The 72,089-nt window shown below is 41.6% G+C and overlaps 4 pseudogenes; 3 read left to right on the top strand and 1 right to left on the bottom strand.

Moving 5' to 3' along the window:
- The first annotated feature begins 11,249 nt into the window (after positions 1–11,249).
- LOC108634783 lies at positions 11,250–38,158 on the top strand (annotated as a pseudogene).
- Positions 38,159–42,097: 3,939 nt separating this feature from the next.
- Positions 42,098–44,483, top strand: LOC108634784 (annotated as a pseudogene).
- Positions 44,484–48,272: 3,789 nt separating this feature from the next.
- Positions 48,273–50,191, top strand: LOC108634787 (annotated as a pseudogene).
- Positions 50,192–59,609: 9,418 nt separating this feature from the next.
- LOC108634788 lies at positions 59,610–60,318 on the bottom strand (annotated as a pseudogene).
- Positions 60,319–72,089: the final 11,771 nt, after the last annotated feature.

The raw sequence follows: 72,089 nt of genomic DNA on the forward strand, positions 1-72,089 counted from the left end.
GCCATCCAGCCATCTCAGTTGTTCATAAATTGTCTTCCAAGGAGTTAGTGTGTGAAATAAGGGAGTTGTGTGATACTTCGAACATTCTTTTGCATTGTCATTTTTTGGATTTCACATGAAAAACTGACCTTTTCCAGTCCTGCAGCCACTGCTGAGTTTTCCAACTTTTCTGGCATACTGAGTGCAGCACTTCAACACTATCATCTTTTAGAATTTGAAATAGCTCAGCTGGTGTTCCATCACCTCCACTATCTTTCTTGGTAGTAATGCTAACAGGCACTTGATTGCACACTCCAAGATGTGTGGCTGTAGGTGAGTGATCACACCATCATGGTTATCTGGGTCATTGGGATCTTTTTGGATAGTTCTTCTATGTATTCTTCCATGTATTCACCACACCTTAACATCTTCCACTTCTTTTAGGTTCATACCTTTTCTGTCCTTTATTGTGTCCATAGGTGCAAGAAATACACCAGTAGTTGGGCAACATCCAATGTTTTAGCACTGTGACATATTTCAAGAATTTTGCCACACACCACTGTTCAGAAATACCCAGTAGTTTATCAGCATCCCATGCCTCAATTCGAGGATTTGCCTCAAGTGCTTCTTCACAACCCTAGACAAAACACACCCAGTAGATTATCACCATCCATTGTTTCATTCCTGTAGCAGGCTTCATGTGCTTCTTCATCCTCTCTAGGTGAAGCACATGCAGTAGCTTATGACCATTTAGTGTTTCCATTTCATGGCAGATTCCAGGACTTTTCCATCCTCACCAGGACAAACACACTCAAACATTAACACCATCCAGTGTTTTCCTGTGTGACATTCCTCAAGTCGTCCTCATTATCCCAAGTGACACACATTCATAACATTCACCACCTACTGTTCCAATGCGAAGATCCACTTCAATGGTGTGTTCATTCTCCCCATTTAAAGACATCCACTAGGCTATCTCCATACAGTGTTGAAATTCAGTGACATGACTCCAGTGCTTCTCCATCCATCCAATGTCAAACCCAGCTGGTAATTATTGACCATTCAACGTTTCATTGTGTGACATGCTTCAAGTGCTTCTCTATTCACCCAGGTCACATGTGCCCAAGATTATTAAAAAGATATGAAAAAGAGAAAAAAATCACTCTCTAAGGGGTGATCAGTTCAGTTCAGTCGCTCATTCATGTCCAACTCTTTGTTATCCCATGAACCGCAATGAGCCAGGCCTCCTGTCCATCACCCACTCCCATAAGTAACCCAAACCCATGTCCATTGAGTCGGTCATACCATCCATCCATCTCATCCTCTGACGTCCCCTTCTCCTCCTGCCCTCAATCATTCCCAGCAACAAGATGCTATCAAATGAGCCAGCTCTTCACATCAGGTGGCCAAATTATAGGAGTTTCAGCTTCAAATCTGTCCTTCCAATGAACACTAAGGACTGATTTCCTTTAGGATGGACTGGTTGGATCTCCTTGCAGTCCAAGGGACTCTCAAGCATCTTCTTAAACACCCAGTTCAAAAGCATCAATTCTTCAGTGATCAGGCTTCTTTATATTCCAACACTTACATCCATACATGACTACTGGAAAAACCATAGCCTTGACTAATGGACCTTTCTTGACAAAGTAAAGTCTCTGTTTTAAATATGAATATTAATAATCATAAAATCAATAATAATCATCAAGAATAATCAATAATAATTAATAATTAATCATCTAGGTTGGTCATAAGTTTCCTTCCAAGGAGTAAGCGTCTTTTAATTTCATGGCTGCAGTCACTACCTTCAGTGATTTTGGAGCCCAGAAATATGAAGTTATCTTCTGTTTCCACTGTTTCCCCACCTATTTGCCATGAAGTGATAACATCAGATGCCATGATCTTAGTTTTTTGAATGTTGAGCATTAAGCCAACTTATTCACTCTCTTGTTTCACTTTCATCAAGAGGCTCTAGTTTTTCTTCACTTTCTGCCACAAGGGTGGTGTCATCTGCATATTACAGGTTATTGATATTTCTCCATCAATCTTGTTTACACCTTGAGATCCTCCAGCCCAGTGTTTCTCATTATGTAGTCTGTGTAGAAGTTAAATAAGCAAGGTGACAATTATACAGACTTGAAGTACTCCTTTTCCTTTTTGGAACCAGTCTGTTGTTCTATTTCCAGTTCTAACTGTTGCTTCCTGAACTTCATACAAGTTTATCAAGAGGTAAGTCAGGTGGTCTGGTATTCCCATCTCTTTCAGATTTTCCCAAAGTTTATTGTAATCCATACAGTTAAAATCTCAATTAAACAGAAGTAGATCTTCTTTCCTGGTTTTCCAATGATCCAGCAGATGATGGCAATTTGATCTTGGTTCCTCTGCCTTTTGGAAAACCAACTCGAATATTTGGAAGTTCCTGGTTGATGCATTGCTGAAGCATGGCTTCGATAATTTTAACCATTAATTTAGTAGCATATGAGATGAACGCAACTCTGTAGTAATTGGAAAATTCTTTGGCATTGCCTTTCTTTGGGATCGGAGTGAAACTGCCCTTTTCAAGTCCTGTGGCCAGTGCTGAATTTTCCACATTTGGTGCCATGTTGAGTGCATCACTTTCACAGCATTGTCTTTTGGGATTTGAATTAGCTCAACTGGAATTCTATCACCTCCACTAGCTTTCTTTGTAGTGATGCTTCCTAAGACCCACTTGAGTTTACATTCCAGGATGTCTGGCTCTAGGTGAATGATCACATCATCACGATTATCTGTGTCATGAATATCTTTTTGTACAGTTCTTCTGTGTATTTTTGCTACCTCTTCTTAATATCCTCGGCTTCTGTTAGGCCCAAACCACTTCTGTCCTTTATTGAACCCATCTTTGCATGAAATGTTTGCTTGGTATCTCTAATTTTTGGAGGAGATCTCTAGTCTTCCACATTCTATTGTTTCCTCTATTTCTTTGCTTCAGTGAGTGTGGCCCAATTCAGATGCTCTCTTCCCACTCTGGTCAGTCATAGCCAATAATTTGTACCAAAAGGTGTCCAGTGCTGACACATGACCAATTTCAATTCTTCCTTAATGAAGTGAGTAAAAAAAAAAAAAAAATGAATAAATAAATTCCAGGAGTTTATCAATACACAGTGTTTTATGGCTGCCACTGGATTTGAGTACTTCCTACCCACTCCAGGTTAACATAGTTATTTATCACCATCCACTGTTTCAGTATACTGACAGGCTTTGAATGCTTCTACATTAATCCTGGTGCAAATTTTCTAGTAGTTATAAACAGCCAGTGTTTTAGTTTTGGAGCATGACCCAATGGCTTCTTCATTCTCACCCATAAACCAAACTCCATGGTTTGTCGCCATCTAGTGTATACATAAAGTGACATGCTTAAAAAGCTTCATCATCCACCCTAGATCTAGACAGTCTTTCGTCTCCACACCAGCGTTTCACTGCTGTGACATTATTTGAAATTTTGTTTGTGCATACTGAGGCATACACAGCCAGTAGTTCACCATCCTCCAGTGTTTCAGGACTTTGATGAGATTAAATCTGATCTTGATCCCACTAATGTCAATATACTCACCATTTATAACCATCTTGTTTAACTGCTGTGACAAACTGTCAACTGCTTCTTCATCCATTCCTGTGTCAAACAAACCCAGTAGGTTTTTCCCCATCTAGTGCTAGTGTTCAGTACTATGAAATGATTCTGAAGCCTCTGTTTCCATTCCAGCTCAAACATAGTCCGTATTCTCAATCAGTGCTTCGGTGATGTCACATGCTTCAAGTGCTTTCTTCATTCACTCCATATCAAGTACATGCAGTCATTTATAAACATACAATGTTTCAGTTGTGTGGCTTGCTTCAAATGTTTCTCGAGTCCACTTGAGCTGAAACATACCCAGTAGCTTATGATCATTGGTGTTTCAGTGTTGTGACATGTTTCAAGTGCTTCTGCTTCTACGCCGTGTTAAATTCATGCAATAGGTAATCACCATCAGTTGTTTCAGTTCTGTTATATTCTTCAAGTCTTGTTTCATATACTCTGGTTCAAATATACCTAGAAGTTGTTCACCATCAACTGTTTAGTTCTGTGATACGTTTCAATTGTTTCTGTAGATACCAGTTCATGCACACTCGTACATTTATCACCATCCTGTTTTAGGGCTGTCATATGGTTAAATGAGTCCCCTTCTTACCCCAGGTCAAATACACCCAGTGTTCATCAACATCCAGTCTTTCAGCTACGTGATACAATTCAAGTGCTTTATCATCCATTCTCGGAAGACACTGGAATTTATCGAATTCCAGTGCTTCAGTGCTGTGAATTTTTTAAGTATTTCTGCATCCAAATAGCTCAGACATGACTAATAGATTATAACCACCACTGGTTCAGTTTTATGCCATGGCTTAAGAGCATCTCCATCTACTTTAGGTGGAACGCACTCAATAATTACCACCATCCTGTAAATCATAGGTAAAACCTTCTTGGAATGCTTCTTTGTCTACTGTGGTTAGGGTTAGGGTTAGGGTTAGGGTTAGGGTTAGCAGTTTTTTACCATTCAGTGTTTCAGTGCTGTGACAACTTCCACTGCTTCTTCGTGTACTACAGGTCATCATGCCAAGTGTCTTCTAACTACGAGCTTGCACTCTAGAGAACATATCTCTCCACTACTGAGACTGAGATGTAGAGCATGCATCTCACCACTGCTAAGACCCCATTCTAAGCACACATGCCACTTCTGCAGTGGCTAAACTGTGGAGGAAATGTGACAACACTATTGATCCTGTATTCTAGAACACACATCTTACCATTGCTGCACCAGTGTTCTACAGCAGGCTTGGCACAGCTACTGAGCTTGCATTCTGAAAGTAGCATCCTACCTCTACTGAGTCAACATTATATGGCATACATGATCCAACTTCTCAGTTTGCACTATGGAATATACATTTTGCCACTACTGAGCAAGCTGTTTGTACACATGACAACGTACTATTCCCAACATCAAAGGGCAATGTCGAAAATTATTTGAAGTACTGCACAATTGTGCTCATTTCACATACTAAGCAACAAAATGTTCAAAATACATTGTGCTAGGCTTCAAAGTATGTGAACCAAGAACTTCCAAATATACACAATGGATTTAGAAAAGACAGAGGAATGAGGGCTTATACTGCCCACATCCATTGCCTACTAGACAAAGTAGGAAGTCAAGAGATACCTGGGATAACAGGTAAGTTTGACTTTGGAGTACATATGAAGTATGACAAAGGCTAACAGAATGTTCTAAGAGAACTCACCATTTATAGAAAACACCCTCTTCCGACAAAACAAGAGATGACTCTAGAGATGATCAATGCTGAAATCAGATTGATTATGTTCTTTGCGACTGAAGATGGAGAAGCTCTATACAGTCGGAAAAAACAAGACTGAGCAGTGACATGGCCCTGATCAGAAATGCCTTAAAGCAAACTTCAGACTTAAATTGACGAAAGTATGGAAACTACTAGACCATTTGGGTTGACCAAAATCAATCCCTTATGATTACACAGTGGATGTGACAAATAGATTTGATGGATTAGATCTTATAGACAGACTGCCTAGAGAAATATGGGCCAAGGGTCATGTCATTCTGCATGAGAAAATGAACAAAAGCATACCCAAGAAAAATAAATGCAAAAAGGCAAAGGCCTTATCTGAGGAGGCCTTACAAATAGCTTAGAAAAGAAGAGAAGCTAAAGGCATAGGAGAAAAAGAAAGATAACCCATTTGAATGCAATTTTCTTAAGAATAGCAAGGAGAGATAAGAAAACTTTTCTCAGCGATCAATGCACAGAAATAGAGAAAAACAATAGGATGGCAAAGAACAGAGATCACCTCAAGAATGTTCCAGATACCAAGGGGACATTTCATGCAAAGATGGGCGCAATAAAGGAGAAAAACTATATGGACCTAACAGAAGCAGATATATTAACAAGTGGTGGCAAGAATACACAGAAGAACTGAACTAAAAAAAAAAAAAAAAAAAAAAAAAAAAAAAAAAAAGAAGAAAAAAAAAAAAAAAAAAAAAAAAAAAAAAAAAAAAAAAAAAAAAAAAAAAAAGAAGAAGAAGAAGAAGAAGAAGAAGATCTTACTGACATAGATAACCATGATGGTGTCTTTACTCACCCAGAACCAGACATCCTGGAATGTGAAATCAACTAGCCCTTAGTACATAACTATGAACAAAGTTACTAGAGGTGATGTGTTTCCAGTTGTGGAATTTCAAGTTCTACCAGATTATGCCATTAAAATCCTGCACTCACTATGCCAGCAAGTTTGAAAAGCTCAGCATTGGCCATGGAACTGGGAAAGTTTAGTTGAAACTCCAATCCTAAAGAAATGCTATGCCAAAAAATGTTCAAACTAACACACAATTGCACACATCTCACATGTAAGCAAAGTAAAGTTCAAAGTTCTCCAAGCTAGGCTTCAGCAGTACATGAACCGAGAACTTCCACATGTTAAAGCTGGATTTAGAAAAGTCAGAGAAACCAGAGATCAAATTGCCAGCATCCATTGGATTAGAGAAAAAGCAAGGGAGTTTAAGAAAAAACATCTGCTTCTGGTTTGGACTACACCAAAGGTTTTGACGGTATGAATGATAACAAACTATGGAAAATTCCTGAAAAGATGCAAATACCAGATCTCTTTAGCAGCCTCCTGAGAAATCCATAGGCATGTCAAGAAGTAACACTTAGAACTGGACATAGAACAATGCACTAGTTTCAAATTGGGAAATGAGTACATCAAGGCTGTATATTGTCATGTGGCTTATTTAAATTATATTCAGCACATCATGTGAAATGGCAGGCTGGATGAAGCCCAAACTAGAATCAAGATTGCCTGGAGAAATATCAATAACCTCAGATATGCAGATGACACCACATATATGACAGAAAGTGGAGAATAACTAAAGAGCATATTGATGGAAAGAAAGAAGAGAGTGAAAAACTTTGCTTAAAATTTGTATTGAAAAAATGAAGATCATGGCATCTGGCCCCATCACTTCGCATCAAATAGGGAAATCATGGGGAAAAATGGAAACAGTGATAGACTTTATTTTCTCGGGCTCCAAAATCACTGCAGATGGTGACTGCAGCCATGGAATTAAAAGGTGCTAGATCGTTGGAAGAAAAGCTGTAACCATCTAAAGAGCATATTCAAAAGCAGAGGCATTACTTTGCAATTAATGGTCTATCAGGTCATACCTATGGAGTTTCCATTACTCATGTATGGATGGGAGAGTTGCACTATACAGGAAACTGCGCATGGAATAATTGATGATTTTGAACTGTGGTGTTGGAGAAGACTCTTGCGAGTCCCTTGGACTGCCAGGAGATCAAAGCAGTCAATCCTAATGGAAATCAGCCCTGAATATTCATTGGAATTACTTTTGCTGAAGCTGAAATTCTGACACTTTGGCCACCTGATGCAAAGAACTGATTATAGGAAAAGACCTGATGCTGGGAAAGCTTGAGGGCAGAAGGAGAAGGGCCTAGCAGAGGATGAGATGGTCAGACCGTACAACTAATTTGATGCACATGAGTTTGAGCAAACTCTGGGAGTTAATGATGGACAGTGAGGTCTGGCATGCTGCATGATAAGGAACATAGCATTCCTTATTATGTTGCAGAGAGTTACTATGACTGAGTAACTGAACAACAGCAGACTAATACATTTCAATAAGAAGTGAAGACACAACTTTCAAGAAGGTGCTCAGAGAAAAATAGAGAAAAAATATCAATCCACTTCTCATACAGCCATTTTTACTGCTATCGAAACAATTTTTCCATATTTAAATATGGCTTTCCTGAAGTATGTGAATTCTAATTTGTTTTTTCGCCTCAGAGAGGTATGTTGATGAAGTCATGATGCACAGAGACATGTCAGTTCTCACAGATTCCCGTAAGAAAATCATGATGTACTTAAGGAGCTAGGGACATGTTTTCCATGGGAATGAAATATTTTGATGAGGAACTCTTTAATACTTTAGAAAATGTTAGTTACTATAATCAAATTTGTTTGCAATATTTGTATTTGTAGTCTTTCCTTCAGTATCTGAAGATACTACAGCCCTAACAATAATGCAGGGTTTTCCAACCAAAACCCTGAAAGAGAACAGCTCACTACACTCTAAAATCATGTTAGAAAAGTGTTAATTTGCTATTAAAATCAGTGAGGATTATACCCAAGTTAAAGAATGGCAAAAAACAGCTTGAAGAACATCACTAGAGCCTGCTAAAAGAAATGCAATATGGGGTTAATGTATGAAAGGTTAGAGTAGATGAAACTTGAATTATATTAATGGAAAATATACTAAAAGTTTCCTAGTGTGTGGGCAGAATGAGAAGTCTCAGAAACTAAAACAAACAAAACAAATCTACACATTCTTTTAGAAAATCCAAATGGCTTCAGAATGAAATATAAAGGTGCAGAAGAGATAGCTAACAGCTTAAGTAGATGTATGTATACTCGAATTATTTGAGCAATATGATGTTTCATAGGCTTTTACTCATTCACACCACAAACTTGAACTTTTATGGTTGGGATGCCCTTATCTCTTATCCTGGTGAACTATTGCACAGAATATTTTTATTCTGTGAAATTTTTTTTCCAATCAGTATTATTCTATCATGTTTTAAAAAATAAGTATTTTTGCGCTTTCAACATGCAAAGTATATTTGCTTGTTGCTACATGTATGTAACTACACTTCTACGTTAAACTAAGTCACTGCTTTTTTTTTAAGTCTTATTTATTTTATTATTTTTAAAATTACATTTATTTTGGTGGGGCCCAGTAGTCATGGATGTTCAAGGGCTTTCTCTAGCTGCGACAAGTGGTATGGTGCACTTCATTATGGTGCATAGCCTTCCCATTGTGATGTTTCTTTTTGTTGGAGAACACTGGCTCTAGTTTTGGCACATGAGCTTCTGAGTTGTGGCCCTTGCACTTAGTTACACGTCAGCATGTGGGATCTTCCCAGACAAGGATTATTGGGAAGCTGACTATTAACTGATGGATCACTAGGGTAGTTCTGAACAAACACAGACTATACAGGCTAGAAGTTGGATACAATACATATGAAAGCCAAGAAGTACTTCTTAAGTAGATACTGTGTTGCTTTGGGGGATTCACCTGCTGCCTCAGTGGTAAAATTCCACCTCCCAGTGTAGATGACCCAGGGTTGAGAAATCCCTGAGTTGGGAAGATAGATCTTCTGGAAGAGAGAATGAAAACAAACCTCGGTGTTTTTGCCTGGGAAATCCCATGGGCAGAGGAGCCTGGTGATCTATAGTCCACGGAGATGAAAAAGAAAAGGAAATGACTTAGCAACTCAGCATGACCACCACCACCATGTTGTTTTGGCAGAAAAGTAGATAGTTTAAATGAACTTTGTCTGGAATGTCTGAAAAGTAGTCAGTACTTTTGATTATTAAAACTATGCATAAGTAAAAGGCATTTTTTATTTTATTGTGTGTAAAAATCCTTTACAATATTGACTGCAAATTTTTATAATGTATTGCCAGATAATTTAGCCAGTCATTATATACATTTATTTAGTTCTCGTTTGAATCCATGTCTTAAAACAGCAACTGATTTCAGTTATATTCTTGCTTTGGTATCCGTCCTGAATTAGATTGCTTGAAGTTGCTCAGTCGTGTCTGACTGTTTGCAACCCCATGGACTGTAGCCTACCAGCTTCTCAGTCCATGGGATTTTCTAGGCAAGAATACTGGTGTGGGTTGCCATCTCCTTCTCCAGGGAATCTTTCTGACCAAGGGATGGAACCCGGGTCTCTCGCATTTTAGGCAGGCACTTTACCATCTGAGCTACCCGGAAAGGATAAATCCATGTTGCATGTTTAGGTTCATGTCTGCTGGTTTACTTTCCTCTACCTATCACTAACCTTAACCTTTTTTTTTTTTTTTTTTAGAAGGCATGCATATCCCAATGTGTTCAGCCTTCTTTTCTCATAAAATAGATGCTGGCACTATGTATTTCTATTTATCTTTATTCTGAGGCAGACAGTTTACAAATAATCAGATTTGAAAATAACTGCACTTGTAACTTCCAAAACGGTACTTCTAAGCTAACTGAAGGAGGGCACTTGGACAGTCATTCCTTGAATTCTCCTTTTTACAGTCCTGAGTTCTGCTTGTGTCATGTTTAATGTCCTTGTAATGCCTCCTGGAAAACTGTAACTAAAGGAATGAGAATACCTCCTTCAGAACAGCACCACTTTTCACATTCCACAACAAATCTCTCTTCATTATTCATTCCTGGCACTTCATTTTAGCTCTCAAGGTTTACTTAATCTTTGCTATATTTGGTCACACTTCTTTGCCTTTGAGTTCAGTGCTCTCTAGATTCTCCAAACCAACTGGCACAGCCTTTCTCTAGCAAATGTTTTGCTGCTAACTATTCAGGAAAACTCTTGGAATTCTTTTGCATAATGTGTTAGGTAAGTTACAAACCACTTCTACTTTTTTTTTTTTTCCCCTAATCTATTTATTTCACTTTTAATGTACAAATAAGTGTACATTTCCATACATTCCTTTTTGCCTCCTCTGTTTCTAGGAATGAAGTTTCAGATTCCCATGTTGGATTGTGCATTCTGAAGAGAATAGCAATTATTTATGAATGCAGACTTACCACAACTTGGTGCTTAATAGATGTTCAACACATTTTTTGTTAATGTTATCTTCCTAGGCTTCAATCCATCCTTGGGTAACTCCCTCTTCCTTCTGTGGGACTTTTAAACCAGCTGCTTCCTCTCAGGCCAAACTGAAAACATTTTGACATATGATTTTTCAGTTTTCATTGCTTTACAAATATATGGACTATTTTGGTTTATTAATTTGCAAATGAATTTTGGAACAGAATGTATAGAAGCCAGGTTTAATTGGAAAGTGTGGATGATAAAAATGCTAATGGTTATCTCTGGTAATGGGTTATGTGGTTGACAATATATTTATCTGCTAAGGGATTTAGAAGAAAGCCATCAACCATTTGTAAGTGGCTAATCAGTAAGCAAATTATGTTAAATGTAAATCTCTTTTGAGGTCTGTTAATATTTTGCTGCTATTTAAATGATAATCTGGTTCCCTGTTTATATAAAACTTAACAGGTTATGTTAGCTTGTTTGATGAGTTTGTAAACTATTATACTGATGATTAGACTTCAATTTTTATTCACTTTTTAATCACTGATGTAAAAGAGGCAGAAACAAGTGCAAGGGTAAGGACAATGAATATAAAAAAAGAGACAGTATTTAAAGAAGATGGACAAGGTAAGAATTCTTTAGCTATTTATACCGTTTATAATAATGTGAATTTCAGAGGTTAATCTGAAACATACCTTAGTCAAAGTCCTGAGGAGATGTCTCATATGTCCTGGTTTTTTTTTTTTTAATCCAAATTTTATTATTTGCATATATATATATATATATTTTTTTTTTTCTGCTGTTCTGGGCCTTCATTACTGTGCATGGGTTTTTCTCTAGTTGTTAGGAATGGGATCTGCTCTGTAGTTGCACTGCACAGACTTCTCAGTGGGGTGCCCTCTCCATTTGTGAAGTATAGGCTCTACTGAGACCAGGCTTCAGTTGTTGCACCATTTGGTCTCAACAGTTGGAGCTTCCAGGCTGTAGAACACAGGCTCAATAGCTGTGGCACAGCGGCTCAGTTGTTCTGAGGCATGCGCATTCATCCCAGACCAGGGATCAAACTGGTTTCTGATGTATTGGCAGGTGGATTCCCTACCACTGAGCCACCACAGAAGCCCCTCATGGCTCCAGCTTTTCCCCCATTTGCAGTGCCATACATTTCTCTAGAATTTCTGTATTAAATAATTCATTTTCCACCATTTCTTGTGGAGGATTAGCTTGTCATTTCTGTAAGCAAAGTGTTCTGTTTTTATTCTGGAAAAACATGGTATAACTGAGAGTGGATTTTAGGATTTAGAGCAGAGTAAGGCTGTCTTCCAACACTGAAAAATCCCTACTGTTGTAATATTTTTCAGTAGAATATGAGAAATCCATGCCAAGACCTTAGACCATTGGTAATGATGACTACATGTCATTAGTGCATGATCCTATTTAATAAAGTTACCAAATAACTGACTTTCATTTAAGTAAGTGAATACTAAAATAAGAGTAAATTAATTGACTGAACAACGTACTTTTTTTTTTTTTCACTTTAATGAAAATTTAAGCCCATGGTAACGTTGAAATGAGGGTACAAACCCCGTATGTTTTTCACTTAGACTCACTAATCTTTAATGTTTTCTTTTTGTATTTACTTTCTGTACATGAACATTTTCCTTCTAACATTTTAAATTTTGTTATAGACAGGTCTAGTTACATAGATATAGACTTGAGCCCTAAATATTTCATCTCCTAAGAGAGAAGCCTTTTGTTATAGGCAGGTCTAGTTACATAGATATAGACTTGAGCCCTAAATATTTAATCTCCTAAGAGTGAAGCCTTTCTCTATATAACTCTAGGAGAATGGTCACAAGACATTTAACCTTCCCATTATATTGTCACCTAGTAAACCATAACCTTGAGTAGACAGACCTTTTTTTTGGCAAAGTAATGTCTCTGCTTTTTAATATGCTATCTAGGTTGATCATAACATTTCTTTCAAGGAGTGTCTTTTCATTTCATGGCCACAGTCACCTTCTGCAGTGATTTTGGAGCCCTCCAAAATAAACTTTGACACTGTTTCCACTGTTTCCCTATCTGTTTCAAATGAAGTGATGGGAAAAGATGCCATAATCTTAGTTTTCTAAATGTCGAGCTTTAAGCCAACATTTTCCCTCTCCTATTTCACTTTCTCTAGAGGCTTTTTAGTTCCTCTTCAGTTTCTGCCATAAGAGTAGTGTAATCTGCATATCTGAGGTTATTGATATTTCTCCCTGCAATCTTAATTCCAGTTTATGCTTCTTTCAGCCCAGCATTTCTCTTGATGTACTCTGCATAGAAGTCAAATAAGCAGGGTGGCAATATACAGCCTTGAGGTGCTCATTTTCCTATTTGGAATCAGTCTGTTATTCCATGTCCAGATCTAACTGTTCCTTCCTGACCTGCATATAGGTTTCTCAAGAGGCAGGTGAGGTGGTCTGGTATAACCACCTCTTGGCCAAACTAGATAGCATATTAAAAAGCAGAGACATTACTTTGCCAACAAAGGTCCATCTAGTCAAGGCTGTGTTTTTCCCAGTGGTCATATATGGATATGACAGTTGGACTGTGAAGAAAGCTGAGCACTGAGGAACTGATGTTTTTGAACTGTGGTGTTGGAGAAGATTCTCAAGAGTCACTTGGGCTGCAAGGAGATCTAGCCAGTCCATCCTAAAAGAAATCAGTCCTGGGTGTTCATTGAAAGAACTGATGCTGAGGCTGAAACTCCAATGATTTGGCCACCTCATGTGAAGATTTGGCTCATTGGGAAAGACCCTGATACTGGGAAGGATCGGGGGCAGGAGGAGAAGGGGACAACAGAGGATGAGATGGTTGGATGGCATCACCAACTCAATGGACATGAGATTAGGTAAACTCTGGGAGTTGGCAATGGATAGGGAGGATTAGTGTGTTGCCATTCATGGCGTTGCAAAGAGTCAGATATGACTTTGCAACTGAACTGAATTGCACTGAAGTACTCTTTTCTAGCACTGTTGCATGTGCTTAGTCATGTCTGACTGTCTTTTGAAATAATGGATTGTGCCCCACTTGGCTCCTGTGTCCATAGGATTCTCCAGGAAGAAGACTAGAATGTGCTGTCCTCTCCTTCTCCATGGGATCATCCTGGCCCAGAAGTCAAATGTGTCTCTCCTTTGTCTCTTGCTTTTGCAGGTGGATTCTTCATGGATGCTTTTGAACTGTGGTGTTGGAGAAGACTCTTAAGAATCCATTGGACTGCAAGGAGATCTAACCAGTCCATTCTGAAGGACATCAGCCCTGGGATTTCTTTGGAAGGAATGATGCTAAAGCTGAAACTCCAGTACTTTGGCCACCTTATGTGAATAATTGATTCATTGGAAAAGACTTTGATGCTGGGAGGGATTGGGGGCAGGAGAAGAAGGGGACGACAGAGGATAAGTTGGCTGGATGGCATCACTGACTCGATGAACGCGAGTCTGCATGAACTCCGGAAGTTGGTGATGGACAGGGAGGCCTAGGGTGCTGTGATTCATGGGGTCGCAAAGAGTCGGACACGACTGAGCAAATAAACTGAGCTGAACTGTAATGAACTGAGCCACTAGGGAAAACTGTTTTTTTGTTACAGCTCCTAGCCATATGTGGAGGTTGAAATGAATGGAAATTAACATATTGTTCAATTCACATGTATACTTTTCTCTTAACTGAAAATTCTATTATCTGCCGTAGAGCTGGTGTATAACCTCCATTCACATTTGTACATTTGCTTATGTAATTTACAGCACTTCTTAACAAAGCCATGTAGTTATTCCTGCATAGTGAAGGACATGAAACCCACACAACACAGACACACACACACACTCACACACAAGCGCAAATAATTTATTAATTTCTTGGAACATGATGTGAGGCTAAAGATAATCCGGTCCTTGATCTTCATATTTTTTCCTTACATTAGAAGTTTGTTTTCATGGCCTATTTTTAAATTGTCATCTTCTTTTCTTTGTTATTTTCTTGTGTGTAGCACTCCTGAGTACTAAGCTGGGTTCATGGGCTGTTTTCCAAGGAATTCTCCAGCATGTGAATCCTATTACATTTCAGGATAATTACAAATTAGACTAGGAGCTCTTTGGTGGAGTTGTTATTCAGTAGCTAAGTCATGTCTATGACTCTGTCATAGACAGAGGACCCCATGAACTTCAGTACACTAGGATACCCTGTCCTTCACAATCTCCCTGAGTTTGCTCAGACTCTTATACCTTGAATCCTTTGATACTACCCAAACATCTCATCTTCTGTTGTCCTCTTCTCTTGCCCTCATGCTTTCCCTGCATCAAGGTCTTCTTCTTTCAGTCGACACTTTGCCTCAGGTGGCCAAAGTATTGGAGCTTCAGCAGCAGATCTTGCAGTGAATGTTCAGGGTTGATCTCCTTTAGGATTGACTTCTTTGATCTCCTTGCCATCCAGTGGACTCTCAAGAGTCTTCCCCAGCACTTCAGGTGAAAAGCTTCAACTCTTCAGTGTCTAGCCTTCTTTATGGTCCCAACTATCACATCCATATGTGACTACTGAAAGAACTAGATATTTGACTATACAGACCTTTGTCAGCAAAGCGGTAGCTCTGCCTTTTAACATGTTGTATAGAGTTGCCATGGGGATGGTCTTGATCCCTGTCTCCTGTACAAAGTCACGATCCTCATTCCATAGTTCATCAGACACCAAATCTATCAGATCTAGGCCCTTAATTCCACTTCTCACTTCCACTGTATAATCATAAGGGATTTGATTGAGGTCATACCTGAATGGTCTAGTGGTATTCCCTACTTTCTTCAATTTGAGTCTGAATTTGGTAATAAGCAGCTCAGGATCTGAGCCACAGTCAGCTACTGGACTTGTTTTTGTTGACTGTATAGAGCTTCTCCATCTTTGGCTGCAAATAATATAATCAATCTGATTTCGATGTTGACCATCTGGTGATGTCCATGTGTAGAGTCTTCTCTTGTGTTGTTGGAAGAGGATGTTTGCTATGATCAGTGCATTTTCTCTCCAGAACTCTCTGAGTCTTTGCCCTGCTATATTCTGCATTCCAAGGAAAAATTTGCTTGTTACTCCAGGTGTTTCTTGACTTCCTACTTTTGCATTCCAGTCCCCTATAATGAAAAGGATATCTTTTTTGGGTGTTAGTTCTAAAAGGTCTTGTAGGTATTCATGATCAAGACAATCCCCATGAAAAGGAAATGAAAAAAAGCAAAATGGCTGTTTGGGGAGGCCTTACAAATAGCTGTGAAAAGAAGAGAGGTGAAAAGCAAAGGAGAAAAGGAAAGATAGAAGCATCTGAATGCAGAGTTCCGAGGAATAGCAAGAAGAGATAAGAAAGCCTTCTTCAGCAATCAATGCAAAGAAATAGAGGAAAACAACAGAATGGGAAAGACTAGAGATCTCTTCAAGAAAATTAGAGATACCAAGGGAATATTTCATGCAAAGATGGACTTGATAAGGGACAGGAATTGTATGGACCTAACAGAAGCAGAAGATATTAAGAGGAGGTGGCAAGAATACATGGAAGAACTGTACAAAAAAGATCATGACCCAGATAATCATGATGATGTGATCACTAATCTAGAGCCAGATATCTTGGAATGTGAAGTCAAGTGGGCTTTCAAAAGAATCACTATGAACAAAGCTAGTGAAGGTGATGGATTTCCCATTGAGCTCTTTCAAATCCTGAAAGATGATGCTGTGAGAGTGCTGCAGTCAATAAGCCAGCAAATTCGGAAAACTCAGCTGTGGCTGCAGGACTGGAAAAGGTCAGTTTTCATTCCAATTCCAAAGAAAGGCAATGCAAAATAATGCTCAAACTACTGCATAATTGCACTCATCTCACATGCTAGTAAAGTAATGCTCAAAATTATCCAAGTTTGTGTTGGTTTTAGAAAAGGCAGAGGAACCAGAGATCAAATTGCCAACATCCACTGGATCATGGAAAAAGCAAGAGAGTTGCAGAAATACATCTATTTCTCCTTTTTGTCTATGCCAAAGCCTTTGACTATGTGAAACACAATAAATTGTGGAAAATTCTGAGAGAGATGGGAATACCAGATCACCTAACTTGCCTCTTGAGAAATCTGTATTCAGGTTAGGAAGCAGCAGTTAGAACTGGACATGGAACAACAGACTGGTTCCAAATAGAAAAACGAGTGCGTCAAGGCAGGATATTGTCACCCTGCTTATTTAACTTATATGCAGAGTACATCATGAGAAATGCTGGCCTGGAAGAAACACAAGCTGGAATCAAGATTGTCCAGGAGGAATAGCAGTAACCTCAGATATGCAGATGACACCACCCTTATGGCAGAAATTGAAGAGGAGCTAAAAAGCCCCTTGATGAATGTGAAAGTGGAGAGTGAAAAAGTTGGCTTAGAGCTCAACATTTAGAAAACGAAGATCATGGCATCCGGTTCCATCAATTCAGGGGAAATAAATGGGGAAATAGTAAAAACAGGGTCAGATTTTATTTTTTTGGGCTCCAAAATCACTCCAGATGGTGATTGCAGCCATAAAATTAAAAGATGCTTATGCCTTGGAAGAAAAGTTATGACCAACCTAGACAGTATATTCAAAAGCAGAGACATTACTTTGCCGACTAAGGTCCAGTTAGTCAAGGCTATGGTTTTTCCAGTGGTCATGTATGGATGTGAGAGTTGGAATATGAAGAAGGCTGAGTGCCAAAGAATTGATGCTTTTGAACTGTGGTGCTGGAAAAGACTCTTGAGAGTCCCTTGGACTGCAAGGAGATCCAACCAGTCCATTCTCAAGGAGATCAACCCTGGGATTTCTTTGGAAGGAATGATGCTAAAGCTGAAGCTCCAGTACTTTGGCCATGTCATGAGAAGAGTTGACTCATTGGAAAAATCTTTAATGCTGGGAGGGATTGGGGTCAGGAGGAGAAGGGGACGACCGATGATGAGATTGCTGGATGGCATCACGGACTCGCTGGACGTGAGTCTGAGTGTCCTCCGGGAGATGGTGTTGGACCGGGAGGCCTGGCGTACTGTGATTCATGGGGTCGCAAAGAGTCAGACATGACTGAGCGACTTAACTGAACTGAACTGATAGAGCTGCCATAGCTTTTCTTCCAAGGAGCAGTTCAGTTCAGTCACTCAGTTGTGTTCGACTCTGCAACCCAGTGGACTGCAGAATGCCGGGCCTCCCTGTCCATCACCAACTCATGTGGTTTACCCAAATGCACGCTCATTGATTCAGTGTTGACATCTGTCAATCTCATCCTCTATTGTCCCCATCTCCTCCTGCCCTGAATCTTTCCCAACATCAGGGTCTTTTCAAATGAGTCAGCTCTTTGCATCAGGTGGCCAAGTGTTGGAGTTTCAGCTTCAACATCAGTCTTTCCAATGAACACCCAGGACTGATCTCTTATAGGATGAACTGGTTGGATGGCCTTGAAGTTCAAGGGGCTCTTAAGACGCTTCTCCAACACTGAGTAAGAAAGCATCAGTTCTTTGGCACTCAGCTTTCTTTACAGTCCAACTCTCACATCCAAAAATAACTACTGGAAAAATCATACTCTTGACTAGAAGGAACTTTGTTGGTGAAGTAATGTCTCTGCCTTTTTAATATGCTGTCTAGGTAAGTCATAACTTTCCTTCCAAGGAGTAAGTGTCTTATAATTTCATTGCTGCAATCACCATCATCAGTGATTTTGGAGCCACCCCTAAAAAAATATATCTGCCAGAGAATCCCCATCTATTTCCCATGAAGTGATGAGACCAGATGCCATGATCATGGTTTTCTGAATGTTGAGCTTTAAGCCAACACTTTCATTCTCCTCTTTCCCTTTCATCAAGAGGATCTTTAGTTCTTCTTCACTTTCTGTGATAAGGGTGTTGTCATCTGCATGTCTGAGGTTATTGACATGTCTCCCAGCAATCTTAATTCCATCTTGGGCTTCATCCAGCCCAGCGTTTCTCATGATATATTCTGCATAGAAGTTAAATAAGCAGGGTGACAATAGATAGCCTTGAGATACTCCTTTTACAAACCAGTCTGCTGTTCCATTTCCAGTTCTAACTGTTGCTTCCTGACCTGTATACATATTTCTCAAGAGCAGGTCAAGTGGTCTGATAATCCTATCTCTTACAGAATTTTCCACAGTTTATTGTGATCCACACAGTCAAAGGCTTTGGCATAGTCAATAAAGCAGAAGTAGATGATTTTCTGGAACTTGCTTGCTTTTTCGGTGGTCCTGCAGATGTTGGCAACTTGATCTCTGGTTTCTCTGCCTTTTTGGAAACAAGCTTGAACATCAGGAAGTTCACGGCTGAAGTATCACTGAAGCCTGGCTTGAAGAATTTTGAGCATTACCTTTCTAGTGTGTGAGATGAGTGCAATTGTGCAGTAGTTTGAGCATTCTTTGGCATTGCCTTTCTTTGGGATTGCAATGAAAACTGACCTTTTCCAGTCTCCTAGCCGCTGCTGAGTTTTCCAAATTTGCTGGCTTATTGAGTGCAGCAATTTCATAGCATCGTCTTTTAGGTTTTGAAATAGCTTAATGGGAATTCCATCACCTCCACTACCTTTGTCCATAGTGATGCTTTCTAAGGCCCACTTGACTTCCCATTCCAGGATGTCTGGGTCTAGGTGAGTGAACACTCTATCTTGATTATCTGGGTCATGAAGATCTTTTTTGTACAGCTCTTCTATTTACTTTTGCCACCTCTTTTTGATATCTTCTGCTTCTCTTATCTCCATAACATTTCTATCCTTTATTGTGCACATCTTTGCATGAAATGTTCCCTTAGTATATCCAATTTTCTTGAAGAGATCTGTAGTCTTTTCCATTCTATTGTTTGCCTCTATTTCTTTCCACTGATCCCTGAGGATGGCTTTCTTGTCTCTCCTTGCTATTTTTGGATCTTTGCATTCAAATGGGTATATCTTTCCTTTTCTCCTTTGCTTTTCAGTTCTCTTCTTTTCACAGTTTCGTAATGCCTCCTCAGAGAACCATTTTCCTTTTTTTCCATGATTTTCCCCTTGGGTATGGTGTTTACTCCTGTCTCCTGTACAATGTCACAAACCTCCGTCCATAGTTCATCAGGTACTCTGTCTATCAGAACTAGTCCCTTAAATCTATTTCTCACTTCCACTGTATTATCATCAGGAATTTGATTTAGGTCACAACTTAATGGTCAAGGAGCAGGCACTTTTTAATCATGGCTGTAGTGGCTATCACATTGATGTTAGGCCTTAATGCAAAATTTAGTAATGTACCAGGTTTATATTAATTACCTGTTTCTTTCTCTTTATCCTGATACCTGCTTTTGTCATTTAAGTCAAGAAAACATTGTCTCATACTGGCTAATGCTTATGTCAGTGCTTTCAAGTGACAGTAGAATTAGGTGGTCTCTTCACTATTCTTAGATATAATTATTTTTAAACATTTGATGCTTTATCTTGAAATTCGACTTTAAGCACTTTAAAACAAGCATCAACGTGTTCTCAAGCAAAAGTTTGTTAATAATCAAGCTACTGTTTATAATCAGTAGAGTTCATGAGAGAAAGGCAAGCCAAGATTTGATGAATACTCAGCATGAGGGGTTGCTAAGTCAGCATTTAGGGTACCGTTTGAAATGAGCCACTTTGATGACCAAAGGTAGAGTGTGTAGTCATAATGACCAAGACTGAATTGTTTTTCTCATATTAGCGGATAACTTAAATACTCCCAGTAGCAGATAGCTTTTTGTGGAAATAGCATTTGTGATTTTGGATTAACAGCTTTACTTTTGTCGATTTTTTCCTGCTCTAAAAATAAGGGGGTATATACATAAGTGTAGCTGAAGAGACTATTGACATTGTTTGAGAGATTAAGAGTCTTCTTATTTTCATGGAGAAAATTAATATATGTCACCTTGAGACAGCTCTCATTTGTTATAACGCTTGACCATTTTTTTTTTTAAATTATGGTTTTGTCTAAAGGTAGCTCCAAAACTGAAGTTATTAGCATAACAACGAGTGTTATATTTTAGGAAATATTGAACAGTATCTTACAGTTGCTTCTTTGTTTGTTTGTTTGTTTTGTTTTCTTCTTTCCCCTTCTGAAGAATAGGCTCAGGTAACCAAAATGTTGGGAAATGCACTATTGGAAGCAAGGTGTTTTGTTGGTGTGACAAGGATATGTCATATCCGAGGAAGCTTAAAACAAAAGGTCAGTGTAGATATATATTTTACTTTAATACAAAACTAACCTTTAAAAAATTTACCTATGCTTCCAAGTGATTGACTTTTGTGAATTCTTGATGACTTCAAAATAATAATTTATGTGGCAATATAAAAGTATAAAATTAGAAAATCCTAGATAACTTTCACAATAGAATTGATGTTTAGAAAGAATGATTTGTAAGACCTAGGCTGGACTTATGCCAGATATATTTACACTTGAGGAACCAGACAAATTCTGCGTATGAAACAAATGGCTTAGACTCAACAAAAATATTAACCTGTCAAAGAAAGAAAGAAAGAAAGAAAGAAAAAAAAACTAAAAATTATTTTCAAGACAAAATAGTCTAATTGCTAATTAAATATAGTGTATGGTCCTGCATAAGACTTTGATTTGTGGAAACAGCTGTAGGTAGTGTTAGGAGCATTTGAAATTGGAACATGATAGGTCATCTTGTTTAGTAATTTTGGCATATTAATTGGTTATGCTGTTTAAAAGTTCTTTCAACTCTAATTTTTTTGGATTGAAAAAACATTTTTGTTTTCTCTTGAACCATTCTTTCCCAGTTAATGATTTTTGGCCTGAATCAATGTATATTTGTAACAAGATGACTATATTTGTGTAGATGGGTTATTTTTATTTGTTTAAAATAACTAAAAATTCCGAGAGTGATTTGTGAATAAAAGTAATTTATGTGACAAAGAACCATGCTTTTGTAAGTTTAAAAGACTTTAGTTGAAGAAAATATTGTTCTGTGGGAAGACTGGTTTTTCTTTTCTGATTTTAAATATAATATGCAATGCATACCCTCTTATAATTTTGGATCATCATTCTGTCCTCATCTAAAGTCCAAGTGTATTCAAGGTTCTGTGCCAGGTTTTCAGGGTTTATGCTGCAGGCTGACTTCAGTTTTCTGTAGTAAAACGAGGAGATATCTTTGTATTTTATGATATATATTTCACAGAGCTTGATTATTCATTTTCCTTTCAATATTTTTTCTTAATTTTTGACAACACTGCAGCTTGTGGGATCTTAGATGCCCAGTCAGGGACTGAACCCAGAATACTGCTGTGAAAGCCCTGGGTCCTAATCATTGGACCACCAGAGGATTCCCTCCAGGTTTGCTTTCTAAATCTTTTTGAAAAATGACCTTTGCTGAAAAAAGAACAGTAGCATATGACAGTGATTTTCATTAGCATTCTCACTCACCAAAAGAAAAAAAAATAATAAGTTTATATTAGGTTCTCAGTTATGATTTTTTCAATTTAAAGGTCTCAGATCCAAGTTTGAGAAACCACTGCTGTAGATGATGCAATTAAATGACACAAAACCTCTATCTCCAAAAAAGGATTTGGGGGGACTTATAGGAGAAAGGCAAGGTAGAGACTAGGTCTTTTAGAATGTAAGTTATAAATCTGAGATTAATACTTAGAGAACTACTTGGTAGTCGGCCATTATGACCTCAATATTTGGAATATGACTTGTAAAACAGAAATCCTTTTGATTTCTGTATCAAACCCATTGCTAGTGCTTAATTAAATTTTGCGTGAAATGATTGACGTTTCTCTCTATTCTATTATCAGGTCATGTGTTCTGTAAATACCTAAGACTTTCTGATTTGTAAATTTTCAGTCTTCTGTTTCTTTGTTTAGTTTTTGGTGTGATTGTTGTATTAGTGATTTACAGAAAAGTTTGAAGTCAGCCATTCCACTTTTCATCTCCACTAGGTTTCTTTTAAATAATCTGTATGACCTGATTCTCTAGTGAAATATTCTTGAAAATTAAAACACACACACACACACACACACACACACACACACACAAAACATTATGCACATTGTTTCTTGTATTAATTTTGTCTATACTATCTGATGTAAAGTCTCTGTTAGGTCCAGCTTCTAGGCTTTCTGAGCCATGCTTTGTATTAACTGCTCATTTCCTTATATGTGACCAGACACTTTCTCCTATTTCTTTGTGTGTTTCATGGTTTATTGTTGCTGATGAAAACTAGAAAATGCAGATATAACATGGTGAGACAGGACATCAGTTTTCTTCTCCCAGAGCTTTTTCTTGTCATCGTTTGTTGGATAATTTCTGAAACAGATTCTGTATGGTATGTATCTTTTCCTTGCGTGTGGCCACTGAATGCTTGTTTATAACCTAGCAAACAGCGCATGTTTGAAGTTTCATTAAAAACCCGTAGGCCTCTCAACCTCTGCTTTTAGGCTCTGTGCATGTTGGGGCACCCTTTAATATTCAGCCAGGCGACTAATAGTTCTCTTAATCTGAGGCTTCTTCAGAAAATCCAGGTCACTCAAAGCTGAGAGATTAGGAGCATACCTGAAATTTTATGAGTTTGTATTCAGTCCTGATTCCACATGTAAATGAGGTCCTGCAGTGTTTGCTTTCTCTGTGTGACTTGTTTCTCTTAGCACGTTACTCTCCAGGTTCATCCATGTTGTTGCAAATGGAAGGATTTATCTACCTTGGGTGCTAATCCCTATTGGTCATATCATTTGCAAATATTTTTACTGATCTAGTGCACTGCTTTTTTCTACTGTTGTTGACAATTTTCTTTTCCAGGCAAGAGCGATTTAGTGTGATGTAGTGTCACTTACTAGGTTTTACCAGTTTGCAAAGAGCAAGAGCGGCATTCGGTAGTTTTACACTGTGTTCTCTTGCAGTAGTTTTATGGTTTCAGCTCTGTGTTTAAATCTCTGATCTATTTCAGGGTAATTTTAGGTAGATTCTGGTCTAAGAAAGGAGGTCTGCTTTTATGTTAAGTATTGTTTCTCCAGTCCTGTCTATTGGAAAGGATGTCTTTTCTACAGTGTGATCTTGGTTCCCTTCATAAGTATTAGTTGACCGGTTTTGAAAAATTTTATTTCTGAGTGCTCAGTTTTGTTCACAATTGTGTTTCAAAAGCAGGAAGTGTGTGTCCTCCAGCTTTATTCTTTCTCAAGATTGCTTTGGCAGTTTGGATTGTATGAGGTTGCATATAACTTTGTCTGTGGGGGGGGGGGGCGGGAAGAGCTACTTGAATTGTTACAGGAATTGCATGGAATCTGTACATTACTTTGGGTAATATGAATGCATTAATATTATAACAGGTTCAAGTATATTGATTTTATATCCTGATGCTTTATTGATTTTTTTCATTGTATGTTTTGTGATCTAGAATACCCATTGATAATCTTTCCATTTTTTGTATTTGATACAAAAAACATATAATCTGTCCATAAAAGTGTATATTCTCATGTCCATTTATTTTAGTTTAACTACATATAACCCTGCAAATGGATCAAATAATAATTAATTCCCAGTTTAATTCTCTGTTTGATGGGCAATGTAACCACATTTATATTAATCCCTTAAGGGATTAAAATACTAACTGTAAAGTGATGCCCACATATGGCTCTTCTGATTTTTAATCTGTTGTGGATAATTACAAACCTTTGCTACTCAAATCATAATCTAAAGGTAATAGCACCATCACTACTGCATGGAATTGTATGAGCAGAGTTTTAGCCTATCTCTTCACTACTGAGTTACACTCAGTGTTTTAACAGAATACTTATGTGTTTTGGGTGCACATTATAGCTTGAGAAGGGTTAGTTTGTATTACATGCAATTTTATGACTGTGATATTTTCAGTTGCCTTTCTTTAGGCCTTTTCTAGCTTAATTGTAAGTATTCCGAATATTTTCCTCTGTGAGTGACTCAGCTTCTTTAAAATGGAGAAAAGTGAACTCCCTAAAAGGCAGTAATTCTCAGGCATATTTGCATCATAAACTCACAAAGACTTCACTTCAGGCCTGTCAGGTTTAGGGAAGATATGGTATCTTTTTTAAAGCACCACAGATAATTCAAATCGGTAAGATACTCTAAGAACTGTGGGTTATAGAAAGATTTCTCTTGGGTAATAATACCACTTTCAGTTTGAACTACAGTGTTAGAGTGTGAACAAGGACCACATTGCCACCCCACGTGTTTCCTTTTCTTTCTTTGATTCAGTGCATTGTATACATAACTTTCCTAGTCTGCACTTTATTTGGTCATGCACGCAAACTTCATCATGATGATTGTGCCTGTGCGTGTTTGCAGATGACAGAAGGAAGGTGAGAGAATAGTGAGGTTTTTCTTAAGGGTGTTTAATTTAAAAGTAATTTATGAGACAACTGATGATTCTTTGCATAACCAGTTTTGATCCTTCCTGTTTTTCTCCAAGGATAACAAAGCTGATGTAATTTTCAAGTAAAATGCAGATGAAGCTAGAAGTCTGAAGGCTTATAGACAGCTTCTGGAATATGGTAGTTAATATCAAAGTTATTACACTTCCCTGTCTTCTCATAGTATTTACTAGTTAGTATTTAGGTGAAACAGTCGTTTCAGAATTCTCTCTTTTCTGTATTTTTGCATAGATGCTGAAATTCGCTTTAAAATAAATTTAAATGTATTAAATACTTCAGAATATTAACAACTTAGTAATGGAGTCTCTTCCTAATATATGTTCTATTTGTGGGGAATTAAAAAACTCAGAAATCTTAGACTTGTACATAATAATTGTTAAAGAATGCCTCTTTCACACTCTTAAAAACAATCCTTAAGAGATTATACCTGTTTTCACCTAATCAAGGACACCATTTATGGTACTGGTATTGATTTGTTTGGAAAAGAGTATTCAGGGTTTTTTTAGTATTTCGAGTGCTGCCCTGGAGCTTTGGGGACAGTGTTTTTAAATCCCTTTTATTTCTTAGAGCCAAAAGTATTTTATTCTTCCTCTAGTAAACTTGGAACAATTAAAATAAGTTTCTAGTAACAAAAAGAGGAAGTGTACTAAACTCACACTTTGAATATGATAACTTTTTTATTCTATTACAGTGCATTTTATTATAAATTCATGAATTTTTGAGTAAGAGTGAAGATTCTGATGAGATACAGACCATTTAAGAAATACTAAAATAATTGGGAATCAGATAAATACTTGGCAGTGAATTTCTTTTAGCAGTTTCACTGTGAGTTTGTTCTCTGTGATATGTTTCAAGTTAGGAAGACTTTTCTTGGAATAAAACTGTTGAACCAAGGATTGATTACAAGCAGTTTTTTTTTTTTTTTGTACAGTTCAGTGTTTTAGTATTAATCCAGTGTTATTTCTTTAAATAGACAATTAATCTAGCAACATCTTGGTTTTATGTCTCTAAGAGTATGTTCTTACTGTTTTTAGCTGAACTTAATCAAACAGATACCTTTGATCCTGAAGATGATGATGAAATCCAGTTTGAGGACCTTGCAGGTGAAAATGAAGATACTGAGGTTTAAGTCTAGGCTGAACCATGTGTGTGTGTGTGTGTGTGTGTGTTTTTACTGTTTTATATAAGAAAGTAGTCAGAAATTTCACCATCTTTGGTCTCAGAAGGTTGAACGTTGAGTTGAAGATATATTGAAAATTGTGTATCCATGAATTTGAATATTAATGAATATTTAGAAGCCAGCTTGGCAACGTTTCTAAATTTTCTAAAACTTTATAATTATTCAGATCCTTTTTTTAAAAAAATTAATTAGGTCTGACACTAGGTACTCCATAATGACACTTTATTAAGCAAGGGGGTCTACAGTGATGGTGGTAAGAAGTTTAGCAGGCAGTTTTAAAATGTATCATCTCCCAAGGTTGATACATTACAAGAAGAAAAGCAAACTGAAGCCAGCTTGCTGAAGCATTGGGATTTCAGTGTACTCCAAAGCATCCTTAAATAAAGGTCTGTTTTTTTGCTCATGGATTTAGAAGACACATCAATTGCCCGGTATCACTCTAGGACAAACTTTTGGCTTTTAGTTTATGGGAAATGGTTGTTTATCATGGTAAGGAAATAGTGATGATAGTTTTAAATGCCTCATTTTTAGGCTATGGAAGTATTTAAGTAAACATTTTATTGATTTGTATCTCTTGACTTATTAGACAGGCATATCAAGTAATTGGAATGACAGTATGGCTTATACTCTTGTAGGTTCTGTTAGACTTCTTATTCTTTTGGTATTTTGTAGTAAAAATGTACGATAGAAACCAAAAGTGTAAAAGAATTAATGAGTGTTTGATTGAAAAATAAGGCAGAAGTTTAGAATTTCAGAAACAGATTTTAGGAAGTCTAAATTGGATCACTGACCTCCAATACGGTTTTCAAGATCTTTCAGTCATCAGCATTCTTATTAGGAGCATTTTCAGACACTCAGAGAAAGTGAATTTTAATTTGAAGAGAGCAATCACATATTCACCAAGATTATACAGTTTGCAATTTTCTACTCATTATGTCACATCTATCCTGTTCATGCCAGTCCATATTATACATTGATGGATTTCCAAATCATTTAGGAAATAAAACCAAGGCACTACCCTGGTGGTCTAGTGTTTTAAGATTTTCACTGCACGGTTCACGAGTTCAATTCCTGCTTGGATAAAAATGACCTGCGTCCTGTGGCGGCATGGTCACAAATAACAATGGAAACCCAAATTGTTTTAGATTACTCACTCCATCAAATAGAACAGCCGAATATGTATCTTTAATGGTGAAATTTTTGCCATGTTTTTACCATATTTTTATAGATTTTTAAACATATGATAATACTCTACTAAAGTGAAAGTGAAGTCACTCAGTTGTGTCCGACTCTTAGCGACGCCTTGCACTGTAGCCTCCCAGGCTCCTCCTACTGTAGGTTTCTCCAGGCAGGAATACTGGAATGGGTTGCCTACCTTCTTCAGGGGATCTTCCTAACCAAAGAATGAAACATGGCTCTGCATTGCAGGCAGGCATTTTACCCTCTGAGCCACCAGGGAACCCCAATACTCTACTGATGTTGTAATGCATTCTAAATCACATGAGAAATATGAAATGAAGAAAAGATTAGAAAAATGTTGAAATATCATTAAATGTTTTTAAAATTTTTCTGTCCCAGTTTTGCTATCATTTCTCAGAGGCTCTAAATATATAACATATATTTTTATTTTATGTATTTATGATGTTTTTGGCATCATCTTGTATGTATTTGGAGTTATAAATTATGCAAATGTTAAAATGAACATCTTAAAGAATCATCAGTTAAATCTTGACTTAAAAAAAAAAAAGCCAGTTTTATTTGAAAAATTGGACCCCAGGTTTTATGAATCAGTTGCAAATGAGAAAGTATAAAAGGATTATATACAAAGAAAGATTCCAGTAATGAAATGTGCATTAAGTAGATGTCTATTTAGTGATGACTTTGTAGTTTATAGGTTGTTTATAATGCTGACAACAGATTTCATAGAAGAACTGTCCTCTTTCTAACATTTTGTTTAGTTTTGCCAGAGATTCCTTGTGGCTAATTTAATACTGTGGAGGTACAACTGACAGTTATTTTCTTTGGTAAGAATATGAAATTCACCAGTTGCATACTATGTTATTTGAGACTTGCAGGTTGTCAGCACCGAGCTGGAGTTGAAGGCAAGGAATCTAACCAAAGGGAACACTTGAATATCAAGCCCCAGAGATGTAAGCCTGTCTTTAGAAGGAAAAGAGAATAGCTTTCTGAAGCTAGGGCTAAGCAGCTCAGTTGGGGAAAAGACTAAAGACAGTGATAATGAAAAGAGTCTGTGTTAGTTTGGAAATTTTGTTTATGATTCTATGTTTTACATCAGAATTCCAGTTCTTGCCAGAGTCATTTATTCTGGTGATTTACTAGAGTGCCACTCCTGTGATCAGATTGAGTGAGAAGTATTTGATTGTGTACCACCCTTCTCTCTTTAGGAGGAAGTAAAATGCTAAACTCCAATTAAAATGAATGCTGCTGCTTCTAAGTCACTTCAGTTGTGTCTGACTCTGTGCGACCCCATAGAGGGCAGCTGACCAGGCTCCTCTGTGCCTGAGATTCTCCAGGCAAGAATAATGGAATGGGTTGCCATTTCCATCTCCAGTGCATGCATGCATGCTAAGTCACTTCACTCGTGTCTGACTTTGCAACTCTAAGGACAGCAGACCTCCAGGCTTCTCTGATCACAGGATTCTCCAGGCAAGAATACTTAAGTGGGTTACCATTTTCTTCTCCAATTAAAATGAATAAGTTAATTTAAAACATTAAAACAAGAATAGCTTGTATAGCATGTAATGTTCTCATGGCGATCATAGTGATTCAGTGTAAACAGATAGGAATTGAGAAAACAATCTGGGTTGTGTCCTTAACTTAAGTTCAAAAGGATTGATTTTCTAAGTAGTGTAAAGAAGATCCCTTGTGTATTATTACAATAATTTTTCTGTAAATCTGATGTTCTTTTCACTTACAGATCTGAATTGAACTCAGTGGTCTGAGGATTGTGCTACCATCTGAATTTTGGTCATCACCTGTTAAGAAGAGTAACACTTCAGTGTGAATGTAATTTAAAGCACACTGTATCTTAAATACCCACTCCAGTGCTCTTGCCTGGAGAATCCCAGGGATGCGGGAGCCTGGTGATCTGCTATCTATGGGGTTGCCCAGAGTCGGACAGGAATGCAGCGACTTAGCAGCAGCAGCAGTGCCTTAAATAAACAATGGTGTGTTTTTATTGTTTTAAAGTATCATATTTCTTTAAAAAATTATGGAGCTGAATTATTTTGAGGAAAATGTTAGCACTTTGTTCTTTCAATATAATGGAACTTAGGGGTAAAGACCACAATATCTGCTTAAAACGCTGGGAAGAAAGAAAGAAGAGAAAAGATTCCTCTCCGGTTTTGCCTCCAGTTAACAGGTATTTTGAATAAATTGTTTCATCATCATAAGCCGTAGTATGAACATATCTGTTTGCAGTCTTTCTATACATTACAATTATTTACATATTTTCTTGAGATTTTTGATAGAGTTTAAAGAAAGCAGAAACATGCATTTGAAGTCAATAAAAGGGGCTATTATCTTAAAAACATTGCCCGAGTATAGTTTTATACTATTTGCTAACATATATTTTTTTCATCATTTTTTGTTGCCACTATCATAAGAAGGGCATTTCCAAATTAAAGCTTTCAGAAGAGAGACTGGAGTCATAATTTTCAATTCATGTGATTAGAAGTTGCAGAAATTCTGTACTAAGTATTCCTCACTTTTCTTAATATTGACAGTTTTAATCTGTTTGTTGAGACTGTTTTTGCTTAGCATTTTAAATATTTCTCAAGTACAACACCCATTAAGGATAATGTAACTAGCTGATCATTTGGAAAAAAAATAGATTGTATGTCATTTTATATTCAAAATTCATGCGTTTTGTAAGTAAATGTTGCTGAATTTGATAAATCATATAATTATGTTGTGTAAGTGAAAATTTAATTTCATAACAATTCTATAAACTAAGACTTTCATAAACTTATCTCTTAGTTGAGATAAGGGAAAGGAAGGAACATCCACTGAAAAATTTGAGAAAGTATTGCACGCAGTGTATTTTGGACTTGCTTTTTGTCACTGGTGTAGTTTTGTGTGTGAGTATTTTCCTGCAAATTTAAATACCAACTTTGATTTTTAACAGTATGCTTTAAATATATCCTCTGTAGCAAGATGAAATGAAGTTCAATGCTAGTTCATTAAACTCAATAAAATTATACTCATGTGTAGTGAGAGACCATTCATCAAGTTATTTCTGAAACACATTTATTCTGAGAAATTATAGAGAATACACATTTAGCTGGTTTCTATAATATAAAAAAGGCGTGAGTAAACCCTCAGATGGTTTCATTTCACGTTGCTAGAGTTTTCTTTCCCAAGCTGATAAACTGAAGTAGTAGTGAAGTCGCTCAGTCATGTCCCACTCTTTGCGACCCCATGAACTATAGACTCGCAGGCTCCTCCATCCATGGGATTCTCCAGGCAAGAGTACTGGAGTGGGTTGCTATTTCCTTCTCCAAGGGATCGTCCCGACCCAGGAATCAAACTCAGGTCTCCCACATTGTAGGCAGATGCTTTACCGTCTGAGCCATCAGGGATAAACTGAGTGTTTACATAAATATATCCAAGAGAAAGTTCACCGATGTGGTTTGTGGTGCTTCATCTGTGGAGTTCCTGAACCCTTATATGCTGAATGTATTTGAGATGCTGGATTAGTTTTAGTATGCTGGAGAAAAACCTTGAGAAGCTAACTTCATGGACAATCAAAACTTCCTAGTTATTTAGTCTTTTTACATATCTTTCTTCAGAAAGATGTAAAATATCAGAATCTTCACACATGACAAAGCGGAAAACTTCTCTGTGGACTTTCTCAAACACATAGAGGTTTGCCCAAAGATTTTATCTACCCTGAAATCGTGTTTATTAGCTGTCATGGTCTGACCGTTGTACACTTGTTTGCTTGTTTGTTTGTTTTTGTCTTCCTAAAAATTGTATACTGATGCCCTAACCCCAGAAGATGATAGCATTGGGAAGCAAGCTCTCTGGGATGTCCTTCTGCCACCGTGGAGGAACTGTTGGGAAAGGAATCTCTCCACATATGAAGGAGACCTCAGAGGGTTCGCCACAGCAGAGGGAGCAAGAATTCAGCATGTGCAAAGCAGAGGAGGATATACACCAGAACCATAACCCTACCAGCACACTGATGCTAGACTTCCCATGACTAGAAATGAAACTTTATGTTGTTGAAAAGCCAGTTTGTAGTTCTTTGACATAAGAAATTGAATGAAGTGAAACACTGGTGACAGCACATTTTACTCTCACTCTTTAGTAACTGTGAGGCATAGTGTTTCATCTTGAGTTGCTTATGTGCACTTTTACATGGAAGAATTATCTTGATACATGTCATGTAGAAATTGTATAGATACATTTTTGTCAGGCCTAGAAACTTTATTCAAAATTGAATGTCCCACATTAATTGGTGCTAAAAAGTGAGTGATCTCTTTTGCTTCCTCTCCAGTAACTTGAAACATTCTATAAGATGCCCTGGAGGGGAGCACAAAGTAATATTTTAATGGAAACTTAACAGTTCTGTTTTGTAGGATTTTAGAGTGTGAAAACACACTTCTTGGCATCAAAATTTGACACTACTCTCATTCAAATCAGACATTGTCACATAGATTCAGAAGACAGGCTGGACCATGGACCCCCAACACTGAAATTTCAGAAAGCAACCTTTTCATTTTTTCAAATTATTTTAATGGGAAGACATTCAATTTACAATATTGGGTTAGTTTTGCCTTACATCAACAAGAGTAGGTCACCAGTATTCCTGCATCCAGAACCTTCCTCCCACCTCACTCCCCAGACTATTGCTCTTTGTTGTCCCAGAGCACTGGCTTTGGGTGCCCTGCATCATGCACTGAACTTGCACCAGTCATCTGTCTATGTCTGGTAATGTACATGTTTCATTGCTATTCGCTCAAATCATCCCACCATTGCCCTCTCCACAGTCTGTTCTTTCCATCTCTGTCTCTTTTGCTGCCCTGCATGTTGGATCATCATGACCATCTCTCCAAATTTCATACATATGCATTCCTACACAGGACCTGTATTTCTCTTTTTGACTTTACTTCATTCTGTAGAAGAGGCTCCTGTTTCACCCACCTCTCTAGAACTGACTCAAATGCATTCCTGTCCACAGCTGAGTAATAGTCCACCAGGTCCATTCATCTGCAGTGGATATCTAGATTATTTCCATGTCCTAGCTATTGTAAATAGTCGGGGGATGAATATTGGTGTACACGTGCCTCTTTCAGTTCTGCTTTCCTTGGGGTGTATGCCGGGGTGATTGCTGGGTCATACGACAGTTCTATTTCCATGTTTTTTTAAGAAATCATACGGTTTGTTGTGGCTATACCAGTATTCACTCCTACACAACAATGTAAGTTGGTTACTTTTCACTCCCTCTCCAGTGTTTCTTGTTTGAGCCTTTGGGTGATGGTCGTTGTGACCAGTGTGAGACAGCACCTCATTGTGGTATTGACTATCATCTCTCTGATAATGAGTGATGTTGACCATCTGTCCTGTGTTCATTAGCCATCTGTATATGTTCTCTGGAGAAATGTCTATTTAGTTCTTTTGCCCACTTTTTGGTCGGGTTGTTTATTTTTCTGGTATTGAGTTGCATGAGCTGCTTGTATATGTGGGAGATTAACTCTTGGGCAGTTGTTTGATTTGTTGTAATTTGCTCCAGTTCTGAAGGCTGTCTTTTCACCTTGCTTATAGTTTCCTTCACTGTGCAGAAGCTTAGAAATTTAAATCAGTCGCTTTTGTTTCCTTCTGCATTTATTTCCGTTACTCTGGGAGGTGGGTCATAGAGGAGAAGATCTTGCTGTGATTTCTCTTACAGAGTGTTCTGCCTTTGTTTTTCTCTAAGAACATTATAGTTTCTGGTCTTCCACTTAGGTCTTTAATCCATTTTGCATTTGTTTGTGTGTGTGCCATGAGAAAACATTTCATTCTTTTAATGTGGTCGACCTGTTTTCCCAGACCCGCTTGTTCAAGAGGTTGTCTTTGCTCCGTTGCATACTGATGCCTCCTCTGTCAAAGACAAGGAGGCCGTGGGTGTGTGGCTTCATCTCTGGACTCTCTATTTTGTTCCATGGGTCTGTATTTCTGTCTTTGGCCCAGTAACTTATAATCTTGATGATTAGCTTTGTAGTACAGTCTGAAGTCAGGAAATCTGATTCCTCCGTTTCCATTGTTTATCAAGAGTGATTTCCTCATTGGAGGTGTTTTGTGTTCCCACATAAGTTGTGAAATTATTTGTTCTAGGTCAGTGAAAAACACCGTTGGTGTTTTGATAGGGATTTCACAGTTGAATATGAGAATATCAATGTGAATGAAAGTAGTGATAGATTGCCTCGAGGTGTACACTCATGGTCACTATATTGATTCTTCTGATCCAAGAACATGGCACACTTCTTCATCTATTTGTGTGATCTTTGATTTCTTTCACCATGGTTTTATGGTTTTCTGTACCAGGTCCTTGCTTTCTTTAAGTGAACACATTCCTAAATATTTGATTCTCTTCCCTGGATGGTGAATGAGATACTTTCCTCAAGTTCTCGTTCTTGCTTTTCATTGCTAGTGTATCAGAATGGAAGGGATTCCTGAGTATTAATTTTGTATCCTGCAGCTATACTCTATTCATTGATTAGCTCAAGTAATTTTCTGCTGACATCTTTACTGTTCGCTGTGTGGAGGGTCATGTCATCTTCTAACAGAAAAGATTTTTTTTCCAAACTGTATTCCTTTTATTTCCTTTTTCCCTGATTGCTGTGTCTGGCACTAATTTAAAAGCTAACTCCAATGTGTTTTTCACCTCAGAAAAGCTTACTGATGAAATTACAAAGCACTGAGAAATCTCAATTCTACCAGATTCCCACAATAAAATCATGAAGATCTTCAGGAGTTAGGGGTAAATCTTTGGGCAGCGGGGAAGCAGGATCTGTTTAAGTATTTAGAAAACTATATCATAATCAAGTTAGTCTGGAATACTTGTAGTCTTTCCTTCAGTTTCAGAAGATTCTAGAGCCCTAAGAGTAATGCAGGACTTTCTAACTGAAACCAAGAAACTCATCAAGAGCTCATGAAACTCTGACTTGGCACATTAGAAAAATTGTGTTACTGTGCTGTTAAAATTTGTGAGCTTTATAGCCAAATTAGAAAATGGCAAAGACACCTTCAAGATGATTGTGCTGAAGATCCTGCTAAAACAGGTGAGGCCACAGGGCAAGGGAACAGGGGAGGCATGGGAGACCCCTGAATGAAGTGTGGTCCAAGGCAGAAGCTGGCACCAAAGGCACAGCTGAGAAGAGTCCGTAGGGCCACAGCTATAAATGTCACAGCTATGACTTTGGGTGTCTGCCTCAGGCCTGAATCTGAGGAGGATCAGCACCTGAGGCCTCTAGGTCAAGAATGATGAGAGACAGTACACCAGAGCAGCCACCAGAGACAGTTATTGTTGTAAATGTGGATGATCCCAGGAAACAGCTGAGAGAGCGGGAGTCCAAGACCCATGCCCGTCAGTCAGAGCCCCTGTAGTTGCTCTCACTAGTGCAATGCAAAGGCACAATGTGGTCCACCAGCAAAGAGGAACAGGAATGGGCTGCTTTTCTCATCTGCTCTGAGTGCCAGACAAATTCAGACACATGCTTGCCATCTGTTGTGAAGACAGGGAGCAGGTCAGAGTCCTAGGGCTTTCTTGCTGAAGACACACACACACATACACACACACATACACATGAACACCTTGCCCCTTGCTTGAAGACACAGTGTGCAACAGGGACTGCAAATCGTGACACGATAAGCAGTGACATTACACTACCCAGCTCACACAAGTCAGGAGGAGGAGAGTAGTGGTCAGAAACAACTCCTGCTTGGGGGATGCAGACCACCTCAGATGCAGAACACCACAAGGAAACCAGAGCAATGAGTGTGTCTGATGGTATGGTGGGGCCTGAGGACAGGAGTGGTGGCTGGGCAAGTGGAAGTACCCAGCATCCTTGGAAACTCCTATTCTAGTGTGCTCCTTCCACTCAAGACTAGGGCTGATGCTATTGGATCTTCTGGCCCAGCATGTGGCATGAATGGCTCCTTGACCTCAAGCAGATTATGAACCACACTCAAGTTTCTGTCATGATCAGTGACCAAGATAAGTCTTTCTTAGCCTCAAGATGAAGGTTAGTGAGGGAGACTGAGGACGGGTGGGTATGGGACTTGGTGGAGAGTTGGGGGGATCATGATATCCGTGTTCATGTGATGTGAGAATGTGCAGAGACCTCATGAAAGCTGTTAATGCCTGCCTGAGAGGCAAGCTGAGGCACCTAGAAGCTTGCACTTTTACCCTCATCCCTATCCTGGAAGGTGCAGGTGTGGAGCCATCAAAGGTCCAGCTGCAAGCTGATCTTTTCCTTTGGGGACAACTCCTACTTCTGGAATACGATGATCATTAAGGAGTATTACCTTGACATCACTGGTAAAACGTGGCTCGTGGGAGGTGAGTGTAGGTATGTAAGGGGATTCATGATCCACCTACAGAATCTGCCCCTGTGTTCCCTGTCTTTCTGCAGAATATAGGGCATGTTATTCCACTCCACTCCACTGGTTATTGGATTTTGAATGAGGAGCACCCAGCTACAGGCTGGATATCAGGAGCCTTAAATTTCTCAACTGGTTGTCAGGCCACAACTGCCCAGAACTGAACAGGATTGCTTAGGTGGAGTTGCTTTGGGCCTGCATACAGTTGATGACTGATGTTGGAGTTCTTGAGTGCTCACAAGAGTGTTCGGGCCTGGTCAGCCCTGGGCTGACCTTGCTTGTGTTGCCAGCAGATCATTGGTGAAGACATGTGGGACAGTCCTGTGACGTATAACACGAGGAAGGAAGGTTCTGCCATGAGAGTTAACTGACAGAGACACATGTGGGGAGGGTGTCTGAAGGTGGGCCCTGAAGGGACAGCCGTGTAGTGGCCAGGACACTGTCCTTGCCCAAATGGGGATGCTCAGGCTCATGCAAGCTGGCTGTGGAGCCAGATTTTGTGTCTTGCATGTAGCACATGACCTGCTGAGATTGGGGGTTTTGGAACTCGGTGTGTCCGTGAGTGAAGCAAGTCTCCCTCAATTTAGCTGTGGTTGCAGTGTGAGAGTCCTAGGTGACACTACTAGAAACAGGATGAATTAAGTATCTTGTCAGAATCATCCTTCCATGGGTCCTGCTATTCCCCAGACTCCTGTTGCTCAATGAGTTTAAGATGGCCTGTGCCTTACACTCCCGCCCCTTACCCTGGGAAACCCTATCATTGAAAGGGCATCCTGTTCAGTGTCCCAGTGCACCTGTGTGCTGACTTTGGGATTTTCTGTGAATTTACACATCCACCAATCGGCGTCTCACCATCACCACACATGCTGCGCTGGAAGCTGCTTCAGTCTACCTTCAGAAAATGGAAATTCTCAGGGAGGAGGTGGACAGGGAGCTCCAAGGGCAGGACATGGTGCCTCCTGACTCCATTTCCAACACTGCTGGACATCGGCATCTTCAGCTCCTGAAACACCTGTGTTCCCTGTTTATGTTTGTGTCTCTGTATCAAGCCTGTAAGTGTATACACGTGTATGCTTGTGTCGCCTTTGTTTATGTGTGTATGTGCGTTTTTGTCTGGTCCAGGAAAAAAGCAGAGATAAAGGCAACAAGAGAGGAGATACCAAGCAACCAGAAGAGGAGGCACAAGGCATCCCACGTCTGAGGGTGGTTGGTCACCATATCTCCGTAGTGACCCCGTCCAAGACGGAATGAGGAAAGGATGGCCAGTAATGACACAGGAACTTGGCTCAAGAAATCTGCAATGAGACAACATACAAAAACATGATCACCATTTCTAACATGTATTTGGACCAGGTACAGCGGGTGCATGGTGTGTGGATTCACCCAGGCCAAATCAGGTTGGGTGGGGCTTTAAAACCACTGCCTGTGGAGCCCACAGTCTGTGTAGACATGAGCTGGCCTGTGGAAATGGTGGATGTGGATACAGAGGACCTGGGATAGTTGAGGAGGCTAAGGTCTTGCTGAGAAGGACAGAGAACTGAAGGAGAAAGAGGCACAGGTTGCTTGTTGCACTTGAGAATTGTTCTAAACATGTGAGAAGGAGATCTGGGAAGGTCCTGGGCCAGTGCTGCCCAGGATCAGCCCGTCAGCCAGCACACTCTCTCCATGAGGGTGGCACACACTGGCATGATGCTACAGAAAACATGAGACATGCTAAGGTAGTCTGTCCGTGCAAAACCACAGGCATCCTATGAGAGACAAGCTGTGAGCGTGGCATGCCTCCAGGCACTTCCAGTCTCCATGGCAGTGCAGAAAGCCGAAGAAAGTGCAGGTGTTGGTGTACGTGTGTGTTCTTCTGCCGGGGTATGCCTATGAGGGAGGGAACAGGGAGGAAGCAAGGATGGTGGGCTTATTGCATGTCCCAAGGGACCTCAGGAGAGTGGGAGACAGGGAAGACCCTGGGGGCAGTTCGGGGCCTGCTGGTTTTCAGGGTCTAGGGAAAGTCCTGCCAAATAGACCCCATGGTGCATGCTGAAAGCCCTGACGTGAATTCCTTCATTCCTCTGGGTATTGCCCCTGGCTTTGGGGGCCTGAGGGGTAAAGGTGTGTGTCTGCACCTGAGGGAGGATTCTGGCAATCTCGCTGGAGCAGGAACTCAGATTTTGTCATAGGGGATTTGCACCAGGTGACACTCAGAGGGAAGCTGTGTCCCAGGTGATCGTCTTTGACATCCCTGTGCCCAACCGAGGACTGTCTTCCTAAGCATGTGGGCTGTGTAGGTAAGAAGGGTTACCTGACTGTAGGGAGTCCTACCTTTGGCTAATGAGACCAACTGAAAGAGAGAATTTGCATTTAGCAAATCAGTGAGGGTGGGTGGAATCAAGCCCTCTTGTTGTTTTTGAGATAGAAAAGCTGCTTTCTGCCCAAGGGAGGCATAAGCTGTGGGCCCAGAAAGGGCAGGTTTCCCAGGTCATCATCTGTTTGGGGATTCCGTGGGTCAGGGTAGTCATAAACAGAAGGGACTACGTGTGGAAATGCCACCTTATCTTTATGGCCTCAGGTTGCATGCCTGGTATCAGAAGTGGCCCTCTAACCATGTGCACCTTCCTCACAACAATGTTATGTATTTATTTACGTTTAAAGCTTTATAACTGTTTATTGAAATACACATATAAAAAATACATAAATCATGAGTGTGCAGTTCAATGGATGCTCACAAACTAAACACGCCCACGTAATTAGCATCCAAATCAGAAACAGAACATCACTGGCAACACTGAAAACTCTCTTGTGTCTCTCCAAATCACCGAACTCTAAAGATAACTAGGATATCTGACTTTCAACACATAGATTAGTTTTATCTCTTTTGGACCTTTACATGAACAGAATCATGCAGCATGCATCTCTGTGTTTAGCTTACATTACTTAACATTATACTTAATGAGATGTATCTATGTTTTCCATGCAGCAATAGCTTGTCCATTCTTGGTCTACAGTTCAAGGTTTTTCTTAAATCTAAATCTTGGGAAATTCATCTTTAAGAAGTAGATTGGAGATGCCCAGCTGGAGTTTTTATCATGTTCAATTTTCACTTGACTTTCCATGTTTCAGTGAAGACAGTTTCTGCCTCTTTTTTTGGAACACTATTTCACAAGTCCTGACATGTAGAAAATGTTCCTGAGAGTCTGAATTTTCCTTCCCAAGAATCCTTTGTATATTATCTAATTACTCTCCCTGGGACCATTATATTTTTCCAGTGATAGAAGACTATTATTGTTCCCTCTGAGTCATCTTTTTGGTAGTAGTGCCTTTCTTCTTGCTTTTGTAGAACAATGTCTAAATATTTTTCTACCTTCTGCCATCATTTTGAAGTTTAGGGTCCAAACCCATCAGCAAAATTCCAAGGACCACGTCCAGCCAATGGACACACACTGGGTTGTAAACAATCTTCATCTAAGGGAAGAATTTGTGTTTTTTTTTTGTTTGTTTGTTTTAATTTTTATATTTTTTTATTTATTTTACTTTATAATATTGTATTGGTTTTGCCAAACATAAACACGATTCCTCACAGCATTGGATAACATGCAGGCCCATCACAGTCCCTGGCGGCCCTTGGAGGCTCAGGCATCTCTTTGGCCTTTTCCTGCTAAAGGGAGATAGCACTTGGAAGCACAGGTAGACAGGTGCACAAAGAAAGCTACACAGATAGAAAGAACAGGGGGCCTCACTCAGAATGTTGTGGGCCCTAAGAGGTGGAAGGCTAGCAAAAGGGACATGAATTTGACCAGGAATGACCTAGATAGGTGCACACCAAGAAGACAGTTTTCCAAGTCAGCTGAGCCCAGACGTCCTTGTTTTCTGGTTCCCTGAAGGACTGCACAGACAATGGATCAGAATAGCCTGACTGGTCTGGGAAGCTGTCCAAGGTGATGGGAGAATGCAGAACGCAGGTGCCTGTCACTCAGCTGTCCAGGGCGAGCGTTTCCACCTGCCCAGTTCTCTGCAGATCGGTCCCTGTCAGGAGCAAATGCCAACATTTTGCAGCCTTTGAGGCTAAATCACAGAGTTAGAAGTGCAACCGGACATGATCGATGAGCATGTGAAAGAAAATAACCAGGACAAAGAAACTCGGGTGGTTACCAAAACTCATGTTCCTGGAGAAGAAAGCTTGTACTTCTGCATATCTGCAAGTTTCCTGTCAGGGATATTATTGTGTACACACGCATGTGTGTGCATATGTGTGCACAAAATTGCCTGACAGTACGCTTGTGAATATGAAGTGTTGGAACTGACCTAGCCCAGTGATGGAAGTTGGATAGCGAAAACATGAAAGCCATAGGGAAAGGTACATACTCAGGCCATGAGAAGCACTGGAGCCAGGGTACCAATGCCTGTTATCTCACTGAGTGAGCAGTTTCTAAGTGGAATCACAGTGGTGCACCCAGGAAGCCTGGCAGAAAGGAGAGGCAGGAAGAAATTGACTGGGGGCCACCAGTGAGAGTGCAGAGGATCCAAGACACAGAACAGGCTGCAATCCCAGACACAGAAGCCACAGTGGGTGACCCCACAGCCCCTTGGACATGCAGCTACAAAGGCCTTTCCATCCTTCTCGAACACTGGACATTCTTTCCCTGGCCTTACCATGAGCATGAGCAACACTTGCCATTCATATGAGGTTTCAGAAATGGACCAGCATGGCAGCATAGGCACTTGCTAACTGCATAGTTTTCCAGTCTGAAACATCACTCTTTGTACTCTTTGCAGAAAGCATATATAGGGGGTCAGGACTATAGGATGAATGGCTTAGATTGCTCCTGTTGCTGCTCCCAGCCCCACAGGATTGGGCAACTGGGCAGGCTGGTACGTGTTCTCAGGTGGAGAACAGAACCACTTGAAAGGGCCTCGATAGGGTAAATGGGCAGACGTACATATCTCCCGCAGAGTGAGTCATGGAACTTAACAGGGAGTTGTCCTTAGCGACTCACTGGCAGGAATTTGGACAAGGTTCAGGGAGCTTCCTCATGCCAGCAGAGCATGCCCCATTTCTCCCTCTGTGAAAAGTATGGCCAAGCCACTTCAGGCCTGTGCAAGTTCATGTCTGTCCAGTGAGGGAGGGAGGGTTACCTGACCCCTTCTGCGGTTCTGCAGTGACTGCCCACTGTTGGCTTTCAAGATTGAGAAAGCACTCTCCAATCCTGTGGACTAAAAGTATCTGATCGCCCGTTGGTGCATCTCACTCAGGAGGAGAAGGGCTTGCCTTCACTGCGAGGATAAGATTCTCCTATGAGCGCTGGTGTCCATACAGTGGCAAATGGCAACAGCACCACTTAACGAGATGGAGACACACAGACACCCGCCCTGGTGCACACAAGGAAGGATTGCTCCAAACAATGCTATGCCAAAGCAGAGACAAAGAGACAGAGAGCTCTGTACTCTAAGGTCCTGGTGTCCCTGAACAATGAAGATCAATGTGGCAAAGAGGTTTTTTTCCCTACTCCCCTAGCATCCAGCCAGCAACAGTCTGCCTGTCCCATGGAGAAAAGTATCCAGCCACTTGGCACACGTGTGTATCCTTTGGATACTCAGGGAGAGCTCCCAGTTATTGAAGGTCCTGTGGGACACAGGAGTGTGCTGTTTGGATTGTGGATCAGGAATGCATGGTTGGAATTTCCAGAACCAGACCAATGACAGCGCCTGAGGTAGCAGCAGATGCAAAACCTGCTAGCTCTGTGGAGCAGAGTCTGGCCACGCAGTGGAGTTGGATTCCAGGAACCACGGAAGATGCCATCCGGTCTAGGGGCGTGTCCATCGTGTCCTGTCCACTACCCTCTTGGCCATTGGTCTAGATTTGGTCAGCTGCCTGTGCGTGGTTCACAGCCTAGGGCCCCACCTGTTTGGCTGATTTCCCAAGGCCCGTTCACCCTGTCCTGGGCTGCCACCACAAGTTTCTATAGTCTCAGGCCACCACACACACACACCAGCCATAGCCTCTGAACCATGCCCCACACTCCCCACACCAAAAATGCTAGTGGGCCCCACAGGATTACTGCACCCTGGGCTGCCATTGCTCACCACTTGCTGTGGTGCTATTATATCCTGTCCCTTAGCATCTCAACCAGGCTGGGGTCATGGGCAGAGCCAAGAGGAGCGTGAGAGGAATGCGGGAGCATCCTGGGACCCTGGGCCTTCTTAGTTGTGAGCATGGGTGCTCAGGGGGATGGGGCCCCGTGGCCTGTCCTGGTGATGCTGCGCATGGCTGGGACGTTGCAGCCACCAGTGGTCACACCAGGCGAAGATGCCACCCTCTTCAGAGTGGAGGCAGGAGAGGATGGCAAGGCCCAGGCAAATGGAAACATGTTAAGGATAAGATGGGTGTTCCAGCTGCTTGCAGAGGACATCATTTTGGATGTGGAGGTTGTGCCGGATGAGGAGCAGCAACAGGGGTCCTCCCCGGAGCTGGAGGAGAAAACGGTGGAGGAGCAGTGCCAGGAAAGGCCTGGAGGCCCGAGTGAGCTTCCGGCACTAGATGTGCTGCAGGCACTGGCGACCCTGAAAGTGGGACTGAGCTCTGAGCCTGAGAAAAACTGCAGGACCTACGTTTGGCTCATGTGCAAGAGCCATGAGAGTAGGAAGCGTGACTTGGCTCAGAAGAGTGTCATCATCCAGGGCATCCTTGGCTTCTGGGCCAACGTGGTATCCTTTCTGCTACTCCTTGTGGTCTGCTGCTCAGGAGGAGGGGGAGGTGCAGAGGCAGGAGCAGGAGCAGGGGTGGAGGCAAGGGTGCAAGATGGGTGCTGGTGGACCCCGAAGAAAGTGTGGAAATTGGCAGGCTCCAAAGGCACAGCTGAGTAGAGTCCAGGCATTGCCACACCTGTAAGTGTCACAGCCATGACTTTGTGTGTCTATTTCAGGCCTCCATCTGAGGAGGGATAACCTCTAAGTCAGAAATGACCAGAGACAGTACACCAGAGCAGCCTTATCTGACAGTTTTTGTTGAAAGGTGAATGATTCCAAAAATACCTGAGATATGGGAGACACACACACACACACACACACACACACACAGAAACCCACATAACATATGGACACGTACACTAGGCAACACCAACCCCTTTGCTTTCAGACACGGTTTGTCACAATGACTGTAAGTCTGACCATGTAAGCAGTGACATGCCACTACCCAGCATACATAGGTCTGGGAAATAATAGCTATCAGAAACAGCTCCTGCTTGGGAATGCAGACCACCTCAGATGCAGGACATCACCAGGAACACAGAGCCATGAGCTTGTCTGATGGTATGGCAGGGCCTGAGCTCATCAGCAGTGGCTGGGTAAGCAGAAGTGCCCAGCATCCTTGAAGATACCTGTTCCCATGTCTTTCTTCCACCCCAGACTAGGGCTGATGCTCCTGGCTCTTCTTGGCCCAGCATGTGGCATTAATGGCTCTGTGACCTCAAGCAGATTATGAACCACCTTCAAGTTTCTGTCATGATCAGCGACCAAGATAAAGGCTTTCTCAGCTACATGATCGACTTGAATGTCAGTGAGAGAGACTGAGGACAGGTGGGTATGGGACTTGGTGGGGTATGGGAGGATCATGTTATCCATGTTCCTACACTGTGAGAGTTTGGAGAGGCTTCATGGAAGCTGTTAATGCCTGCCTGGGAGGAAAGCTGAGGACCCTAGAAGCTTGCACCTTTTCCCTCCTCCCTATCCTAGCAGGTACAGGTGCGAACCATCCACGGTCATGCAGCAAGCTGATCTTTTCCTTTCAGGACCACCCCTATTTCTTGAAAAGAGTGATCATTAAGGAGTATTATCTTAACATCACTGGTAAAACGTGAGTCCGGGAATGATGATTGTGGGTGTGCAGGGGTGTGCATGATCCACCTATGGGATCCACACCCATCTCCCCTCTCTTCCTGCAGGGTATAGGGGACATCGTTCCACTCCAGTCCATTGGTTCTGGGACTTTGAACAGGGAGCACCAGCTGCAGGCTGGATACCAGGAGCCTTAACTTTCTTAACTGGTTGTCAGGCCACAACTGCCCAGAATCAAACAGGATTGCTGAGGTGGTATTGTTTCGGTCCTGCATACAGTTGATAATCGTTGGAGTTCTTGGCTGCTCGTGTGAGGGTTCGGATCCTGGTCAGCCCAGGGCTGAGCTTGCTCAGCAGCAAAGTGTTGCCAGCAGATTATCAGCGAAGACGAGTGGGATGATCCCCTGAAGGACTACCCCAGGAGAGAAGATTCTTCCATGACAGAAACACGTGTGGTGAAGGGGTCTGGAGGTGGGCCATGAACGTGTACTAGCCGGGACACTGTCCTTTCTCAAATGCAGATGCTCAGTCTCATGAAAGCTGGCTGCGAAGTCTGCATTTGGGCCATGCATGTAGCAAGTGGCCTGCTAAAACTTGGGCTTAGGGATTCAGTGTGTCTGTGAGTGAAGCAAGTCCCCTCAAATCAGTTGTGGTTGCAGACTGAGAGTCCTAGGTGATACTACTAGAGGCAGGGTGAATTAAGTTTCTTTGTCAGAATCATCCTTCCATGGGTCCTGCCATCCCTTGGCCTCCTGTTGCTCACAGAGTTTGAAATTGCCTGGGCCTTACACTCCCGCCTCTTACCCTGGGAAGGCCTATCAATGCAAGGGCATCCTCTCTGGGGTCCCAGTGCACCTGTGTGCTGACTTTGGGATCTTCTGTGAATTTTCACATCCACCACTTGGTGGCTCAGCACCACCACACATGCTGCATTGGAAGAGGCTTCAGGCTACCTTGGGAAATTATGGAAGAGTTCAGGGAGGAGGTGGACAGGAAGCCACAAGGACAGGACATGGTGCCTACTGACTCCATCTCCGACATTTTAGCGACCAACCACTCTTAGACTGGTACGTCTCGTGCTTCCTCTTATGGTTGCTCATCACCTGCTCTCCTGTCGCCTTCATATCTACATCTTCCTTGGGCCAGACACATGCACAAACACACAGACACACAGCCAACACAAACACATGTGTGTATACAAACACATGCTCAGCATGGGTACACAAATACAAACAGGGAACACAGGCTCCTGAAACTCCTTTTTTCCCTGTTTGGGTTTGTGTCCCCATGCTGAGCATGTGTGTGTATACACACATGTGCTTGTGTCTTACTTGTTTGTGTGTGTGTGTCTGTGTGTGTGTGTGTGTGTCTGGCCTAGGGGAGATGCAGAGATGAACACCAAATACAAAAACACGCTCACCATTTCTACCTTGCTATTGTGTTTGTTTGGACCGGGAAGAGGGGTTACATGCTCTGAGGATTCACCCAGGGCAAATCAGATGGGGTGGGTCTTTGAAACCACTGGCTGTAGAGCCCTCAGTCTTTGGGCACATGGGCCATTCTGTGGAAATGTTGATGTGGCTATGGCAGGACTGGGGTGGTGAGGAGGCTAATGTCCTGCAGAGAAGGGCAGACCCAAAGGAGAATGAGGCACAGACTGTCTGCTGCACTGGAGTCTTGTTCCACACACGTGAGGAGAACCAGGCATGTCCTGGGCCTGTGCTGCAAAAGGATCAGCCCATCAGCCAGCACACTCTTTCCATGAGGGTGGCACACACTCACATTATGTGACACACAACACAAGATGAGCTAAGGTAGGCTGTCCGTGAAAAACCACAGGCATCCTTGGAGAGACAGGGTGTGAATGTGGCATGCCTAGAGGCCCTTCCAGCCTCCCTGGCAGTGCAGGTAGGCAAAGGAAGTGCAGGGGTGGGTGTCCATATGTGGCGCTCTGCCAGGATGTGCCTATGAGGGAGGGAACAGGGAGGAATCAAGAATGGTGGGCTTACTGTATGTCCCAAGGGACCTCTGGAGAGTGGGAGACAGGGAAGCCCCTGGGGTCAATTTGAAGCCTGCTGGTTTTCAGGGTCAGGGTCTAGGCAATAGCAGTCCTGCCAAAGATAACCAACCCATGGCTCGTGCTGAAAGTCCTGACGTGAATTCCTTCTTTCCTCCATGGTCATGCCCCTGGCTGTGGGTCTGGACGGGCAAAGGAGCACAGCTGCACCTGAGGGAGGATTCTGGCAGTCTTGTTGGAGCAGATTCTCTGATTTTGTCATAGCGGATCTGCCCCAGGTGACACTCAGATGGACGCTACCTTCCCAGTGACTGTCTTAGATGTCTTTGGGACCAACTAAGGACAGGCTTCATTGGCACTTCAGCTGTGTGGGCAAGTAGGTATAGCTGATTGTATGAGGACATACCTGGCTGCAATGAGAGCAACTGAAAGGGTGTCTTGGCATTCAGTAAATCAGTGAAGCATGGGTGGTTCAAACACTCTTGGTGCTGTCACAGAGGTAGAAGTGCAACCTGACATGATTGATGAGCAAGTGAAAAAAAAAAAAAAAATAGCCAGGACAAAGAAAGTCGGGTGGTTACCAAAAGTCATGTTCCTGGAGAAGAAAGCTTGTACTTCTGCATATGCACAAGTTTCCTCTCAGGGACGTTAGTGTGCTCACGCATGTGTGTGCAGATGTGCCTGCCAGGACGCTGATGAGTATGAGCTGTCAGAACTGACCTAACCAGATGATGGAAATTGAATAGCAAAAACATGAAGGCCATAGGAAAAGGTACATAGAGTCTAGCTAGCAGAAGCACTGAAGCCAGGGTACTTACTGATCCCCGTTATCTCACTGAGTGAGCAAGTTCTGAGTGGAATCACAGTGGTACAGCAAGGATGCCTGGCAGAAAGGAGAGGCTGGAAGAAAGTGCCTGGGGGAGACCAGTGAGAGTGCAGAAGATCTGAGAGGCAGAACAGGCTGCAATCCCAGACACAGAAGCCATGGTGGGTGACCCCACAGCCCCTTGCACACCCGGATACAAGGGCCTTTCCATCCTTCCCAAGTGCCAGGGATACTTTCCTGACCTTACCATGAGCATGAGGAACCCTTGCCTTTTTTTGCGTGGTTTCAGTGATGGACCAGAACTGCAGCATAAGCACCTGCTACCTGCAGTCTTCCAGGTTGAATCATCACTCTTTGTACTCTTTGCAGAACACATATATTGGGTATCAGGACTACAGGATGGATGGCTTAGCTTGATCCTCTTGCTGCTCCCAGCCCCACAGGCTTGGGTGACTGGGCAGGCTTGAATGTGTTCTCACATGGAGAACAGAACCACTTTGAAAGGGCCTCGATAGGGTAAATTGGCAGCCGTGCATGTTTCTGGCACCAGTGGGTCATGGAACTTAATGGGGAGCTCTCGTTACCATCTCCCTGGCAGGTATTCAAATAATGTTCAGGGAGTTCCCTCAGGCCCCAGGCCATGTCCCATTTCTCCATCTGTGGAAAGTGTGGCCTAGCTACCTGAGGCCTTTGCAGCATTCACGTCTGTCCAGTGAGGGAGGGAGGGTCGCACCACACCTTCTGCAGTTCAGCAGTGACCACCCACTGTTGACTTTCGACTTTGAGAAAGCACTCTCCGAATGTGTGGACTGACAAAGTCTGATCTTCCGTGGGTGCAACTCACTAAGGAGGAGCAGGGCTTGCCTTCTCATGTAAACTTCGCATATGAGCACTGGTGTCCAGAGAGTGGCAGACAGCACGAGCACCACTTAGAGAGATGGAGACAAACAGACACCAGCCCTTGGTACACACACAGAAGGATTGCCCAAAACAGTGCTACGCCAGAAGCAGAGATGAAGAGACACAGAGCCAGCTCTGTACCCTAAGGCTCTGGTGTCCCTGAACAGTGGAGATCAACTGTAGCAAACAGTGGGGTTTTTCCCTTCTCCCCTAGCATCCAGACAACAGGTTCTCTGTCCTATGGAGAAAAGTATCCAGCCATGTGGAGCCCCTGTTTATCCTTTGGATACCCAGGGAGAGTTCTCAGTTACTGAGGGTCCTGAGGGACACAGGAATGTGCTGTTCAGACTGTGAAGCAGAAAAATGTCGTTGGAATTTCCACAGCCTGGTCAATGACAGCGCCTGGGTTATCAGCAGATGCAAAACCCACTACCTCCCTGCAGTGGTATATGCCATGTGGGTGTGCTGTAGCCCAGGAACTGCGGAAGATGCCCTACGTTTGAGGAGTGTGTCCATAAGGGGGCCGCCCACCACACTCTCAGCCATTGGACTAGATTTGGGCCAGCAGCCTGTGCGTGGCTCACAGCCTAGGGATCCACCTATTCAGCTGATTTCCCCAGGGCCCGTTCACCCTGTCCCGCACTGTCTGCCACCCATTTCTTCAGCCTTAGGCCACTGGACACACACCAGTCCCCGCTTCCCTACCATCCCCCTCACTCCCCGCCCCCAAAGAGCTAGTGGGTCCCACAGGATTACTGAAGCCTGAGCCGCATTTGCACCCTACTTGTTGTGCTATTACGTCCCGTCCCTTCGCCTCTGCCCCAGCCTGGGGTCACGACCAGGGCCAAGAGGAGTGTGAAAGGTGGTCAGAGGAATGCGGGAGCATCCTGGGATCCTAAACCTTCCTAGTTGTGAGCCGTGGTTTCAGGGCGCTGGGGTTGGTGGCCTGCCATCCTCAGGCTTTTTGAGGCTGGGACCTTACGGCCACAAGTTGTCATGCCAGGCAAAGGAGCCACCCTATGCAGGGTGGAGGCGGTGGACGACAGTAAGCCCCTGTTGGATGGAGACGTGGTGGGGATTGGGTGGTTGTTCCAGCTGCTTGCAGAAGACGTCACGGAGGAGGTGGATGTTGTGGCAGATGAGGAGCAGCAATAGTGGTTCTCCCAGGAGCTGAGAAGATGGTGGAGGAGCAGGGCCAAGAAAGGCCCAGGAGCACTACTGAGCTTCCAGGGCAAGATGCGCTGCAGGCACTGGCTGCCTTGCTGGTGGAACTGAGCTCTGAGCATAAGAAAAACTGTAGGGCCTACTTCCAGTTCATGTGCAAGAACCATCAGAGGAGGAAGCCTGACTTGGCTTGGAGGATCGCCATCATCTGGGGCATCCCTTGCTTCTGGGCCATTGCTGTATCCTTTCTGCTGCTCTTTGAAGTCTGCTGCTCAGGAAGAGGAGGAGGCACACGACCCTTTCCCCTCCTCCCTATCCTGACAGGTGCTGTTGTGGAGCCATCCATCATCCCACTGCAAGTTGATATTTTCCTTTTAGGACTCCCCTACTTCTTGAACACAATGACCACTAAGTAGAATTACCTTGACATCACTTGTAAAACGTGGTTCCTGGGGTGATGAGTGTGGGTGTGCAAGGTTGTGGATTGTCCACTTGTGGGATCCACAACCATCTCCCCTGTCTTTCTGTAGGGTATAGGGCACGTGGTTCCACTCCTATCCACTGGTTCTGGGACTTTGAATGGGGAGCATCCAGCCGCAGCATGGACACAGCTGGTTGTCAGGTCACAACTGCTCAGAACCGAACAGGATTGCTGAGGTGTGGTTGCTTTGGGCCTGAACACAGTTAGCAATTCATTTTGGGATTCTTGGCTGCTAGCTCACCTTGCTCGTATTGCCAGCAGATTGTCGGCCAAGATGTGTGGGACGATCCCCTGAAGTATTACCCTGGGCAGGAAGGTTCTTCCATGAGAGTAACTGACAGAAACATATGTGGAGATGGGGTCTGAAGGTGGGCCCTGCAGGGACAGTCATGCGATACTACAGGGACACTGTCCTTTCCCAAATGGGGATGCTCAGACTCATGCAAGCTGGCTGTGGAGCCTGAATTTGGTTGTGCATGTAGCAGGTGACCTCCTGAGACTGTCTATTTGGGGACTTGGTGTGTCTATGAGTGAAGCAAGTCTCCATCAAATCAGCTGTGGTGGCAGCGCCAGAATCCAGGTGATACTACTAGAGACAGTGTGTATTAAGTATCTTTGTCAGAATTATCCTTTGTGGGTCCTTCCATCCCCTGGCCTCCTGCTGCTCACTGAGTTTGAGATTGCCTGGGCACTTCACTCCTGCCCCTTACCCTGGGAAGGCCTATCATTGAAAAGGTGTCCTCTCCGGGTTCCCAGTGCACCTGTGTGCTGACTTTGGGATCTTCTGTGAATTCCCACATTCACCACTCAGTGTCTCACAACCAGCAAACATGCTGCGTTGGAAGCGGCTTCAGGCTGCCTTGGGAAAATATGGAAGAGTTCATGGAGAAGGTGAACAGGGAGCCCCATGGGAAGGACATGGTGCCTGCTGTCGCCATCTCCGACATTGCTGGCCTCAGTCATCTTCACCTCCTGCAACACCTATGTTTGCTGTGTGCATTTGTATCCCTGTGCTGAGCATGTGTGTGTCACATTTGCTTATTTATGCTGGCTCTGTGTGTGTGTGTGTGTGTGTGTGTGTGTGTGTGTGTGTGTATGTGTGTGTGTCCAGCGCAGGGCAGAGGCAGAGATGAAGATGACAGGAGAGGATGTGCTGAGCAACCAGAAGAGGAGTCATGAGGCAACCAGGCTGAAGGTGGTTTGTTGCTGTATCTCTGCATTGATCCTGCCCAGGATGGGAACGAGGAAAGGATGGCCAGTGATAACTCCAGACTGTGGCTCCAGATATCTGCAATTAGACCAGATACAAAACATGCTCATCAGTTCTACCATGTTGTTGTGTGTGTTTGGACCAGGAAGTGGGATTCATGGTCTAAGGATTCACACAGAGAAAATCACGTGGGTTAGGGCTTTAAATCTACTATCTGTGGAGCCCTCAGTGTGTGGGGCCATGGACCGGCCTGTGGAAATGGTGGGCATGGCTATGGCAAGACCCGGGATGGTGAGGCTAAGGTCCTGCCGAGACGGGCAGAGAGCTGAAGGAGAAAGAGTCACAGATTGCCTGCTGCACTGGAGACTTGTTCCACACACATGTGAAAAGGAGAACTGGGAAGGTCCTGGGACCAGCACTGCCCCAGATCAGCTCTGCAGGCAGCACATGCTCTCCCTGAGGGAGGCACACACCGGCACGATGTGACACAAAACATGAGACGTGCTAAAGTATGCTGTATCCGCAAAACCACAGGTATCCTAGGAGAGACATGCTGTAAGCGTGGCATGCCCCCAGGCACTTCCAGCCTGCCTCCCTGGCAGTGCCAAAAGGTGAGGAAAGCGCAAGTGGGTTTACCTGTGTGACCCTATGCCAGGATATGCCTGTGAGGGAGGGAACAGAGAAAAGACAAGGGCGGTGGGTAAACTGCATATCCCAAGGGACCTCAGGAGAGTGGGAAGACAGAGAAGCCCCTTCGGCAGTTCATTGCCTGCTGGTTTTCAGGGTCCAGACTCTAGGCAATAGTGGTCCTGCCAAAGACACCCCATGGTCCATGCGGAAAGCTCTGACATGAATTCCTTCCTTTCTTTGGGGTCTTGCCCCTGGCTTTGGGGGCCTGAGGGTCAAAGGTGCACGTCTGCACCTGAAGGATTCTGGGAGTCTTGCTGGAGCAGAATCTCTGATTGTGTTGTAGGGAATCTGCACCCAGGTGACACTCAGAGGGATGCTGCCTTCCAGGTGACCGTCTTGGATGTCCCTGGGCCCAACCGGGCACTGGCTTCCTTGGCACGGGTGCTGTGTAGGGAAGCAGGGATGCGTGACTGTAGGGAGTCCTACCTGGGCCTAATGAGAGCAGCTGAAAGAGAGCCTTGGCATTTAGCAAATCACTGAGGCATGGGTGGTTCAAGCCCTCTTGGTCCATTTGAAATAGTAAAGCTGCTTTCTGTCCAAGCGAGGCATTAGCTCTGGGCCCAGAAACTGCAGGTTTCCCAGGGCATCATCTGTTGCGGGACTCCATGTGCATGGGTAGTGTTAAACAGAAAGGAAGACGTGTAGGGATCCCACCTTACTTTTATGGCCTCCGGTTCCATTCTTTGTATCGGAAGATACCCTGTATCCATGTGCACCTTCTTCACAACCTTGGATCAGACCCAGGCCTATCACAGTCTCTGGGGGCTTTTGGAAGCTCAGCCATTTCTGGCCTTTTCCTGCGACATGGAGATAGCACACGGGGGCACAGGTAGATGGTACACACAGAACGCTACACAGATAGAAGAACAGGGGGCCTCCTTCAGAATGCTGTGGGCTGTAAGTTGTGGTAGGCAAGCAAGAGGGGCACAACATTGACAAGGAATGACCAAGAAAGCAGTTCTTCAAGTCAGCTGAGCTCAGAGGTCCTTGTTTTCTGGTCCCCTGAAGGAATGCACAGGCAATGGATCAGGCCAACGTGACTGGTACTGTGAAGCTGCCCAAGATGATGGGAGAATCCAGAAGGCAGGCACATGTTATACAGCTGTTCATGGCAAGAACTTCCAACTCTGCCCGCTGCTCTGCAGGCCACTCCCTGTCAATAGCAAATGCCAAGGTTTTGTAACCTTTGAGGAAAAGGCACAGAGTTAGAAGTGTAACATGACATGATCAATGAGCAAGTGAAAAAACAAGGACAAAGAAATGTGGGTGCTTACAAAATTCATGTTCCTGGAAAAGAAAGCTTGTACTTCTGCATATGGACAAGTTTCCTCTCAGCGATGTTACTGTGTACACGCGCATGTTTGTGCACATATGCACGTACAAATTTGAGTGCTTATCAAAACTCATGTTCCTGGAAAAGAAAGCTTGTACTTCTGCATATGTACAAGTTTCCTCTCAGCGATGTTACTGTGTACACGTTATGTTTGTGCACATTTGCGCATAGAAATCCCTGACAGCTCGCTTGTGAGTATGAGCTATTGCAACTGACCTCGCCAGGTGACAGAAGTTGGACAGCGAAAACATGAAGTTCTTAGGGAAAGGTACATAGTCTCTGGCCAGCAGAAGCACTGAAGCCAGGGAATCGCTCCCCGTTATCTCACTGAGCAAACACGTTCTAGGTGGAATCACAGTGGTGCACCTTGGATGCCTGGCAGAAAGGAGAGGCAGGAAGAAAGAGCCTGGGGAGTGTGAAGAGGAAAGTCCACTACACCTGCAGTTTATGAAAAGTAGAAAATGTACCTAATGAGCTGGGAGGACAAACTGTACTTAATTATTTGAGTTATCTAAGAGGATTTCCATCCAAACAGCCAAAAGTGCTTCCTGGTTTCTTCTTGCTGCCTGTAGTAAAACATGAAGGGAATTAAAAAAAAAAAATGTTTAAGATAAAGACTATTAAAACAGGAGACAAAATTTGCTGATTTGGGAATTTTCCAGTCTTTTAAGATGACAGATGTTAAAATTAATGACTCTCAAGCAAGATCATATCCAGGGCATTGAGATTAGGTGGTCTAAATATAACATTATACACCACCTATAGGCCAGTTGTTCTTCATATTATTTTTTATAAACAAAGGTGTTCTAAAGATGAGTGTGACTGTAAATTCTTTGTTAAGCCTCAGAAAGCTGGAAGAGGATGCCTCATGGCGCCAATACCCTCCAAAGACTTTACGGGTGTCACTCAGAGATCATTTCAGTCACACAATAAGACTTCTACCACGGTTCAGGGTGTTATACCTCAGCTATCTCAGCAGAAAACCAGGACATGTGTGATTGTGGCTTTGGAGTGGGGTGCTTTGCCATGAACACCAGTAAGATTATCAGGAGACACACCAAGTTTTTAAGATAGCATATTTAAGTTCAGCTCAGGCTGAAAGGACCAGCAATAGTACAATATAAGAGCTCTGGACTTCTACCTTCTACAGGAAGGAAGCAGGCTAGGGAGACTGTTTCATACTAGCCACCTTTCATACAATGGCATCATGTCAGGGGGTAGAATTAAAAAATCAGAGACTGCAGCCTAGGAAGTTTCCAGGCCTTAAATACTTATCAAAGGACTGCCCACAAGAACCCATGGGATTTCAGAACTGCTACTACTGACTCCCATCTCCCCTCCCCTTTCTGGAACAGGAGTGTCTATGAAGGTTATCTATGCCTTACCCACCACAGTACGTTGGCTGTGAAAATGAGCAGATTAACTCATCTCTTTGGTTCACAGATCCTCAGGTCTAGAGGAACTACACTTGTATAATTTGAACTGATGTGTTGGAGACTCGACAGGCTCTTGGACTGAAAGGAGATCAAACCAGTCAACCCTAAAGTAAATCTCTCCTGCATATTCATTGGAAGGACTGATGCTGAAGCAGAAGCTCCAAAGCTTCGGCTACCTGATGCTAATAACTGTCTCACTGGAAAAGATCATGATGCGGAAAAAAAATGAAGGTAGGAGAAGGGGACAGCAGAGGATGGGATTGTTGGATAGCATCATCGACTCAATGGACTTGAGTTTGAGCAAGCTCCTGGAGTTGATGGACAGGGAAGCCTGCAGTGCTGCAGTCCATGGGGACGCAAAGAATATGACACAACTGAGCAACAGAACACTTGAGATACTGTACAAGTGGACCCTGATCCATATCTGGACCTGACTTAGATGACAAGATCCTGAACTTCAAGTTAATGTTACAACAGATAAATTATTTAAAAGCATTGGCAGGAAAACGCATTTTGGACATAGAAGCATGTAAATAATTTGTGGTCATATGTGTACAACGTGGTTTTAAATTATGTCCACAGTTCCTTCCTTTTCCCCTTCACATGTGTGGTGGAGTTAGTGGCTCACTTCTAATGTTAGAATATTGTAGAAACGAACAATGAAGCATCTGAGACTAGGTTATAAAAGTCACTGCAGCCTCCTTGCTCATCATCTTGGCTCACTCACTCTAGGAGCCAGCTCAGTCATATCTTGAGAACACTCAGGTAGCCCTTTAGAGAGGCCTATGTGAAAGAACCGAGGCTTTCTCCCAACAGCCAGCAAGCAAACTGGTTTCAACAGCTATGTGAGTAAGCCGTCTTGGAAGGAAATCCACCAGTGCATGTCAAGGCTTCAGAGGATGGCAATCTCATGAGACACTGAGCCAGAACATTCAGCTGAATTACTCCTGGATTCTCAACTTTCAGCAGCAGTATGATTTAATATTGTTTTAATCTGCTAGTTTGGGGTAATTGGTTATGCAGCAGTAGTTCATTAATGCACTGCCAACTTTGGGCAATGTCTTTATTCAGGGGTGCCTGTCCATCTAGTCCAATCTAATCCAGATTCTGCTACTTCAGTTTAGAAAACATACCCCATCCTTGATTTGACAACCCTCAGTATGAGATCAAGTATCATTTCACTCACCTGAATATCTTAACAGCCTTGCCTAGCCTCAGCAATGATCCTCTCAGTTGAGCCAGAATCCACCCTCACCCTTAGGGTCCTCTTAATAAACTTTCATCCACTGACACCCATTCTGTTATTGTTGTCCATTGCTTTTCAGTCTCCCAGTCTCTCTTTGCAATCCCATGGGCCCACCCTGTTCCGCTATAAATCCCAGCTGCATCCCTGCTGGAGTCAGACATAAGCTCAATCTCTCTCCCATATTATAATAGCCTACTGTAGTACTCTTACCTTGAATAAAGTTTTTCTTACCACCTTTTGTAAGTGTTATGAATATTTTTTTTAACATTTCCAAGTTCTGTTAGTAAGGATTATTCTCAAAGGAATATAGTTTTATACCTTTACTTGTTATACTATATTCATTTGGGGAACAGCTTTTTAGAATTAAAACATTTCATGTTTTTACCATAAAAACAGTAACTATCTTTGAAAATACATTTACATATCTTAAAACGTAGTAATGTGAAAAGGAAGTGTATATAGACATGTCATATACATGTGATGTATATACACACATACCCTCAGAGCTCCAAGGAAAACTTAATTCTCAGTAAACTATAAATGAAAACATTCTGCCTGAAAATAGTGAAATCTTTGCTATCAACTTGCCAAAAATCTTAGACAATGAAATTTTAATTAAAAAACATGTATACATAAAAATATTTGGGATTCTGACAAAATTGCTAAATAAAGATAGGTCAATCCCTAAACCATCTATGGAAAAAAAGAAAGAAAGAAAGAGAGAAAGAGAGAAAGAAAGAAAGAAAAGAAATCCTCAGTATCATGTAATAACCTATAACGGAAAAGAACCTAAAAAAGAATAGATACGTATCTGCATAACTAAATCACTCAGATATACATCTGAAACTCAACACTGTAAATCAAATATATTTACAGAAAAAAAAAATTGTAAAGAAAGCTTCTAAAATACAAAGTTATAGAGAAAAAAATCGTAAAAAATGTAGAAAGTATATGTGAATTGAAACAAAAATAGAAAACAACAAAAATAAAACTTGTTGGTATAATAAAACAAGAGCTGCTTCTTGGAAAAAGAAAATCAGAAACATTGATACAACTGTGGCTAATCTAATAAGGGGACAGGAGGTTAATTCCAATACTAGAAATGAGAAACGAAATGGGATTCTGAGAGGATAATATTCAACTCTGAGTGGAATTACTTTTGTTTCAGGAAAGGTTCAATCAAGCAAAAACCTGGGGAAAGAAAAGGAAGGAAAGAAAGAGGAAGAGAGACAAGGGAAGGAAGAAAGAAAAAGGAAAGGAGAAGGAAAGAAAAGTAAATGTCTCAACAAACGTTGTAAACTATCCAATCAAACAATTATCTTCAAGATCTAAAAACAGAAACGGAAATTGATTAAGCCAGATACTTATTGCTTTTGATGGTACTCAGAACAAGAAAACCCATTTACACATCACTGTTTAGAAGTTTAGAACTGGCCAACACAGTACGATTATTTAAAAAAATAAAAATATGCCATGTTATTTGTAAAGACAGACAGCAGAAATAATTTAAAAAATTATTTCCACAAATACTAATTTTACTTACAATGGTAACATTAATAAAATAATAAACTTTACCTGAAAGAACAAGCAAAGCAGACAAGGAAATTCACAAAGGGCAGTAACAAAATATTAATCTTGACAGATATTCAATATATTTGTAAAGAAAACAAAGTGTCATTGTGTGAACAAAATATAGAGGTATCAATAGAAAAACAGTGGAAGCTCCTGAAAGAACTCAACTCACTATCAAATATCTTTTATTGGCAGGCACAGAAACTGACTCAAGTTAATTCTAAGAAGCAAAGCCCTGATGTGGTGTTTTTTGTTTTTTTTTTGTTTTTTTTTTTTTTTTGGTGAAAATTTATGAAATTTAGGCTGGAGAGGGAAGAAGATAGAGACTTCAAGTGCCTTTAAAGAGGAGAAGGAAAGAGAGGGGGTTGCAGATTTGACTGTGTTATTTGAACAGCATTGGTAAAGCTCAAACAAGGGAGGTAGCAAGCCATGCAGGCCTATGGGAAGAGAATTTCCTGAAGAACAGCACTTGCAGTCTTTGGATCGGGAAGAAATGGAATCTGATGGAGGAAAACCAAGGCCAGTGTTGTCAAAAAGAGTACATTAGTAGGGAAAATAGTAGAGCAGAAGGACAGAGAATGGAAGAGAGGAAGCAGTCAGGGGCCAGATTGCTGGAACCTTTTAATCTGGCAATAAATACAACTTGTACTCCTTAGGAGCATACTTCACAGCAACTAACACTAACGGTGTTGATAATACTAAGCAACAATAAAAACACATAACTAAAACATTTCGTATTTTTACTATAGAAATTGAAGAAAGGAGATAAGAATGCAATAGTCTGCATATTTATTTATACACAGAGTTTTCACCTGAGACCAGAACACACACACACACACACTCTTTATACAACTAAAAGTGGTTTAAGCTGACACTTAGCAAAGCACTTTGGCCCAAGTAAACTAACTGGAAAGGCCTAGTAAAATATTCAAAATGCAAATAAATTAATCAAGCTTTGAGTAAGTAAATACAATTTATTTGAATTTGAATTTACACTCAGGAAATTGCCTAAAATGGAGACAACAGATTCACTACAGCTTAATCATCTGTAGTCCTTCCTCTTCAGTTCTGAGAGGGATGCTAACCCCTTGGTGATTAGCACTTTCCAGCATTTTGTGAAAGCTTAGAGGACTTAAATAAATTGAGGAGGGGGGAGAGTGGGGAGAGACAAAGAGGAGGAGAAAGGAAGAGGAAACGGAGAGATTGCTCCTGGCACAGGTCTACAGCCAGGATCACACCTTCCTTGAATGGTGCACAGAGATTGCTAGGTATCTGTGCCAGAAGTGGAGAAGGGGTGACATTCAACTCCAGGAGGAGTCTCAACTCCAAGAACCTACAGAGGCAGCCAAGTGTGCTGATGTTCAGGAATCAATACTTAGAGGGTAGCCCACAGGCCTGTGAAAGAGCCCTTGGAGACCGCAACAAAAAAGGTTTCCACAAGTATAATCACAGATTAGATGGTTGGATAGATTAGAGGAAGGATAACTCTATGACCTGATAATTACTGAAATACATGAGACAATTCTTGCACATCAGACTGTGTCAAGAAAGACTGAAACTCAATTAGTTTGATACAATGGGAAATTACACATGCAAAGAATTAGCTGTTAACATTTGTGTCCAAGGCAAGATAAGATACAAAACTGAAATCTTCACGTGTTCAACTAGGGTAAGACACATGTATCTGGAAAAGGTAAGGAAAAGTTCTAAAAAGGGTTTAATCACCCTGGACTATTTTTATCCACTATATTCACTATTCTTGGACAACTCCATTGTAGCTTAAGGGTAAGAGAACTCAATTTAGCCCAAGTTCAAAAGCTGAACAGATTCCCTGTGTTTGATCCTTTTCAGTTAAAACTATGGGTCCAGCACAAATCAAAGTGGACGTCAAGGCTCTTTTTCCTTTGGGAATTTTAACTTGATTTACTACTGTGTCTGACACAGATATGGCTACCTCATTGTGACTACGGCCAACCAAATGGGAAAGGGGACTGGAATGCAATCAAATTCCCCTTTTGAATCACTCAATAGGAGGTCTACAGGCACCAGGTCTCATTCTATTAACTATCTCTGCTTCTCCAACTGCAGTCAATGATACACAGGGCCTTCTTGATGCTTGCAAGGGTCTCTCACCAAACACAGGCATTTTAATGGTTGGCTTCCTTGAGATGTCCCTGGAGCTAGGTAAAAACACTCTGAGACAGTGTTCCTTCTACCTTGGCTCTATGCCTGGAGTGAATGTATGCCTCTTCCTCAGCTGGGACAAGAAGCCACAGCTCTTCACTGATTAAATCCCATGTCTGGTACAAATTCACATCATACCTTCTCCATCAACTTCTCCACTGCACGCTTTCAGAGACCAGGTTATCTTAGATCAATCAGTACAAGAGGCACTTCAGAGAGTGACATTCAAATCTGGCTATATAGTTGATACTGAGATCTTCAAGGCATGAAAACAGTTGAAAAGTCATGTTGCTAGAACACTCTACAGATTATAAGCATAGCAGAGCTTTCGAACTTACAAGTAACATGAAATACCAAAATAGGTGTTACTTTTGCTTTCTCCACTTCTCTCATTCTCTCTCTCACACACACACATGCACACATTCTTTTTACACGCTAAGACAATTATATGAAAAACAGATAATAGATTTTTAAATAATATCTCAATATGCAGATCAAACAAAACTTGTACTTCCTGTATTTAAAACAAAAACACATAAATTACCCATCGGTTTCCCTATATTTGATATTATTGAATAATGCTATAATTTGATTTTTTTGTGTGTTTTTAATGGGGTTTTTAACTTTGACTGAAATACTTGCTTCAGACTTTACTTGAAAGTAGAATTAACATTTTTTTTGTCTTTTTTTGACCTTCTACTTTTAGATTTGGGGGGTGATGATTCAGAATCAGATGTGTTCACAGTAATGGATGCTACTTCCACCAATCCTGGTTGAAGGGGTTCCAGTCGATACCTGAATAACAACTTTTGTTGTCAGGAGATAATCCTTCTAGCTGCTTAGGCTTGCTTAAACATTTGATGACACTGGGTCTTGTGCTCCCTTTTCTCTTTGAAAGTTAAAAACTGTAGCCGATATTTGGAACACAAGTGAAAACTCTTTTCCCAGTGCCCTCTATCAAGGACGTCTGTATGGTGCTGGCAGTTTTAAAAATTTTGAGACAAAACGGGCAAAGCAAATTCTTAGCGTTACCATGGTATGCTCTGAAATGTGCATCCACATCTGCAAAAATGATGATCTGTAACTGCAAACCTGGCATACATAGGGCATTTCACCAGGCTTATGATTGCCTTTCATGTGCTGTAAGAGAACCTGATCTGTCTCAAAGGACAACTCACAGATTTGACAGACTGCAGGAGGGCTCCTGGGGAAGTGTGGACACTTTCAAGTGTGACACTGCAGCTGGAAGGGAGTAGGAAACTGGCGGAGGCAATGCTGGCAGGTGGTGTGGTTTTTCCAGCTGTCACCTCTCTGCCTGTCAAGTTCCAAATGGTGCTCCATATGATTCATAAACTTGACATTTTTTAGATCTTTCAAGCAGCTGAGGCATTTAAAGGCTGTGTGGGTCTTCGGTTCTGGCTGCCCAACTCCTATATGCTCTCCATAGTAGAAGTCACGAAGTAACACAATCAGATTTCCTTCTGTGGGATCAACGATCTTGTTTGGACTTGCTAAACTTGGAAAATCAGTTTTTGTCAGTCCATTTTCCCCTAAAGGTCTTACAGGCTTGCAATGAACGTTGTCCTTTGGAAAAGGTGTTGGACAAGGTTCTCCATTCTGAACATGGCTTAGTGAGGTATGGACACGGTCTGGTGTGCTTTGCTGAGTGGTCACTGTATGAAAAATACCTGAACGGGGAAAACCTAAAGAATGTTCCCCTATAATTCCGTTACTAAGCTTAGGCCTTTTGGGATTTCTGCCTATTTGTTTCACAAGTGGAAAGTCGCTTTGATACATGAGGACTTTTATTCATATCTCCTGCAGAAACTGCTGTTTCTACTGTATGCTGCAATGAACTTGTGAAGGTAATCAAAGAAGAACATAACTCCTTTGAAAAGCTATTAGGCACTATTTGTGGTGAAATATTTTTATAATCAGCTTGAGACAAAGGTTGATCTTGATTCAGAGTCAGAAACTGGCAAGACAGTCTTTGCTTCTGATGTAGGAGTCACATGACTAACAGGCTGTAATTTGTGAGCATTACCTTTCCTGAAGTGACCATACCTTTTTCTCCTTGAACAAGAACCTGGGGTAACTCTGTTCAGTATGTTTGAAACGACTGGTTTTGAAGTTGAGGTCATCCCAACAAAGATCACATCAGCATCTTCATTTACATGTTCCACTCCAACCAAGATCAGTTCATCATCATCATCATCATCTACTTGTTTGGTTTCTCCCTCACTTTTCCGTAGTTCTGGCTCTTGTTCTTCTTCACGTAACATACATGGTAGTTCCATATTTTTAATACTTTTTTATCCTTAGAGGGTGCGGCCACAAGTCCCAGTGCTTCCTTTATACACACTGCCACCTAAGTATAAACATACTACATATTAGTTAAGTACAGAAAAACGTGCTATTTGATTATCTCCAAAACTCTAGAGTAGTTATAAACACCCTTATCTTACAGACAAAGACACTGAGTGTCAAGAGACTCAATGACAGCTGAAAAACCTATGACTACAAGTCTACATGGCTCTAGAATCATAGCTTTTCCCATGTTCACTTTAATCTCTTCTATTTAAAAAAAAAAGATTAAAACAACAACAACAACACCACTACTGATCATTAGGTGAAATCACATGTAAAGGATGAGTATTTTTACAAAAGCACTGTTGTACAGTGTTTAGAAACATGGACTTTGGAGTCAAAGAAGATTAAGTTGGAATTCTAAGTTAACCACACACCAGTTGCATCTTCTTGGGCAAATTTCTAACTTTTAAATGTGTTTCTGTATCTTAAAGACAAACATGCTTATTTCTTAGACTTAAGGTTAACAGCTCTTTGTAAAAGGCATCAGCTATTCAATGGCATCTTGTTTTGTAGTGAAATCGGAAGAAACTGTATCTTAAATGCACCTTACAACTGATTCACAAATTCTAATTTCATAAATGTTAACAAAGAAAATAGGCAGCAAATTCAAACTATAATCTAGCTATACATAGTTAACACACAGCATAATTCAATGTCAAGCACTTAACACAGGCCTAGGAAATTGAGAATGAACTCTCTTGATAATCTCACCCCAATTCCACACTGATATATCCTAAATTTCTCCCTCTAATCCTGGCTAAACTTAAATCCAACAATGCTTCATCCTTTATGCCACAGGTCTCTTCCCTACATAGCAGGCAAAGTGATGCCAGTATTTCTCTCATACCAATATCAGACAGAGACATCACACACACACATACAGCCGATATCCCTTATGAATACAGGTGAAAGAGTCCTCAACAAAATACTGGCAAACAAAATCTAACAACATATAAAAAAGATCGTATACCATGATCACATGGGATTTATGGAGGTATGCAAAGTTGGTTCATTATATGAAAGTCAATCAACATTATGCCATTTTAAAACAATAAAATAAAAAACACATCTGCCTGCAGAAAAAGCATTTCCCTGAATCTAGCACCTTTTCATAACTGGGGTTTAAAAAACACTTAATAACTAAGAACAGAAGAGAACTTTCTCAATCAAAGGGTACCTGTAAAAGACCCACAGCTAACATCATACTTAATAATGAAAAACTGAAAGCTTTCCCTCTAAGATTGGGAACAACACAAGGAAGTCTATTACACACTTTGGCTCAACATTATACTGGCAGTTCTATAACCACCACAATCAGGTAACAAAACGGAGTTGTCACTGTTGTTTAAAAAAAAAAAAAAAAGAAAACAAAAACAAAAAAACAGCCTTCAGAATGGAAAGGAAAAAGTCAAAGTATATTGGAGATAACATACTTTTGTATATAGAAAATCTTGAAGAAAACACAAGTATTAGAATTAATATAAAGCTTGCAGAATACAAGACAAATATTTTAAAAGTCAATCACATTTTATACAGTAGCAACAAATGTTGTTACGTAAATACTTGAATTTACACTAGCACTAAAAAGAATACTTAGGAAGTCAGAAAGAGAAAGACAATAGATTCTTTTTAATGGCTGAGTAATATTCCATTGTGTATATGTACCACAGTTTTCTTATCCATTTATCTGTTGATGGACATCTAGGTTGTTTCCATGTCCTGGCTATTATAAACAGTGCTGTGATGAACATTGGGGTACATGTGTCTCTTTCAATTCTGGTTTCCTCAGTGTGTATGCCCAGCAGTTGGATTGCTGGGTCATTCGGCAGTTCTATTTGCCATTTTTTAAGGAATCTCCACACTGGTCTCCATAGTGGCTGTACTAGATTGCATTCCCACCAACAGTGTAAGAGGGTTCCCTTTTCTCTGCACCCTCTCCAGCATTTATTGCTTGCAGACTTTATATGAATCAATTCTAATGAGATGGATGAAACTGGAGCCGATTATACACAGTGAAGTAAGCCAGAAAGAAAAAAACACCAATACAGTATACTAACGCACATATACGGAATTTAGAAAGATGGCAATGATAACCCTGTATGTGAGACAGAAGAAGAGAACCAGATGTATAGAATGGACTTTTGGACTCTGAGGGAGAGGGAGAGGGTGGGATAACTTGGGAGAATGGCACTGAAACGTGTACACTGTGATGTAAGAAACAAATCGCCAGGCTATGTTCGATGCAGGATACAGGATGCTTGGGGCTGGTGCACAGGGATGATCCAGAGAGATGATATGGGCTGGGAGGTGGGAGGGGCGGTCAGGATTGGGAACTCATGTACACCCGTGACGGATTCATGTCAATGTATGGCAAAACCAATACAGTATTGTAAAATAAAATAAAGTAAAAATAAAAATTAAAAAAAAAAAGAAAGAGAAAGACAAATATCATATGGTATCACTTGCATGGACTCTAAAATATGACACAAATGAACTTATCTATGAAACAGAAACAGACTCACAGACATAGAGAGCAGACTATGTGATTACCAAGAGGGGAAAGGTGGGGCAGGCATAGATTGGGAGCTGGTGATTAGCAGATGCAAACTATAATATATAGAATAGACAAACAAGATCATACGGTATAGCACAAGGAACTATATTCATAATTTGTGATAAACAATAATGGAAAAGGATATGAAAAAAATTGTGTGTGCATATGTGTGTGTGTTTACATATGAAGGAAAGGAAAGGACAACTGTTGGCAAGCACGTACAGAAACTGGATCCTTGTGTGTTATGGATAGATTTTAAAATGGTGCAACTGCTACAGAAAACAGTTTAAAGGCTCCTCGAAAAATTAAAAAATAGAAATGATACATGATTTGGCAATTCCACTTCAGGATATAAATTCAAAACAAGTTAACATGGGGTCTTGAGATATCTGCACAGCCATGCTCACAGCAGCACGAAGCACAACAACTAAGAGGTGGAAGCATTGAAATGTCCATCTAATGTGGTATATACATACTATGAAACATTATTTAGCCATATAAAGAAAATTCTGTCACATGCTCCAATATGCATGATCATTTCAGACATCAAGCCAAATGAAATAAGCCAGCCATACAAAAAGACAAATACTGTAGGTTTCTACCTGTATGAAATAGCTAACATAGTCAAGCAATAGAAAGGAAACAAGAACGACGGAGGCCATGGTCTAGGTAAACAGGGAAGAAAAGAGGAGTTGTTGTTTAATGGGACAGGTGATGGGTACAGAATTTCAGTTTTGCAAGATGAAAAGGTGTAGAGATCTGTTTGATAACAATGTGATAAGGAATTCCCTGGTAGTTCACAGGTTAGGACTCCACGGTTTCCTATCAGGGGCCTGGGTACGATTCTCAACCAGGGAACTGTCATTGAAGCTGCATAGCACAGCTAAAACAATGACAACAACAACAAAACAACGCCGTGACTATGTGTGTGTATATGTGTTAGTCACTCAGTTGTGCCCAACTTTGTGTCCCCATGGACTAAAGTTCACCATGTTCCCTTCTCCATGGGATTCTCCAGGCAAGAATACTGGAGTGGGTTGACATTTCTTTCTCCAAAAGGCTGACGAAAGTGTGCGAAATACTTAGCATGCAAAAATGGTTAAAACGGTAAAAATTTAAGTTAGGTGTTTTCTACAACAATTAAAAAAAGAAAAGCATTTAACCTCCAGGAAAAGAATTTGAATAGACATTTCCAACTCTTTGCAACCCCATGGACTGTAGCCTATCAGGCTCCTCTGTCCATGGGATTTTGCAGGCAAGAGTGCTGGAGTGGATTACCATTTCCTTCTCAAGGGGATCTTCCCTACCCAGGAATCAATCCCAGGTCTCCTACGTTGCAGGCAGACACTTTCCCTTCTGAGCCACCAGGGAAGCCCCTAGCAAAATGTAAATCTGTCTCACTGAGATACTACTTCATACCCATATTACTTCACACCCAATCAAAATGACGAACGATAACAAGTGCTGCAGAGGATGTGGAGAAAAGGAATCTTCAGATATTGTTGATGTAATTGCTGTAAAATGGTTACAACCACTATTGGAAAAGTGGTTTGTCAGTACCTCAAAAATTAAATATAGAGTACTCATACGATCCAGCAATTTCCCTCTTTTGTATATATCCATAAAGACTGAAAATGTTCAGTCCATGCAAAATCAGTGTTCACAGCAACATTACTCACAATAGCCACAAAGAGTACACCATCCAAGTGTTATCCATTAACTGACGAATTGATAAACAAACTGTGGTATATGCTCAAAATGGACTGCATGGAAGCCATTTACCATACCCATATACCATATTCAGCCATAAAAATAAAACAAAAACAGTCACTGCTATACAGCCATGAAATGGATGAATCTTGAAAGTACACAAACTAGGGGACTTTCCTGGAGATCTAGTGTTTAAGACTCTCCAGAGGTCTAAGATCCCACATGCCACACAGCTAAATAAATAAATATTTAAAAATAAAATATGACATCTGAATAAAGCCAGACACAAAAGTCACACATTGTATGTGGGAGAACTGTAGGTGGAAGAGAAGCAGGAAAGAGAAGCATTCTGTAATCCAAGTGAAACATTTTTTTCAGGGAGGAGGACATGAAACTACTCTGATAAAGGCTGCCAATAAATTAACTAAAATAACAACTAAAAATTGACCACTGAGTTAAACATTTGAAATACACTTGTGGCCTTGACAAGAGTGGCTTTAAAGGAAAATGAGAGAACTCGAGATAACAAAGTCTATGGAACAACTCTGCAGAAGTCTATAATAAGCAAATATGAAATAAAAGCAGCAGAAGCAGGACATGTGTCACCAAAAGATGGATTTTTAACGACAGGTCACACTTATAGTCAGTCTGTTTGCTGATGGGAACCATCCAGAGAAACAGAAAACTTAATCCAAGGACAAAGAGGAGACTTGCTAGAATATCAAGAAATGAGTAGGTCTAGAACTGAGCAGATCAAGAATTGAGTAGATCAAGCTGGAGAGCACACAAGCTGGAGAAGGCAATGGAAACCCACACCAGTACTCTTGCCTGGAAAATCCCACGGACGGAGGAGCCTGGTAGGCCGCAGTCCATGGGGTTTCGAAGGGTCGGACACGACTGAGCGACTTCAATTTCACTTTTCACTCTCATTTATTGGAGAAGGAAATGGCAACCCATTCCAGTGTTCTTGCCTGGAGAATCCGAGAATGGGGGAGCCTGGTGGGCTGCTGTCCATGAGACTGCAGAGTCGGACACGACCGATGTGGCTTAGCAGCAGCAGCAGCACACAAGAAGAGTACACAAGCCAAATAATTTGCTCACAGTAACAGAACTGAGATCATATGAAAAAAAAGGCTGTCATGGTGGATTAATGGGTATGGTAACCAGCCTTCAAGTGAATCAAATCTCCTGATATTCCCACTCCCATGTAGTTCTCTCTCAATCTATCACAGGGTTGACCTGTGAGACTAAGCAAATACAGGAGTGAAGATGTGTAACATCTGAAGAAAGACTCTGCACTTTATCATGGGTGCAAATGCTTTCCTGAATCACTCATTCTGAGAAAAGACAGCAGCCTCCACAAGAGAAGCCCCTTGCAGAGGCCCACAGAAGGAGGAACTGAGGCTTCATGAGTACAGCCAAGTGAGAGAGCTTAGATTCAACAAACTAAGTCTTCAGAGGTTGCCAAGCCAGACAAAAGCTTGACTGCTACCTCAGGAGAGATCCTAGGCCAAGAGATAACAAGCATTAAGCTCTTTCAAACTATTCAATTTTGAGATCATATGTACAACACAAACATTTCAAGTTATAATACCATTCACATCATACTTACACACAGAAGAGTTCTCCTATAAATATAGCAAAAATTAAGAACACACACACACACACACACACACACACACACACAAAACAAACCAAAGCATCGACAAACAGGAGTTGCCTGGCAGTCCAGTGGTTTGGTTAGGACTCAGCCCTCTCACTGCCAGGATCCTGTGTTCGATCCCTGGTTGGGGAACTAATATCCTATGAAGCCACATGTTGTGATCAAAACAAAACATGCTGTGAAGTCAAAGCTGTACCAGCAAGATAAATATACAACACAGCTGTAGGCACAAGTTGCTGGGCATAGAGCTACCTATGATCTTGTTTACTCGCATGAAATGAACTCAGATGGTGCCTCGCCCTCATCCAGTGGAGTTCACTTACTTAATGAAATAAAGCCCTAAAGAGTACAAAATGAGCAAGTAATCCCACGTGAACATGTTAAATCACAACACAGTTTCTCTGAGTGTACCACTTGATTCATTTATTCATTTGGCCATACTGCTTGGCTTGTGGTGTCCCAGTTCCCTGACCAGAGATCGAATCCAGACCACTGCAGTGAAAGCCCAGAATCCTAATCACCAGGCCACCAGGGAACCCCCACACCTGCATTGCTTTGCTTTCATAGCTAAAACCTTAGGATATGTGCATTGCCCCATTTTAGCCTCACCAAGTGGTCGGAGTCAGCTCTACACAGCTAAAGACCCATGGTGCTCTTACTTTTTTTCTTTCAAGAAGGCAGGAGAAAGCAAGTAACCCTGCCTGTTTTTAAGGTTGCCACTCAGAAAGCTGCAAACCTGAAACCATGATTGCCCTGAAGTCAGCACCGGCAATCAGGCCCAGGTAATCCCCAATCAGGAATACTCTCTCTCAACAGCAACGTGTCAGCCCAAGAATGAATGGAGAAAAACGGAAAGTAAGAAAGCCACAACTTTGTCCCTTATTGTAAAGATGCCTGTCACCTTACCTCAGGGGCCCACTGAAAACCTGAGCGCTTGAGACCTCCCAGGCAGGAAACAGTCACATCCTGGGGACGAGCAGAGGGAAAGGTCAGGGTGAGTCACCTGTTCTGGGAACATTCTATCCCCCCAGGCCCTACCTGGTCCTACCCTACGGATGCTCACCAGGCGTCTCACACAACCAGAGCAAGTGATTGAACTCCTTTTCCCTGAGCTTCTTCCTCCCACCTCCCTTCTCTCAGTAACAAACAAACAAATACCTCATCTGCCAACTTCCCGAACCAAAGGCCTGAATCTCGGGGCCCCCAGGGACAGGGGCAGCCCTGGAGTCCAAGCTAGGCAGAGGAAACAGGAAAACGACCAAAGCACCAGGGCAGTGAAGAGGCCACTAAATCGATTTTTTTTTTTTTTTTTTGCTGCGCCCGCCTGACTGTGCCTGGGTGCAGAACCGGGTTGGGCCGTGAAGATTTGTGCATGTGTGTCTAAATACATCAGGTTCCACAGGAGAGCCGGGGGTGTTGCCGGGGGCCAGGGGCCTAAGAAGCCCTTTCCGAGAGCTGGCTTGTCCCATCCCCTGGGGCAGGAAAGCTGCTGGAGAGCAGAGCCCGCCTAGACTAGAGACAGGAAAGGGCGAAAGGAGCCTAAGGCCTGTGGGTCCTGCCGCAAGATCCCTCCTGAGGGCCCGCTGGCCCTAACAGGCCGCCCCGCCGAGCAAGGCCCCATGTGAGTGGTGACTCGAGAAACCCTCCCTTTAGCCGTCAGGCACCGCTTTGGCTGAACCACGCTCCAGTCCTCACCGGTCCCCGTTGGCGGAGGAGACACAACTGCCTGCGGCTCACCTGCCCTAAGCAGTTCCCGGATTAAGGCTGAGGAGACGAGCCTGAGGGGATGAGTCCTCCTCAGGTCTGGGTTGCCCCCTCAGCTCCCCCTACAGGTGTTCGGGCTGCCTCTGATAATTGGCTGCCAGGTGTCCGCACCGGCAAACTGATTGGCCGTGAGGCTGAGTTGGGCGCAAGCGCAGGCGATTAACCTCCCCCTCCCCCAACTGCGTAAAAACACCCGCTGTGGGCGTGGTCAGGCTGAATCTGAATCTCAAGGGTCTTGGATCAAGATTGCTCAGATCACCAAATGTGAAGAAAGAAAAAAACAGATGGCACAGTCCCCAGGGCACAGGGCTGAGAACGGCCTCCGAGTCTACCAGGGGAGTCCAGTGATGGTGTCCAGCACTCACAGCCCTCAGGGTGACCTCCCTTAAGCAAGTTCTTTGCTTAAGGAACTTGAGAGTACAGTGGATCTTGAAGCCCCTCCTCTTGGAATTGCATTTCGATCAATGCAGGGCAGCCTGCCCCTGTTTTTGCACTGTGTGTTGTGAGCTGAGAATGAGCTTTACTTTTTCTTCTTCTTCTTATTCTTCTTCTTTTTTTTTTTTTTTTTTTAATTTTAGAGCTTTACACTTTTAATGGCTGAGGAAAACCGAAAAGAATTTTATTTTCTGATGTGAAAATTGTGTGAACTTCAGTTTTCGGAGTCCTTAAAGTTGGAACAGGGGCTTGACAGTTTCTTTGGTTATTATCTATGGCTGATAACTTAATCGCCAATAATCATATTCACAAAGCCTAAAATATTTCTTTTTTGGCCCTTCCCAGAGTCTTTTTTAAAGGCCCTGTTCTGCTGAAGTCTCCTAGTAGTCATATGGGGAATAAAGTTTTCGTTTTGTTACAATATTTTCTTCTCTATTATATTCATTCTTTACTAATTCCATTCCTTCATATCACTATGTTTGTTCTGTTGCTCATCTTTACAACTTTTTGAGATGATTATTTGTAACTCTCATTTCTCTTATATCTAATGCTATAAATTTACCTTTGTTGTTCACTGGAATTTGTTGTTGTTGTTCAGTCCCTCAGTCATGTTGGACTCTTTGCAACACCATGAATGCATCCAGCACACCAGGCTTCCCTGTCCTTCACTGTCTCCTGGAGTTTGCTCAAACTAATGTCCATTGAGTTGGTGATACCATCCAAACATCTCATCTTTCGCTGCCCACTTTTTCTCCTGCCCTCTGTCTTTCCCAGCATCAGGATCTTTTCCAATGAGTTGGCTTTTCACATCAGGTGGCCAAACTGTTGGATTGTCAGATTCAGCATCAGTCCTCCAGTGAATATTCAGAGTTGATTTCCCGTAGGATTGACTGGTTGGATCTTGCTGTCCAAGGGACTCTTGAGAGTCTTTTCCAACACCACAGTTCAAAAGCATCAATTCTTCGGCATTCCGCCTTCTTTATGGTCCAGCTGTCACATCCATACATGACTGCTGGAAAAACCATAGCTGTGACTAGATGGACTTTGTCAGCAAAGAAATGTCTCTGCTTTTTCATATGCTGTCTAGGTTTGTCATAGCTTTTCTTCCAAGGGCCACATAGCTTTTAAGCTCATGGCTGCATTCACCATCCACAATCATTTTGGACCCAAGAAAATAAAGTCTGTTACTGTTTCCATTGTTTTCTCCATACAAATTTAACTGTGTCCCACAATTTTTGTGAATAGACTGTTCATTATCATTCACTTCCAAGTATATCCTAATATTCTCTTCTAAAGACAAGACTATATGTTGCATGGGCTTGCCTGGTTACTCAACTGGTAAATCACTTTCCAGCCAATGTAGGAGACACAAGAGGCCTGGGTTCGATCCTGGGTCAGGAGGATCCCCTGGAGAAAATAATGGCAATCTGCTCCAGGATTCTTGCATGAAAATTCCATAGAGATATACGTTATGTGTTAATATAGTTATTTCTATTTTCCAAGTGAATGGCGTTTTAAAAGATGTTTCTTGGTCAATTTCTCATTATTGCATTATAGTCAGATGACACAGTCTAATTATTATTGATCCTTTGTATTTGAAGATGTCCGTTCAGTTAAGTATACCATACTTCAGATTTCCATCTCAGTGAAGTCAAAATGAAGTGGGTGTTATGTAGAGAAAACACTGGCAATATCTGAAATGTATATATGTGAAATGACTTCCTTTATGCTTCACAATTATTCCAGCATCTTTCAGTAGGGTACCTTTAACTAAGTTCCAGGGTTTTCTCAAATTTTACCAGTTTTTCCACAAATGTTCTTTCCTAGTTTCATATTCCCATATAGGATACTGAACTGCATGAGAATATGTAGCAAAAAGCTACAGATACCTCCCTTAGCTTACTCTGGTCTATAGCAGTTTCTTAAACTTTCCTTGTTTTTCATGACTTTTGACAATTTTCAGGAGTCCTTCAGGGACAGGTATTTTGCAGAATGACTCTCTATATGGGTTTGGTATGTTTCTCCTGATTGCCCTTGGGTTTATATAATTTTAGAACTATACTTCCAAGGCAAAATATCTTTCTCATCACTTCCCATCAAGGATTCATACTATCAGTATGACTTACCACTAGTTTCTCTGCTATAAAGTTGTCTCCTTCCTACTGACATATTCTGTTCTTGGAAACAAGCCACTAAAAGCAGCCTACATTTAGGGAGGGGCATGGAATCTCATCTTGAGGAAAATATCTAAGAGATACACAAATTACTGAGTATACAGGTTAATTGAAAATCGTTTGTAAGGAAGATCTGGTTCTTCTAGCCATATCTTTTAATTTTAAATTAATTAAAGTAAAGATTTAATAGGTTTCCCAGTTGGTGCTAGTGGTAAAGTACCTGCCTGCCGATACAGGAGATGTAAAAGATGTGGGTTCAGAGGAGCCTGGTGCGTTACACTGATGGGGTCGCAAAGAGTTGGACAGACTGAAGCCGTTGAGCACACATAAAGATTTAATACCTCAGTCACACTGGCTATATTTTAACATTTGCAAAGTGGCATATTAGACAAGGACATAGAAAATATATTTTATTGAGAATTCCTTAGTGATCGGGTTGTTAGAGATTTGTGCTTCCACTTCAGGGGGCAGAGAGTCAATCCCTGGTAGAAGATCTAAGATCCCTTAATCCTCACAGCAAGACAAAAAAAAAAAAATGCCAGATGAACACTCCATCTGAAAATTCAGATAAGGATATAAACAGAATACCCTACAGAAAAGAAACATAGGCATTTATATATGTGAAAAGCTGATCGCCCTTATG

This window comes from Capra hircus, unplaced genomic scaffold (assembly GCF_001704415.2).
Source record: "Capra hircus breed San Clemente unplaced genomic scaffold, ASM170441v1, whole genome shotgun sequence".
Classification (NCBI taxonomy): Eukaryota; Metazoa; Chordata; class Mammalia; order Artiodactyla; family Bovidae; genus Capra; species Capra hircus.